The following is a 72,089-nucleotide window of genomic DNA, read 5'->3' on the forward strand; positions in this document are numbered from 1 at the left end:
CCCGTTTTAAAGGTGCCTGTATCATGTTGGACATCCCTGCCTGGGCTCAATGGCGCTGGTGTTGATGTCGGTATTTCGTTGGCACCCCTTTTTGAGGTGCCTGTTTCTTTTTGAGCACCCCAGCCATTGCTCTTTGGCGCTGGCGTTGATGCCGTTATTTTGTAGGCCCCCATTTTTGAGGTGCCTGCTTTTTGTTGAACACCCCGGCCATTGCTCTTTGGCGCCGGCGTTGATGCCGTTATTTTGTTGTGACCCGTTTTTGAGGTGCCTGGTTCTTGTTGGACATCCCAGCCTGGGCTCACTGGTGCTGGCGTTGATGCCGTTATTTTGTAGCCCCCATTTTTGAGGTGCCTGGTTCTTGTTGGGCACCCCGGCCATTGCTCTTTGGCGCCAGCGTTGATGCTGTTATTTTGTTGGCACACATATTTGAGGTGCCTGGTTCTTGTTGGGCAATCCAGCCATTGCTCTTTGGAGCTGGCGTTGATGCCGTTATTTTGTTGGCTAAAAAAAAACAAAGTCTAAAGGTGGGCACTACCATGTAACTCATACGCTGAACATTAGATGCTGTTCAATCTTAAGAAGCTTTCACCTGGGGCAACCAGTTATAAAGAGGTCCTGTGGCATAAGGACCAGAAAAATCATGAAAAAAGAGATAGAGTAAGTCTGCTCTATCAAAAACTGGTGCTCGCAGTTGGCCCTAAAGAGGGCTGCACATTCGGAAGATTATGTATCAAATAGTTTATCCACAGCATTTATAATAATAAATTATCGCCATCAAATGTGATGATTTATGGAAATGTTTATTCACATCCCTTTTTCATAACTCGTTTTGAATATTATTCTGTCATATTCAATGAGGCTGCACCAAATCAGGTTAGGATTATATATACAGATGCCAATGCATTTCGGTTACAAAAAACCTTCATCAGGACTGTACATTGATTCAGTGATCTATCTGCATTAACCAACATTTCAACAATAGTCAACCATTGTCTAACAACAATGTTTCAGATGAACAAATGTAAACACATACCAGATCCAAGTGTTCCACAATGGAGAAAACATGAAAAGAAAAAAGCAAAAAAGCTCTATTTCAATGACTGAGTATCTGTTTATACCGCTAAGGGTAAAAAGAATAGTCAGTGACCCTACTGATTATGAAAAAGCAGTGAAAGACATGGGAGACAAGTTTTTGGAGAGAGGCTACTCTACGGCTGAAATAGAGGCAGCCACTATCCGCACAGCTACACAAGACAGAAACGATTTGCTGAAACCTCAAGTAAAGAAGAAACCCACACCTCCTTTGGTATTTGTATCCAAATTTTACAGACAAAGCAGGCGGATCAAAACCATAATTAAAAAGAACTGGAACACAATAACGTGTGATCAAAGAATAGAACACCTGTTTAGGGAATTCCCCACTTTTGCATACCAACGCAGTCAAAACATTAAAGACAAACTAGTGAACACCAAACCTCCCCGTAAGAAGAAACTTACAGACTGGACCGCATTGGAACATTTCCTTGCCTTAACTGCAGTAATTGCAACTATATCATAAAAGGACCAATCATCAATCATCCGCACTCTGGAGAAAAAAATCAAATTAAGAGATTATGCGACTTGTGGCACCCAAAACATCATTTATGGAATCAAATGCCCATGTGGATACTTCTATGTAGGACAAACACAACGCACAGCGAAAATTCGTTGAAACGAACATAGATCATGAAATGCACCAGAATATGCCCCAGCTTGGGCTTACAAACACATACTTTAAAATTGCAACTGTTGGTAATTCCCTGTGTTCCGCTACGTATCTTTGTAAACTTTACTTATAACTATTTATATCTTTGTTCTTATGACGTTCTTGTAGTTATATGCTTGAAATGACATTTTTTTGTGCAACTTGCTGTTTGCCTGATTGCCATTTAGCCTCTCTATGAGATATGTAAGATTTTGTGTCAGCGCCACAGCCGCTTATTCTCTGTTGAGAAAGCGCACGTATTTTGAGTTTTCTATGTACTAGATTACAAAGCTTTCCCACTCCCATGGTGTTTGTCCCGCCTTCTGTGATGTCATGAAGGTGGGACCCAAGGCGTATGTGCACCTACACGACGCTGTTGAGTCACCATGGAAACATTTAAATACGGAAATAGGCATTCGCGCGCACGCTCGTGGGAATGCAGTTGTCACTGACACAGTGTTGCTGACAGGTAAGGTTGAGTTCATTTTCCCCGCACTTACGGCCTCAATTAACGTTTCATGTTATTGATTAGTTTCCCTGTGGGTTTTACAGGAGCCCACACCTCAACCCGTTGCTTCTCACACATATGGAGACACATTTGAGAATTATTTGAAACTTAAGGTATGGGAAGTTTTTCATAAAAATTGTTTTGCTAATTAGCGGTAGAAACAGATACTCAGTCATTGGCCCTCATTAGGACCCAGGCGTTAAGGGGTTTACGGCTGCACTTGGGGTATATGCACATTTCACAATTATATTCCCGTCTGTTTTCTTAACATTCTTGTCTACCCTTTTCCTTCACTTCAATTACATCTAATCCATGCCATTGCTACTGTGGGAATACCACTGCCATCGGGCTCTCATTAATAAGATATTGGCTGTATTATTGAAACTTTGTTCCAGTGCACGTGCAGCTAGCAATAAAGCATGCATTGCCCAGTGTTCAGTGCATTGTTTGTCTCATCCTAGCACTTTGTTCTGGTTTTAAGTACATTAAAAGAAACATTTTATTGCACTAGTGCAACTTTTTGCCCCAGTGTCAATTGCACTTGCACCTGTAAAATGTTTCTTGTTATAACACTTATGGAAACTGGGAATTCCAAAACGGCATTTTCTGGAAACGAATATGATATGCCTCTGCTTTCTATGTTACTGTAAGATGGTACTTTTGCTTTACGATTATGGCACGTCTTTAATGAAAAAGTAACAGCAGATGCGGGATTGTTGCATGACATCACAATGCGACATGCAGTGGTGCACCTTTGCTTGTCGCCTACTCCTTTTCAGGGAAAGACAGTTCATTCCCGTGTTGGCAGAATCAGGGGGGAACACATCAGCATCACTGAATAACCACTGACCCCTCTAGCACCTATCAAACATGGAAGGCTCCACTGCAGGTCCGCAGATAAAGGATATGAGTAAGGATAACAGCCTTCAAAAAAAGCGAATAAGGACACAATTGGTGCAGATAGAGGTGATTTACCATGATTCAAGAGACCTCATCCTGCCTATGTTTCTTGATGTTTAGTTCATGGAAAGGGCCAGAGGTCAGTCTTACCTCTCCTGTCCGAATGGCGCCGCTCAGCCAGCCAGGCCAAAGCCCAAAAAGCAAAGTGATGGTGGCGACTGACGAGTGCGATTCATCGACGGTTGACTGACAACACTGGCAGTCTCCTCCTTTCCGGCGCTGCTGCCTGCAGTGCTGGCCCGGCTGCCTGGTGCACACTAGTGGCCACTGCATTCTGCTGGCAGACTCAGACTGCCTGCTGCTGGCCTGCTGCTGCCCACAGTGTGGCTAAATGTGCCTGTGTGTCCAAATGTCCAGACCCAATATCCTCCCCAGAGTGACTCCTCACGTGCACGTCACTGAATCGACCTGACCTGTGACCTCCTCTGGAGGCACAGATGTTAAACGGGATATCATATTGTGCCTCCTTTAGTTTATATATTGGCCTAAGCCCAGTCGCTCTGCGAAGAAAACCACGTTGCAAAGTTCTGATTCTAGAGCGACTTTGTCACCATTTTAGGTCCATCCGCCATTTTGATTTCTATTCCATGTAACTCTGTGTTCTAAAATGGTGGACAGTGTTTCCCACTTGTAACTGAGCTGTCCTGAACTTTGTACCTTAGTTAATGTATAAACTGTCCGTTGGCCGAATGTTTGGGTTGAGTAAAGAGACCTTGTCCCATGCCTGACTTGTAAACAGAGGATTGTCTGCACCAATAAGTCTGATCCACGGACATACATCGACCACAATGCCAAACAAATACTGAACGTGGACCCTAGCTGAAATGCATTGTAAAGGACATGTGTTAAGGTTTATTGTTAAACCCAAGAATACACTGTTGCCATTGTGACTTGTTTATATGTAAACCGAGGATGATCCATGTGCATATTGTCATACAAACCATAAGTGAACTCGGCACAAACTCTAGACCATGGAGTATTAACTTGCAGAGGGGCTGGACATTATGATACAAATGTATAAAATGCACAACTGTTTAGACGTCCAGTACCTCACTTCTCACACCAAAAGAGCTGGTATTCACTGTGATGTACTGAGGGCCAGATAGCTATCTGTATCGGACTTTGTTTCTTTGTAACTGTACAGTTTTAGAATAAAGATCTGTGAATATTTGTAAGCCCATCTTTGGTGTATTTCCTCTTGGGGTACTCAGCCTCGATATTTCCTATTGCTTTTACACAGAGTCTGTGTCTCAGTTTGTCCTCCTGCATTTTCATTGGCCCAATGGCCCGGCCCGCACTGTCATTGCCTGGCTAAGTTGGTTTCAACTTTTCAAGTGCAACAATTAGTGGGCATCTGCAAAGTTGAAAGAAACAATAGTGTACTGCTTTTGTTGTGTGCCGCGCCCATATGCGCACTGGCCCAGCCCTGCAGGCTGCAGCCCAAAGCCCAGCCCAGCAGGCAGTGAACACAGCTGCGTGTTACAATTCATACTTGACTAGTGTTGTCTTGCTGAGCTTGCTGTTCGCACACCCCTGGAGCGCGGCCTGACTGGCGCCAGCCACGCGCCCTCGCCGCCAGTTGCCCAGGCTTAAGGCTGGGCTCAGAGGCAACACACAGAGGCAGTCCAGCCATTGAGCACCGCACATCAGCGGCCCTGCCCTGGCCCTGGCCTGACGGCGCCTCCTCTTACTACTTGCATGATGCATCCTAAAAATCATGCCTCATAAAAAAAATCATCAAAGCAAGGTAACAACGTGTTACCTTGATTTGATGGTGCCTGCCACATCGCTGCTGCTGCTGGGGAGCTGCTCGGGCTGCGGCCCGTAGGCAGCCAGAAACAAACATCTAAAAAAACGTGCTAGGGGTGGCTTGGTGAAAAACCCGGGCCACAGATCCTCAAGGCCCCAGTCGACCATGTATGTTAGAATGAAGTGTAACAATTTCAGTAGGACGAACCTAGGAGCACCCATCAGTTAAACAATAACCAATAGTAGTAGTTCTTGCATATAGAATGTATAGGTCACATATCTTATTAACCAATTGGGGAGGAAGGATAGCACAGGGGCAACGTGTTTGTCTTGAAAGCAAGACAATGCAGCATAACACAGGTCGAATCCTGATCATGAACTTAGAAACCATTTGTTGGTATTTAGCGCATTATAAAACAACAATTGTAATTACAATAGTACAAGTGAATAGAAATGCTTTCTTATTACTAACCATGACATCCTTTGTAACATGTATTTAATTCAAAAGCATGATTTATGTATTATATCATTGAGAGGATGCTCTGTTGCCCACTTTTCCAACCATTTTTATTTGAATAAAGCTGGGTTTTCTCTTGTACCTGGTGTTACTCAATTCATTTAGTTATTGATCATCTATTATCGATTATCAGTGACTGGGACCACCTCAACAAATGAGTGATCCACAAGACCCATGCCTCACAACTTCCATTTTTAAGTGATGATGCACTTCATTTGCTTTAGAAAACTGATGGACTTGAGCACAGCTTAATGCAATAACTACTATAGACTTATAGACAGAGGGAGCGGTCGTAAGTTGGGGAAGGGTCCTCATCCAAAGTGATAATGACTCCTCCTTAGCTCTATTAGCACATGGATGTGGTACCAATACATATTTTGGAGTTTTGTGGTGAAGTAAAAAAGTAGGGTTTTAAGAGTGAGGAAAGTAAACAGACAAACTGAGCCTCATTACGCGGTTGGACGTAGCCATTCCCTTAATAAGGGCATGGCTATGGCTACCACCAAACTCGGGTCCGGGTCCGGGTCTGGGTCCTGCGAAAGGGGAATTACACGGCCATTCCGACCTTGGAGGGCCTGTTAATTTTCCTTTCGCGGGACCTGGAGCCGGTACGAGGATGGTCGCAGTGGTACCGTTCATAACGGTACTGTTGCTACCATCCTGTTCTGCCCGCGGGTGCCGCTTTGCAGCCCACGGGAGCAGAACTCGTAATGTGGCGGCATGGCAACTAGGGCGCCGGTAGCACTACCGGCGCCGTTGTTGCCTTACCGCCACTGTTGTAATGAGACCCAGTGAGTTAGTAAATTAAATGTGGTTTTATTTTGTAGTATTTAAATAGCATGGTTGTCATCATATGTTCAGCATTTTAATTGCAACTTGGTTGAGCTGGAACAGGTTTAACATACGCATGCATTAGGTATCACGTAAAAGTATAAATGGTTTCTCTATAAGAAACTGAAAGCATTTCTATTGTTTTGTCTTTCTCTTTTGTGTGTTAAATAACATGTTACAGCCAAACATCTTGCCTGGAAATGTTTTTGTTGTTTCTCGGTCTGCTTATGAAGACAGAATGTTCAGAATGCAGTCAATACCAGCAGATATTGTCTGCACTCGAAACATTCTGATTCGTTGAGAGGAGGTCAATAATGATTTCCACGTGTTAATATAATGTATAAAATGGTAATAGAATACCAGTGAGAAAAATATGGGTCCTGATTCACAGAACCAATTTATAATGGTGCAATCCCATTAGAACATTGTGAGTGGATGTGTGAATGAAATAGTTGCACTGAGAAAGCTCCATCATGACGCTGTTTACTCTGCCTTTTGCCAGCTTCACCGCCTTTGCATAACCTGCAGCTAGCCAGCCTGACTGTCAAGTTTTCGTCATGTATGACGGGGTCTGTGTCTTTTTCTTTGCATCATTTATGGACCGCAGTTAATCGAGGAAAGACATTGTTAATGAGTGCTTTACTGTTCAGGCATCATTTCATTCCCCAAAATAAACAGCTTGAACCAACAGACGGATTTGCTCCACCAGGGAGAGATTTCCTTCCACACGAATGATTCAAAACAGAGAGCCAGGCATTGAATTAAAATGTGCAAAGCGTACAGCCCGCCTGCTCTGCCGGAGGTAACCGGTTTAAACAAACGTACCTGTTCGGCCCAGAAACAAACCAGCGCTTGAGCCTATCCCACGGGAGATTTTGTGTCTTCACTCCTAATCAAGGAGATAGGGAGAAGAGGACCTGAAACAAAAATAAGCCTTCATCTATAGGGAGTTGGAATCAAAGTAAATAAATAACGATATTCAGGAATCAGGTCGGGTGTGGATCACTATTTTGTGACCTCCTGCATGATGTAGTACAGCGATAACATCACTACTCACAGTGGCGTAGCACACACAAAATGTAGGGATCCCTAGGCGAGACATGCTGAAGGCCATCCCCCAGCTCGGCAACAAATGACGAGTTGCGCCAGGCTCTGGGCGGCCTAGATCACCACATTTGCGCAAAACGCACGAACGTACTGCTGCAGGGGTATGCCGCACACTGCACTGGGAGAAATATATATATATGTATCTACATTTTCAATGAAAAAACCTTGTTAAAGGGACGTTATGGTTGAGTTGCACTAATAATAACCTATGAAATTCAATGAAAAAACTTTGTTAAAGGGACGTTATGGTTAAGTTGGACTCATAAAAACCTAAGAAATTCAATGAGAAAACTTAGTTAAGGGGACGTTATGGTTAAGTTGCACTAATAAAAACCTATGAAATTCAATGGAAAAACATTGTTACAGGGATGTTATGATTACAGGTAAAACTGAAAAACCTCAGAATTCACCAGTTATGGTAAACTAAGCAAACATTGTGCACTGCTAAGACTAACACCCAAGACATCAAAGACGACATCACACATGGCATTGATGACATCACTGATGACATCACATGTGAAATTAATGTTGATGAAAAGTCCCTACCTACAAGGGGTTGTTTTTATTATGTTGGTAACAAGATGTCAGGGGTGATTGTGTAATATTAAACATGTAATAACTAGCTAACAATTCAAGACATACTACACACTTGTGCTAGTACAAACAATATATATGAAGACCCACAATGCATATACATCAGAGGCACATACAGGGAAACTAAAGTAAGGAAGAAAGAAACAGCATCATCAGAAAATGTTAATAGCATTAAAGTTTATCTTCCTGTATACAAATGAATTGTGTGTTTGAGGCCTGCTATTGCCCCATGCATGTGCACCATGAGCTGAGACCAAACCTTGAGGAAAGTACTTTAAGAACATACAACAAGGTTAACGTTTTGATATACAGCACCATTTGAATTTAAATATTCTGATTGTTAGTAAATAAAAACACCTGGCCTAGATTTTTCAGTGAACCAAAATAAGTGAGCCAGTTAAGTGATGTCATCAGTGATGTCATCCATGACATTTGTGATGTCATCTTTGATGTCCTGGGTGATAATCTTAGCAGTGCACTGTGGTGGCGCGAGTTATGGTTGCTTAGTTTACTATAACTGGCAAATTTCAGAGGTTTTTCGGTTTCACCTGTAACCATAACATGTTTGTAACAATGTTTTTCTGTTGAATTAGTGCAACTAACCATAATGTCCCTTTAACTTAGAGGCCGATTCATGGAATTAATGTGCGCTGAAATTTTCGGCGCAAGCGTGCAAAAGTGTGCGAATTGCAATGCAAGTGCGAAAATCACAGCGAAACCCGTGCACATCGATTCATGGAGGTCAGTTTGCGTGTAAATCCCTGGATGTGCGCTAAAATTCTGCGTGGCGCATGCTGGCGCACACGTCTCCAAACAGTGTGCGCTAAGCGCACAGCGAAAGCGCACATAGCGCAGCGCACACAACAAAAATAGGCAGAACCGAGGGCGTAACATGCGGAATGGGGAACAACGCATGAAAATGTGGGCGTCACGGGGGAAATGCAGGAGGCAAATGCGCAGAACGCCCACATGCGCATCTACAACACGTATTCGTGGAATCGAACGGGGCCAATGTGTGTGCCAAAAAAGACATGCTAATCCGGAAACACGTATGCCAGCAGGAAGCAGGCGTACGTGGACCCGTGCAGCATAAAAGTGCGCACAAACAACAAACAAGCTCAGACGCCAAGATGAATATACCGTTCCTAGCAGCAGTGGTCATGGGATACTGCAGGAGGAGGAGGAGGATAGTCAGGGCCAGAATTTTTACACCCAGAACAGCCTTTTTGGGATGCCTATTGACCAGGTGTATGGGAGGTACAGGTTACCACCTCACATAATACTCGACCTGGTGAGTGAGTGGGAGGATGACCTCACATCACCCACCCTGTGCTCCCAAGCACTCAGCCCCCTGGAGAAGGTGCTCAATGTACTGCACTTCTTGGCCACTGGATCATTTCAGCGGACAAGTGCTATAGTGGGGGGAGTGTCACAGGCCACGCAGTCACGCTGCCTACACCAGGTGTTGGCCATCATGACTGCACATCCATCAGTCTGCAGGCACAAATACCTGCCCAGAACACTTTCAGAAAGGCAGGCTGCTGTCCAGGATTTCTATGGGTGGCACAATTCCCCAAAGTGCTAGGTGCCATTGATTGCACCCATGTGGATCTACTTCCCCCCAGGGCATCTGAGCACATCTATAGAAACCGCAAGCACTGGCATTCCATCAACGTGCAGGTAGTATGTGGTGCCAAGGGAATCATCACCTCAGTATATGCCAACTATCCAGGGTCCACCCACGACAGTTTCATTTACAGAATGTCAACCCTAAACCGGGACCTAGAAGCTGGGTGGCATGGCGATACATGGCTGCTTGGTGAGTAATGTCACAACCCCACTAATGATACCCATCACCACCTCCACAGGGGACAGTGCCTACCCTCTGAGCACCAACATGATGACGCCAATTCGGAACCCCACCACACCACCCGAGGTAAGCCCATATTGCAACCCGGGGCATAGTGGAGCCCACATTCAGAGTGCTCAAGGCAAGCTTTCGTTCCCTTGACCGCTCTGGTGGGCAGCTGTTATATCCTCCCCCAGAAGTGTGCAGGATCATAGTGGCAGCATGTGTCCTGCACAACGTTACAACACGCCGGGGCCTGCCGGTGGACATGGTGGTTCCCCCACATCCCAAACCACATGCACGCCCGCTGCGCATGGGAGGGGAAAGGGCACGTGGTGAGGCAGCCCGTACGCAGCTGGTGGCTAATTGTTTCACATAAAATCACATCCCTGTGGAGTGCACAGAGCCCTGGCACATTCCAGCTGACAATCAATGATGATGACATAAGGGATACTCAACTGTCACAACCATACCATCCTGAGATTGGTCACTTGGAAGTGTTACATTGTGTGCATCCCTACCTACCCAAACACCACCAATGCTGTGTCATCAAAAGACATACATCTATGCTGCGAAAATTCATTACCCCCTTGCTAAATACAACATGAGAACAGTGCCATGTCACCCAACTCCTCCCCAGCTCCACCACCAAACACACCATGGCATGTCATGCAATGTGAAAGCAAACAAAGCAATGCACAAGACCTGACACAAGTGTCACAAAGTACACTGTCCCTAATGGGAACGGCCCACACACAATATGCTCCCAGTAATGTATAACTAACAGCACACATTGCCAAATACTTACCAACAACACAATGCTGCAACACACCATGGAAAAATGCAAAAACATGACAGCACTAACTTCAAGTAGTGGTAGTCTTACAACCTGAATACACCAGCACATCGACCCCTTACAACTTTAGAGTGTTGCTGCCACGCAAATGTCTCAGTGTACTGCATACAACATGAACTGCATCTGAAAAGTAGACGGCCTTGTGAAGACATGAGGAAGGAACCTGCAGATTAGGAGGAAGACATGGATGCACAAGCACATATCAATACACCATGCAGTGTACAATACAACAACAATATCCACTAGGGATGTCTATACAGTATTGACTACAGACTGCCCACACAGCTCATGGGAGCCCAACGTCACTGTGTAATTCACTGTCACTTGGTCACACACTTTGCAAGCCCATGGAAACAGGAAGCAGGAGGGGTGTGTGTCTCATGAACCCAAGCATCTACCCAAACTCAGGACAAGCCTGCATGTGCCCAGCCGGAATACAGTGGATGCCCACAGGAACCACACAAGGTAACACACCGTAAATAAAAACAAAATAAAAAAAAATGGCCATGTGTGGGCCAAGGGGGGTGGGGAGACCACCCAGGAGGTTCGAGGACAGGGTGCACACCAACACCCACCTGCGTGGATGTTGCAAGAAAAAAAAATACCTCCTTGGGCTCATGGCCTGCACGGCTATGCCATTGTGGGAGAACTGCTGTCGCTCTGCTCATCTTCTGCTGCTGCATCAGGAGGCGGTGGCACTATGGGAGGCGGCCCATGCAAAGCCCTGGTATGGTCCTTGATGGCAGCAAGCATGCAGGTCTGGAAGGTCTGATTCTGGAGGATTAAAGTGCAGAGATCCCCATGCAGCACATCACGGGTTGCCTGCATTTCTGCACGCATGGCCTCGCGTGATGCCCGTATCTCCTCACGTGTTGCATGCAGCTCAGCTGAGAGCGAAAGTGTGAGCTGCTCCAGCTGCTGTTCTGCCCTAACATTTCAGGAAGCCTCAAGTTCAAGCAGACTCTGCCTGAGGTTATGGAGTTCTGCCCTCAGGGCTTCCCTGTAGTCCTGGGACTCTATTGATATGGATTTGCGCAGAGTCTCCAGTGCCGCCCGTATGTCCCTGTTGGACGCCAACATGTCTTCCCTGTGTGATTGGCAAATGGAGTCTGTTGCCTGCTGTTGTTGCTCCATCTGCCTTTCAGGGGGGATAATGGATGTGGCCACCCTCTCCATTGCCTGAGCCATCTTTTCTACTGATGCTGCCTGTTGGGTTGCCATACCGTAGATGGAGTTTTCCCATACAGTATTGCCTGGTGGCGCACGGCCACCGCGTCGATGGGCACCACACCTGTTTGGGGCAAGGCGATCTGCACCTTGCTGTGCTGGCACTGCCTGAGGCTGCAGGACTGCATTCCCCCTCTGATCTGCTGGCCCAGGAACAGGATCAGATGCTGTGGAGTGTGACCCTGCATCCGTAACCGCCAAAGGCGGACCTACCAACACTGACATCCCCATAGAGGGTTCTACCCCTGGTCCAGATGGGTTGGACAGAACAGAATCCCTGCCAGAAACACTTACCTGCGACTGCACATAAGTCTCATCATCCGACTCAGCACCTGAATAGAGGTCTGGGGAGGTGCACCCAGAGGCACCCTTGGACAGTATGGTCTGTAGTAACATTGGGTTTTCACCCACCACCACACCACGTCCCCCACTTGTGCCCGGTCGTGCCTGAGATTCCTCCTGGGTCTGCACCATCTCCTCAACCTCAACAGCACCAAGTGCGTCATCACCTGCAAAAACATGAAAAACAACAAATGGAAACAGGCATGAGCACCGTAGCACACACATAGGCCGTGACAAGCCAGAGATCCAGTACATGAATTACACATGTCCCACATGACTATAACCCTGCCATGCATGCACTGTCAAAGAGTTGGAAGTGGAGTCAAAAAGGCAGACACTGGGGAGAGCAAGATGGATATGCAACACATTTGCAGCATGTTGGGTAGCACTGGCATCACACATCAGGCTGTGAGTGGCATGTCCAATACACATACATGACACATGCCACCACACAGATGTCAAGTAGCATAGCCACGGTAAATTACAAAACTACAGCAATATGTCAGTGAATGAGTACGATAGTGTCACATCCATGTCACATTGACATGATGCGAAGATTGATGCTGAATAGTGTTGCAAAATATGCATGTGGCACACACGGAAACACATCCAGTGTCCAACAACACAGTCATTGTGGGTTGATCAATGGTTGGTTACTTTAACATTACAGGAAACATTTGTCATCTTCCACATGCAAACAGGCCCTAATAAAAAATGTCTGCAGCCCAATACTCCATCGGCCTGAATGGTGTAATCATTAACATAACCAGGTAAAAATAGTGGCCCAGTGTGGGCTGTAAACAATGACTGAAGCATATCACATATGTTGCAATAGGGCAGAATAATGCGTAGCAAAAATGGGAGCATGGAAACAATCAGCCTAAATGAACACTTACAAAATCTGAACAATGTAGTTGCAAGTTGACAGTTCAAGGTAAAGTGCACTAATGTGGGCCTAATTGGCAACTGTGAGCAGAAGGGATACAGTCATACCCAAATCCAAGGCACGTGAATGTATGGGAGGAAGAAAAAGGGTGACCCATAACACTCAGGAGTACACACCCTCACCTGGCACTCAATCAGAACCCGTCACCCGAACAACATACACATGGATTACACACACACGGATGGGCACTCACCGGACAATGCATCGTAATCAGGTAGATCTCCCACACCTTGGATCTGTTCCTCTGTCACGAAGGTCCCAGCAACAGACTCATGTTCAGTGAGTTCATTGTCCTCTTTTGGAGACCCACCGCCAGTCACCAGAGTAGCGGCATGATTTGAGGCCAGCTTGTTCTTTGCTCTGTGTTTCAGGTCATTCCACCGCATGTAGCAATCATCAGCTGTGCGTCTCACAAATCCAAGGGCACTTATGCGGTCCGCGATGGTCTGCCAGTGTGCCCTACGTTGACCAGGTGTGGTCTTGCACCCTGCAGTAACCAACATTTCGCGGCTATGTGCGACAGATAGCTCACAAGTGCATCAAGTTCCAGGTCATTAAAGCTAGGCTTTCTTGACGTGCCGGAGTGTGTAGATGTGTCTGGAGTCTCAGCCTGTTGTGCCAGAGCACCCTTCTTCCTCTTTTTCAAAGGTGGAGCGGAGCCTGAGTGGCTTACGCCGCTCTGGTCAGTAGGGGCAGGAGCACCGGTGGACTGGGTAGTAGGAGTGTGCAGGGCCTTGGTGCAGGCATTGGCAGAAGAGTGATGTTGGCAGTGGGAACATCAGTTTGATGGACCTGGACCGACACTGTACTGGCTGGGAGACTCAGAGCTGGGGTGGATGGAGCTGCAGCTGCCCCTTCAGCCTCCCCACCCTGCCTACTTGGGGCAGCAGATGCCATATCTGCCCCAGATCCACGTGGCTTGGTGATACCAACTTGCACCACCACACGTGGCCTAGACTTACTGACCTGGAAGTCAGTCTGGGAGTCATCCTGTGCCAGGTCAGGTGCCACAATGGGCTGGTCCAACAAGGGCTGAGCTGGAATGGTTTCAGCCACGTTTCCCTCAACCATGGGGGGCATGGGTGTCCCTGATTGGTCCTCCACACATGGGGGTCTAGGGGCACCCCGCAAATCCCGGCCACATCCCCTACCGCGCCCTCCATGCCCACCTTTTGAAAGTCGGCCACCTTTGCCTCCCTTACCGCTTGGTTGCCTCCCAACCATGGCACTGATGTTGTTGTGCGTATGGGAGTAGCAATAAACTATTGTCCTGGGCAATTGGGGGTGACAGGGGTAGGGTACTAGATGGAAGGCTGTCTGTGACCCCTGGGGGAAGATGACGGGTCACGCAACGCACAGGCAGCCCTAAATCAAAAAATAACGTGCACATATAATAATAATAATAAATAATAATAATAATTAGGCTTTTATATAGCGCTACAAACCCTCAGGTATCCGAGCGCTACTTATTATTACCCACGGTGTGTGGTGCTCATTTATCGACCTCGGAAGGATGAAAGGCTGAGTTTGGCCCCGCCGGGATTCGAACCTGCGTTAACAGGCTCTGCACGGGTGTCAAAGCGAGCGCTCTACTCGCTGTGCCACTTGACCGGCATGACCCCTCGTAGAACATGTGTGTGAAAAAATGAACCCGCACTACGCTGTGGCACCCAGAAACACAAAAATAAGTGTACGCGTAATACACGCAGCCTACAATGACCTCTGAAGGGGTACACGACACACGGGGCAAGCACAGTTGGCAAATACATGCACCACTCACCATCTGCCTGGAAAAAGAACGTGAAAAAAAAGCGCGTGTGCGCGTAGTCAACACCCCTGCCAAAGAAGAACTGTACGCTGTCTGAGGAGACAGGACAAAAGAAGAAGTGAATGCTGTTTGAGGAAACAGGCCCAAAAAAAATAAAGAACGCTGTCAGAGGTAACAGGGAGTACGAACTTGAAACTCTGTGAAGTAATCCCGTGTGTACTGACAAGAAGTACAGGATTCACCCACTCGCTCTCCACGAAAAGCACGTACAAGGAATGGGGTCCTACACGTACCTTTAAAGCGGCCCACACGTACAGCGTCACTTACGCGTGTACGCGCTAATGCCCTTTCCTCCAATTACACGAGCTGACATTCGGACGTGCAATTTTTGGATGTGTACGATGAACATGCACCCGTGTTGATGGAAACGCCTGCGCGCGTCATGTCACTTACGCACGTAGTCCCTTTCCTTGGATTACACGCATCCACACGCGGACGTGCAGATTTTTCACGCGCACTGAATCACTATGTCCACGTCACGAGGGAAACGCCCGCGCGAGTCACATCACAGAAGCGCTTATGCGCTAAGGGCCTTTGGTCCAATGAAACTGCGTACATGTGCTGACGTGCTTACGCATAGGGCCTTTCCTCGAATTACATGCTGACGTGCAAGATTTTCACGTGCCAAATCACTCCGTATCAAGCTAGCCATGCAACAACACACGGAAGACGACGCTCCTGCCCAGAAGGCTGAATTACTGCCCCCCAGAGCCCCGAGCACGCTCCCACCTGCCATTTGCTGCTGCCTGCCTGACTGCAGCCCACGTGCCCTGCTATTTGGTACCTGCACGTCAGCCAGGGTTCCAGTTGCTGTGTCCACCCCTGCTGGAACAGAAGACTCCCGACTGGGATACCATCGCTCCACAGCCCAGCCCCAGGACCCAGTTGCCCACCCACGCCTGCCTCGGGGGTCGCCATGTCGGGGCAAACACCATCTAAGACCACTGGCGACCCCCAGTCAGAGAGGCAGAGGGCCACCAGCTTCAGTGTGAAGGAAGTTGGTGTCCTGGTGGAGCATGTCCTGGGGCATTTTGATGCCCTCTTCGGAACATCACACCCCAACAAGAAAGGACAGGGGAGGATCTGGGACGACGTAGTGGTTGCCATCAACGCAGAGGGGGTGGCACCCCGCGGCATCAAGCACGTCAAGAAGCGCTGGGAGGACTTGAGGTCCAGGACCCTATACAACCCCTCACGGAGGGGGGCCGGGTCAGCATGAGTGACATCCAGATGAGGGTCCTGGAATGTGTAGGCCCAGAGCTCCACGGCCAGATCCTGCAGAGGAAGACCCGTCTGGAGTTGAGCGGTAAGTGGCCAAGCCTTGGTGTGTGAGACAGGGCATGTTGCAGTGTGCTGGTAGTCTGATACTTGCCTGTATGTGTGACATAGGCCATGTATGGATGTGTGTGTGCAGGGACATCATGGTCATGCATGTGAGACCAGTAATGTGTGAACCACATGGTTGGTGCATGAGTTCTGTCTCAGTGTCATGAGACAGATGGTCATGCCAGTGTCTGTTCTTGCACATGGTGGGTGTGTGAGGGATGGGTGCTGCTGTCATGTACATGTATGGTGCACATGTGTGTGTCTGAGAAGTGTGTGTGTGACTTAGGAACGCCATGTATTCATGACACATGTATGTGATGATGTGTACATTCACTCATGCAGTGCGGTCACCGTTGTATGCACTGTGTCTATCCACTGTGTCTGTGGTGTGCAAGGCATGATGCATGACCCTCCAGTGATGTGTGTGCATGGGATCAGTGTTAGCTATGATGCATGTGAGTTTGAAGGCAAGATTTTGGTTAATAGAGGCCCTTGTACATGGATGCTGGTGTTGATTGCAGGCACCGTGCCTATTCATGCATGTGTGTTGCGTCCATTCAGCCATGTGTTGTGGAGGGACAGGATGGAAGTGACGTTAGACACTGCAACTCACGTGTTATTGCTTCCTGTCTAGGAGAATGTTGTACTGTACCCTGATGCTTGTGTTCTATGTCTCCCTCTATGCAGCGTCAAGTGAAGAAGAGGGTGGAGATGGCGCTGTGGAGCCAAGCTGCGGGGATGCCTCCACCGGGCGGCGACGCAAGGCCCAGCCACTCTCCTAGGACTTGCCATCATCCGGGAGCAAGGGGGCTGGTGCCGCGTCTGCTACTACGGCTGTGGCGGAAGGGCTGGGTGAGCCCCCACAGGGGCTTGCAATGGCAGAAGATGGTATGGAGGAGACATCCAGGTTGGTGGTCTCCGCAGAGGAGGAGGAGCCTGCTACTGAGCTGCACATGGGACCTGGTGGGGGTAGTACCACTGGTGCAAGTGGTGCAGTCCAGGGCCAGGGTCAGGAGGCAGCACAGGTCACCGCGGAGGGGCCTGTGCATGTCCCTGTCCTTGACCCTGTGACTGCACCACCATGCACCAGCAGGGATGCCCCGTCCCAGGCCCGTCCGCAGGTAGGGGAGAGTGCCATGTCATCTGCCTCTCCACTACCTGCGGACGAGGGGTCCCATGACCATATGGGCTCCGTCCTGATTGGTGTCGCGTTGCGCACGCGTGACATTTGTGATGACGTGCGTTAATCCGGGGTGGAGAACGCATGCCATCACGAACAGCAGCGTCGCGATGTGGCACTGTTGGGAGGGGCCCTGGTCAGTGGGTACCTACATGTGTTGCGCACTTTGGTGGACCTCTCCTGTTCTGTGAAGACTATGCGCCAGTCGTTCTCCCTGCCGTCTTCCGGCCCAGATTCCAACAGGGCCCCCTGTGGACCTGGCCCGACCAACACAGTCAGCTTGGTGGAGCTCACATCCCTGCCACAGTCGGGAGTCCGCGGTCCAGCAGGGGAGGACACCACAACTGGAGACCAGCTGATGGAGGATGTGCAGGCACCATCGGACAGGGCACATGGACAGCAGCAGGAGCAGGCTGTAGGTGGGAGAAATGATGGCTCGGGGCCATCAACATCGGAGGGGCAGGCATCGGCCAGAGGGCAGGAGGACCCAGGAATGGGAGTGTCTTCCGTGTGGCAGTGGTTGGGCCAGCGGATAGATGCGGAGCAGCGGCAGGCGAAAGAGGCGCGGCTCAGCATGGTCAGGGCGGAGTTCTCCATGCGTCGGGCGTTGAGGTGGGCAGAGTGCCTCGGGGCAACTCGCAGGGAGTTGGAACACTCCCTGCGAGACCTCCGGGCCAGGGCAGAGGCCCGCCTCCGGGACATCGACATGGAGTTCGATGATGCCCTGGCCCGGGACAGCACAGAGTGAGCCGCAGGACTTGCCCACCGCCATTGTATATAGTTGGATAGTGATAGGTTTCCTTTCGGTTTTTGTTTATTTTGGGGCGATTGGACAATGCACCACGTTTTCGTATATAGTTCTTTATTAGGTAGTCTTTTTTGTAGGTTTCAGTTCATTTGTTGGGCTCATGGACCCAGGATTGGTGATTAGTTAGTTGAACAGTGGATTTATTATTTATTATTTTCATTTTTCATTTCACCATGGAGCAATGGATTTCACTTATTTTTTTCCCTTGGATCTGCTTTGTTGGACCGAGACTTTGGACACATTTTCATTTGGATTTCTTTGAATTCTGATTTCATATTTTTGATTATTTTCTGGACATGCTGCGTTTTATTTCTTCTTCACATTATTGTGTGTTTTCTTTTCATTACATTCATTTTGGGTTCAATACATTTTTGTTTCATACTTCGATGTGTGGTATTCTCTCATTGATTTCATGCATGTCATGATGTGGGTTTTCACATTCACTTGCACCCATTGTGTGTGTGTGACGGAAATGTGTTCATTTACATACTTGCCATTCAGATTGTATCATGTAATGGGCATTTCTATGTGGGTGGATGCAATACTTGGTTGGGTCTTTGGGCTGGGGTGGCGTGGGGTGTGATGTGGCTGGCCATTAGGCTCATGATTGAGGATCGTCATGACGTGGGGGCAGGGGGACATGTGTGGGGGCCTACTGGCAGGTGCCCCTGACTGCTCGGGAGTGGGGGTGCTGGGGGACATGAGTGGGGGCCTGCTGGCAGGTGCCCCTGACTGCTGGGGGGGTGGGGGTGCTGGGGGACATGTGTGAGACATGAGTGGGGGCCTGCTGGCAGGTGCCCCTGACTATTGGGGGGTGGGGGTGCTGGGGGACATGTGTCGAACATGAGTGGGGGCCTGTTGGCAGGTGCCCCTGACTGCTGGGGGTGGGGGTGCTGGGGTACATGTGTGGGACATGAGTGGGGGCCTGCTGGCAGGTGCCCCTCACTGCTGGGGCATGGGGTTGCTGGGGGACATGAGTGGGGGCCTGCTGGCAGGTGCCCCTGACTGCTGGGGGTGGGGGAGCTTGGGACATGAGTGGGGGCCTGCTGGCAGGTGCCCCTGACTGCTGGGGGTGGGGCTGCTGGGGTACATGTGTGGGACATGAGTGGGGGCCTGCTGGCAGGTGCCCCTGACTGCTGGGGGTGGGGGTGCTGAGGGACATGAGTAGGGGCCTGCTGGCAGGTGCCCCTGACTGCTGGGGGGTGGAGGTGCTGGGGGACATGTGTGGGACATGACTGGGGGCCTGCTGGCAGGTGCCCCTGACTGCTGGGGGGTGGAGGTGCTGGGGGACATATGTGGGACATGAGTGGGGCCTGCTGGCAGGTGCCCCTGACTGCTGGGGGGTTGGGGTGCTGGGGGACATGTGTGGGAAATGAGTAGGGACCTGCTGGCAGGTGCCCCTGACTGCTGGGGGTGAGGGTGCTGGGGGACATGAGTGTGGGCCTGCTGGCAGGCCCCCACTCATGTCCCACACATGCCCCCAAGAAACTTCCCGCACACCCCAGGAATACACGTACCCCACTCGCACAGGGCCTATAGCGTGTGAAACTTCCCGCGCACCCCCGAAATACACGTCCCCCTCTCCAATCGCGTGTGAAACTTCCCACGCACCCCAGTAATACATGCACCCCACTCGCACAGGGCCTATCACGTATGGAACTTCCCACGCACCCCAGGAATACACGTACCCCACTCGCACAGGGCCAATCGCGTGTGAAACTTCCCACGAACCCCAGTAATCCACGTACCCCACTCGCACAGGGCCAATCACGTGTGAAACTTCCCGCGCACCCCCGATTTACACGTACCCCACTCCGATCGCGTGTGAAACTTCCCACGAACCCCAGGAATACACACACCCACTCACACAGGGACTATCGTGTGTGAAACTTACCATGCACCCCCGATTTACACGTACCCCGCTCCGATCGCGTGTGAAACTTCCCGCGCACCCCAGGAATACACGTACCCCACTCGCACAGGGCCAATCGCATGTGAAACTTCCCACGAACCCCAGTAATCCACGTACCCCACTCGCACAGGGCCAATCGCGTGTGAAACTTCCCACGAACCCCAGTAATCCACGTACCCCACTCGCACAGGGCCAATCACGTGTGAAACTTCCCACGCACCCCCGATTTACACGTACCCCACTCCGATCGCATGTGAAACTTCCCACGAACCCCAGGAATACACACACCCACTCACACAGGGACTATCGTGTGTGAAACTTACCATCCACCCCCGATTTACACGTACCCCGCTCCGATCGCGTGTGAAACTTCCCGCGCACCCCCAATTTACACGTACCCAGCTCCGATCGCGTGTGAAACTTCCCGCAAACCCCAGGAATACACGCCCCCACTCGCACAGGGCCCATCGCGTGTGAAACTTCCCGCGCACCCTAGGAATACACGCACCCCACTCGCACAGGGCCAATCGCGTGTGAAACTTCCCACGCACCCCCGATTTAAACGTCCCTCGCTCCGATCGCGTGTGAACCCTCCCGCGCACCCCAGGAATACACATACCCCACTCGCACAGGGCCTATCGCGTGTGAAACTTCCTGCGCACCCCTGAATTACATGTATCCCTCTCCGATCGCTTGTGAAACTTCCCGCCCTCACCCGAAATACACGTACCATGCTCCGATCGCATGTGAAACCTCCCTGATTGTTGATCATGCAATATAAACACTGAACAAGTTCAAAAAGCAGCACATAAACACATTATATGTAATAATAAATAGGAAGTGGAATCTATATATGTAAGACATCAACCGTCCATTTAAATAGCATATGCACCAGAATGGAATATACCAAAACAAAAAATATATGCCTCCAACATAATTACCTCACAAAAACTGCACAGCAAAAAGCAACAGCAGACCTACACAACAGTAACAACAAAACTTACCAAAGCTAGTAAGTAAACTTCATTTTTCTCATATATCTCTAAACTTTCTTTATTAGGTACACTAAAAGTAATATTTTTTTTTTACACAGAATTGTCCAGTACTTTGGAATGGCTTAAAGAAAATTCCCCACGTGATGAAATGAGTGAAGACAGTGATACTAATGGTAGGCACAACACTTCTCTATATAAACCAATTAATAACCATTACTTTATGTGTACTTAACTCATTTTTATTTTTTTATTTTTTTAACAGACCATACAGTGAAAATAAATACTAAGAGAGACATTAGAAAATGCTCTGCAGCGAATGGAACAAAAAATGGATATGCTAATGAAAAATGTCAATCTTTTAAAACATTTTGTGAAGGACCACATAAAATAAAACATTAAATATCACTGTCCCACATGTACCTGTTCCCCCTCTCCATATACCAGTCAACTATCTCCAAACCCTCCCCAACAAGAAAAATGTTATGATGAGACTTCCATCCCTTCATCCCCTCCCATCTATCATCTCCAAACCCCTAATTCCCCTCTATTGTGTCAGTTTCTGCTTCCCCCTCTCGTTCATACATTTTATATTTGTATATAATAATAAAATATTATGTGTGTTGTTACTTTATCCCTCTGTGTCTTATTTTTTTTTAAAAGGCAGTTAAGGTGTCCGCGGACAGCATGGGTGTCCAGAATGTTCGCAATTAACCAAAATGGAGGTATCCTAAGGACACTATACCTGTCCGTATTGTCCGCAATCAAAATTTAACTTTTCTTAGAACACACTTGATGTCTGGGATGTCCGCAATTAACCAAAATGGAGGTATCCTAAGGACACTATACCTGTCTGTACTGTCCGCAATCAAGATGGAACTGTTCTTATAACACACCCGGTGTCTGGGATGTCCGCAATTAACCAAAATGGAGGTGTCCGAAGGACACTATACCTGTCCGTATTGTCCGCAATCAAAATTGAACTGTTCTTAGAACACACTTGATGTCCGGGATGTCCGTAATTAACCAAAATGGAGGTGTCTTAAGGACACAATACCTGTTTGTACTGTTCGTAATTAAAATGGGAATGTCTGCAGGACAGGACATCCGTTCACCTGTCCGTAATTATTTAAATGAAAGTGTCCTAAGAACATCCCCCTGTTCACAATGTCCGCAACCAGAATGAATATGTATGTAGAACACTTAACCCGTCCGCCTGTCCGCAATGTTATGATGCACATTAATTAAATTCGGGGTCTTCCACACTGTCCATAGAACATCTACGCACATGTGCACCACACCCATGGGTCCTACGAATATCGCACCTGTCCGTAACCATCCGTCGCACATGTGTTGCACCTTAAATTATTTCGGGGACTAGAGCACTGTCCGTAGAACACCCGCACGCATGCGCACAAGTGAGCATGCACATTTGGTGTCCCATGGACAGCCTTCCCACTTGCGAATCTGTCCGCAATGTCATCATTTGACCGCACCCACGCTGAGCGTGTGTCCTTATTTGCGGACGATGTCTGGGTCCCCGAACATTTTAAAAGGGCTTTATTTGGACAATCCAAGGTAATTTACAGTAAAAGGTCACCATTGCACATGTCCCAGACAAGGTCCCTGACGATCTACATACTTTTTGGAACTTTTTTTGCCTTTTTTTGGTGTTTGACCTGTCCGCGGACAGCGTGGCTGTCCGTGAAGTGCACACCAGCACCCCTATAAAAGGCCATACCCTAGAATTGCTCTTCATTGTGCTTCTGACTACCTGACAGAGCATTGTTTCAGACCTGCATTGACTGCATTGCTGGTGACTTCTGCCTGCTGTTATCCAGATGGCAACCATGGTTGCTTCAGCTTCATCACCACCAGACCGCCTCCACCCCCACCACCTCCCCAAGGGCCGGCAGAGGGGAACAGGCATGAGGATGCAGAGGAGACGGATCAAGAGGATGAAGAGTATGAGGTAGTGGAAGTCCCTACAACCAGCACTCACCGTGAGTCTTGGTTGTGGCGGTTATTTACCACTCTTGATGGAGTGCCAACAGCTCATTCGAATAAGGTGATCTGCACTCAGTGCTGCATGGTGCTGAGCCGTGGAAAGCCTGGTTCGTACAGCTATGGTACGACATCTATGAAGTGACACCTGAGGTCATTCCATGGTGGGGCTATTCGTAAGGTTTTACCTTATGATAAACAAAGTAGGTTGAGTTCCCCTGCAGCATCCTCCATTTCCGTACCTGCCACCACAAGAGACACTCCTGAGTTACAGCGCATTGTTTGCATTTTGGAAGATTCATGGATAAATTGGTTGGAGGTGCATGCAGATCGCTGTGGAGTGGGTGCACATCTTGGATTCCCTCATGCGTAAGTGCACTGGCATGGAGTACGTGGAATGAAGTGGCAGGATTTGGTACCTCTTTGTGCTACTTTGATGGCACAGTATCATCCAGACATTATTATTATAATTCATTGTGCAGGGAACAGTTTAGGACATGTCTCTGGAATCTCGTTTCAATTTGCAATGAAATAAGGACTTGGGAAGGTCATGGACATGTTTCCAAATCGCCAAGTAATTTTTTCTCATATAGCGCAGAGACAAATGTGGCTGCGTTCTTCTTCATTTGGTCCACAAATGGAGAAAGCGAAGCGCTATGTCAGTAAGGCTGTTTGTGCCTTTTTGAGAGATGTTGGCATGTCCTCTTTTCACAATGAAAATATTATGTTTCGTAGCACAAACATTTTTCGCAGAGATGGAGTACATCTTACTTATGCCGGCAATCAGATTTTTCTGCGAAATATACAAAATGTATTGCAACTTTTTTTGGAAGTACAGCAATCCATTTTGCAGTAGTTGTTGACCATTTGAAGTTTTTGAAATACGTAAAACACCACAAAAAGGCTCTTTTCAGAGCCGCCACTTCCTCCCAGAGAAAAGTGCAATGGTTGTGACAGGACAGCACTGCACAGATTTTAGATGTCTGCGGACTGTCTGTTGACTTCTAAAAAAAGGACAGGGCCCTGGACCATTTATTTGTCGCGTCTATTTTGAAACTGTGAAAGGCGACTCTGAAAAGAGCCATTTTTTTGTTTTTTTGTTGTTTTATATTTATTTGGCTTTTTTAAACATGACACACAAGGAAACGAGGGTAAGGAAGGGACACCAACCACGGGGATAAGAAAGGGCAGGTTAAGAGAGGAAGATGTAGGGTGGGCCTTATCGAGGTATGTTGCAGACCTTCTCATGCTCCTTGACTGCAGTCTCGAAAGCACTCCGAAGGTTCTCACCCCTGCAGAGTACTGCGTTGCAGTACATGCACAATATTGTGACCCTCGAAAGGTAAGGGTAAACAGCATCATGAATGGCCTGCAAGGCAGCTGGAGGGATGCGCTGTCCCACAGGAGTGTCTCTTGTGATGACAGGAGCAGAAACGGAGGATGTTGTAGAGGAACTCAACCTACTACATTTATCGCAAGGTACAACCTTATGAATAGCCCCACCGTGGAATGACTTTAGGTGTCGCTTCACTGATGTCGTACCATAGCAATACGAACCAGACCTTCCATGACTCAGTACCATGTGGCACTGAGTGCAGATCACCTTATTCGTACAAGCTTTTGCCACTCAATCAACGGTGGTATACAACCGCCACACCCAAGACTCATGGTGAGTGCTGGTAGTAGGGACTTCCCCTACCTCATCCTCTTCATCTTCTTCATCCGTCTCCTCTGCATCCTCACGCCTGTTCCCCTCTGCAAACCTTGGGGAGGTGGTGGTGGTGGAGGGGGTGAGGGTGGTGATGAAGCCGAAGCAGCCATGGTTGCCATCTGGAGGATAGTAGGCAGAAGTCAGCAGCAATGCAGTGAATGCACATCAGAAGCAATGCTCTCTCATGTAGCCAGAAGCACAATGAGGAGCAATTCTAGGGTGTGGCCTTTTATAGGGGTGCTGGTGCACGCTTTGCAGAAAGCCGCGCTGTCCGTGGACAGATCGAACACCAAGAAAGGGCTCAAAATGTTCCAAAAAAAATGTAGATCGGCAGGGACATAGTCTGTGACATGTGCAATGGTGAACTTTTACTGTACAATACATTGGATTGCTCAAAAAAGCACTTTTTAAATGTTTGGGGGCCCGGACAGTGTCCACAAATAAGGACACATGCTCAGCGTGGGTGGGGTCACATGATGATGTCGCGAACACGTTTGCGGATGGGACGGCTGTCTGTAGGACACCAAATGCATGGGGACAGGTATGCGTATGCGTGCGGGTGTTCTACGGACAGTGTTCGGGTCCTTGAACTAATTAAAAGTGCTACACATGTGTGTGGGACAGTTACGGACAGGCGCGATCTTTGTAGGACCCAATAGTGTGTTGCGCATGTGCGCAGTTGTTCTGTGGACAGTGTTGAAGTCCCTGAATAACATAAATGTGCGTTAAAAACTTTGCGGACATGCGGACGGGATATGTGTTCTACAATATGTTAATTCTGGTTGAGGACATTACGAACAGGGGGGCGTTCTTAAAACACCCTAATTTTAATAGTTACGGACATGCGGATGGATTTAGAATCCTGCAGACATTCTCATTTAACTACGAACAGGTATAGTGTCCTTAGGACACCCCCATTTTGGTTAATTGCGGACATGCGGACATCTTGTATGTCCTAAAGACACTTCCATTTTAATTATGGACACGTATAGTGTCCTTAGGACACCCCCATTTTGGATAATTACGGACAGGCGGACATCTTGTGTGTCCTAAGGACATCCACAATTTAATTACGAACAGTGGGGACAGGTATAGTGTCCTTAGGACACCCCCATTTTGGTTAATTGCGGACAGGCAGACATCTTGTGTGTTCTAAGGACACCTCCATTTTAATTACGTAGAGTACAAACAGTTATAGTGTCCTTAGGACACCCCCATTTTGGTTAATTGCAGACAACCCCAACAGCCGTGCTGTCCGCAGACACCCTAACGGCCTTTAAAAATAAATAAAAAAAATACACAGGCATATACTAAGAACACACTTAAAATTGTATTATTGTTTAACAGTATAAAAATTTGGAAACAGAGGGGGAAGCAGTCACTGAAACAAATACAGGAGATTTAGGGGTTTTGACATTATGTATGGGAGGGGAGGAAGGGATGCAAGTCTCATCGTGATGTTTTTCTTGCTGGGGAGGGTTTGGGGATAGTTGGCTTGGACACGGCGAGGGGGAACAGGTACATGTGGGAAAGTAATATTTAATGTTGTCTTTAATGTGGTCCACAATGCAGTCTTTTAGTTGATTGAAGTGTTGTAGTAATAAATCCATTTTCAGTTCCATTCGTTTGAGAGGATCTTCTATTATCTCTTGTGGTATATTAATTCTATTGGTTGTCTGTTCTGTTAAAAAATGTGTTAAGTACACATAAAGTAATGGTTATTAATTTGTTTATATAGAGAAATGTTTTGTGTACCATTATTATCACTCTCTTCACTAATGTCATCTTTTGGGAAATTCTCTTCCAGCCATTCCAAAGTACTGGACATTTCTGTGTAAAACAAAATATTAGTTTTAGTGTACCTAATACAGAACATTTATAAATATACGAAATAAATGTAGTGTACTTACTAGTTTCTTACAAACTTTTGGTGTTACTGTTGTGTAGGTATGCTCTTGCTGTGCAGTTTCTGTGAGGTAATTCTGTTGGAGGCATATTTATATATTTTTTGTATATTCCATTATATTGCAAACGCTATTTCAGTGGATGGTTGGTGTCTTACATATACAGTTTCTACTTCTTATTTATTATTAAATGTAATGTATTTATGCGGTGCTTTTTGAACATGTTCGGTGTTTTTATTGTATTATACAATAATGTAAGATACCCTCTGATGTTTTGGATAGTGTTGATGGTGACCGCGTCCATCCGCAGACATGCACCCGGTCCGTGGACATCAAATCACTAGCAGGGAGTTCAGTATGTTCTATGTTAGATGTATATAAACTAAGGGAATACTAGTAAACACCTATCAAATTCATGCTATGTATATCTATATTCAGTGAAAAAACGTTGTTAAAGGGATGTTATGGTTAAGTTGCGCTACTAAAAACCTATGAAATTCGGTAAACAAACTTTGTTAAAAGGACGTTATGGTTAAGTTGCCCTACTCAAAACCTATGAAATTCAGTGAACAAAAACTTTGTTAAAGGGACGTTATGGTTAAGATACACTACTAAAAACCTATGAAATTCAGTAAAAAAATGTTGTTAAAGGGACATTATGGTTACGTCTCCCTACTAAAAACCAATGAAATTCAGTGAAAATAACTTTGTTAAAGGGACGTTATGGTGCCAAGTAAAACCGAAAAACCCCTGAAATTCACCAGTTATGGTAAACTAGGCAACCCTAACTCGCGCCACCACGGTGCACTGCTAAAACTAACACCCAGGACATCAAAGATGCCATCACAAATGTCATTGATGACATCACTTATGACATCACATGTCCATTTCCTTTTCATGAAAAGTCTGTACAAAGGATTCTTATAGTAATGTTGATAAAAAGTGTGAAGGATTATTGGAATACATATCATGAGGTACGTGAGTAATGCTTTGATATAAATACCTTTCTATTATCAGGTTCTTTCCAGTATACTTAGCTAGTCATGTAGAAACATAGGCATTGTGTGCAACATACATGATGGAGGTGCAATATTATTAATCTTACCATGTTGAATAGTAAAATGATACATGCTTTCTTATTACAGTTTTGCCTCTTGTGAAATATTTAATAACTAGCTTATAAGACCCACTTACTAAATAATTGTATTATTGGAAACAAAACACAAATAGACAACAACACATACAAATATGAGCATATAGAGGGTAAATGAAGTAAACAACAGTATTACCAGCCAATCTTCATACCCTAACTGATTAACTTTATGCACAGACATGATTGCTCTGCTTCAAAGCTACTATAACTATCATATATTATGACTGGACATGTTGGGTATTTTGTGTAGATTTGGGACCTGGCGGTATTTTCTTACCGCCAAAAATAATGGTAATTTGGCAATGACTACCCCTTACATTTATATTGGGTTTGGCCTTATTTCCTTTTAGGGACCATTCCTTATTTCAGTACACAGAATCATTTAGTTGTATACATTTTGTTGTTGGTATTTTGGTGAGCATAATTTGTCTGTTTTATTTGTGGCCCCAATATACAAAACCCCTTCTTTTTGCTTAGACTGTTCGTGTGATCTTTAGAGGTCTCGGACCTCCATTCAGAAATACCACAATTTTCACATATTGCATTCCCAATAACCTGTGGTATTATCACTAATTTATTTACATTAGTGAATTATGTTTCCATAGGCCTCTTTTTGCTGATTCATGTACGCCCAGCAAGAACTATTGTATTATATTCCACTCAGAAACCACACACACACACTGAGTGGAATCGCACACACAGCTATTTATAATTACTAATGATATTACTCCATCTGTATGGGAAACATGACACATGTATTACTCAAACGTCTTCCCCTTCTCGCAGGATATTATTTTAGATGCACCAAAGAAAAAGACAAAAGCAAAAACACTCTACACAGACTGTGTGTTATAACAATTTCATTTCAAAATAATATATTACCCTTCTTATTAGACAGTCTTCTCTGAAATAAACAGAAGAGAAACAGATGCAACAATACAACGAAATTCACTTCACATTATTTGTAACAAGAAGAAATAAATTACATCAATGAAACAGCATTTACTTTGCAACATTATAAAGTGGCAGTTAAACACAGGGAGTCCCTATTGCTATTTTTCCTGCCTGAGTAACATTTCATCCATGCGGCACACCCCCAATTCATTTTAGATAATTACCAGCTATTTGTATCTCTCCTACACGCAAATTCCCTTGGCTTGTCGCCTCTGAGGAATGACCCAGGGCTGTCCTCGTAAACTTGCAGCTTGAAGGGCACAGCAAAGACATACAGTTTTCAAGCCGGTGCCAAGTGAGACCAGAAATGCCCAGTCTCTGAAGGTCAGCAGCCAGCCAAAGCGAACTCCTCACAGCAGCTCCACCAAGGCGATCTCCTCACAGCAGCTCAGCCAAAGCGATCTGAACTCAGTTCTGTCAGACCTTGTCCAGCAAACCTCTGTTGCATCCCCCATTCTAATGTGTCACCAATCAATTTGAAGAGACCGTATCCTCCTTCTTTCAACAATAGCTCGACTTTAACAGTAAGTAACTGTATCTAAACTCATTTCCTGGCATGCAGATTTTGCTTCCTGCAACACAGTGAACAGAGAGAGCAAGGAAAAAATAAATCTAAATGCACGTTTTAAAATGACTCTCAGAGCATATCTCTTCTGCCTCTTTTTCCACATGGAGAGCACATTATAATGTTATTGAGTTAGTACCAGTGTTAGTATTTGTTAATTAAGTCAGTCAATTAGATAGCTAATGTGGTCCCCTGTAAATGAGGTATTTCAAATAATAAAAAAATCATATCCTGGCGTGCTTTTTATTTCTGTAGCCTGTCTCCATTTGCATACCCATATGTCACACTGGCGACATATGGCTGGCTATATGTGTGTCACATTATAGCAATAGAGTGATCATATGCAGTGGCGCTGTACTCCAAAAGACAATAAATTATACTACATAATCCCTCCTTTTTCTGAGAATTTGGCAATGGTCCAAGCCACAATTGGAAGAAACCCAACTTGCTCCTTTTCTTCTTTTAAATCATAGCAATTCAATAAAATGAACATTCACACATTTTACAATAAATCACTGTTCATCCACTGTAATATCAAAATTCATCTCCGAGTCCATCAGTCCTCATAAAATATTTTACATATGTGTTCCCAATTGAAGTGTTTATAGTTCGATGTCCTGTTCTTATACTTAGTCAATTATAAAACAATAAAATAAAATAAAGAATTAAAATAAAGAATTAAAATAACAGATTAAAATAAATTAAAATAATAAATACCCCAGGATACATTGGAATTAATGCACCAACAATGCTGCAATTTCATTGTTCTTCTATTATTGTCTGCCCCTGAGTCGTCCCGATCAGCAACATCCCATCATCTCGTTCACTTGGGGCACTCTTTCATCCTGGCACTCTTGGATGCTTTTTCCATATGTGTCATCTCTGTTGGCATCCTGGTTTCTTTGTCTTCACCTCAACCCGGAGGCAGGCATCATTTGATCTTCATCCAGGGGATTCCAGGACTCCATTTTCTCCCGCGTTCTCCGGTCCCGTGACCTCAGACATAGCACAATACTAACTTCACCCTTTTGCCAAAAATAAAAATATACATATATCAATTTGCCCTCTTTCTTTCACCTTCTGAAATGAAACACATGTTAGAGAGAAAACAAATATACACAACATATATAATCATCACATATAGTCTTTTTGTCCATATCTATTACAACAATTACTTCTATTTTTACCTTTCTGTCATTATTCTATGAATAGACTCATGTATGCTCTTTCATGTATTTAAGGGGCTTTACCTGTTTCTACACGTTCAAGTCTCCTTACCTCATGTTTGGGGTGCCATGGTTTAATTTGATTTACATGAACAAACAGTTATGTTACTGTTTCACCTTCAGCTTTCAAAGTTTTGTACACTACGGGAGAAATCTTATCTATAATTCAAAATGGGCCCTGCCAGGCTGCCATATATTTCGAATTTTTCTGTTTACTTTTTCAAAAACGAAATGAATATACCTGATCCCCCACACAATACTTTTTCACCGACGTCTTTTTATCATAATATGACTTTGCACTATCAGCAGCCCTTTCTAGATTTTGCTGCACAAAAGCAAATGCATGTGGTAAATGCTTCCTCAGCTCATCCATGCATTCATGAACTGTAGATGCACTCACAAGTGTCTGCTCATGTGTTCTGTATAGCAGGTGTTGCGGTAACACCAGTTTCCTACCTGTCAAAACCTCATGGGGGCTAATACCTGTTGCTTTGGCAGGAGTTGATCTGATTGCCATCAAAACCAAAGGTAAACGTAAATCCCAGCTGGAACCTGCTTCTGCTACAACCTTCTTTGATATATCCCCAACAGACCTATTACAGCGTTCAACTTCCCCAGAAGAAGCAGCTCGATATGCAATGTGTAATTTTCTTTTCACTCCCAGTATTTGCCATACCTTACTCATTAGAGCGCTTGTGAAATGACTTCCTCTGTCTGATTCTATTCTTTGTGGTAACCCAAACCTTGAAAATATATGATTCACCAGTAGTGTAGCTTATGTTTGCGCACTACAATCTGGTGCAGGAATACACTCTATCCATTTTGACATCAAACATACCACACTCAGAATATACCGGTTACCCCTGCTTGACCTCTTTACAGGCCCTACATAGTCTATTTGCAAATCTGACCATGGAAGAGTTAAGGCTCTTTTCATTAAGGGGGCTCTATGCATTGGTGAAGCAGGTTTAAATTGGGCACATACTAGACATCCCCTAGTATATAATTCCACATCTTGGGACATATGTGGCCAGTAAGCATAATCTTTCAGTATCTCCAATGTTTTTTGTGAACATCTGTGGCCTGCAGTTATTGCATCATGTGCATGGTGTAGCATTAGCCCTCTGAATGACAGGGGCACCACCCACTGTATTTGTCCTGTTATGGACTCTCTAATCATGAGCCCATCCTGTAGTCTAATTCGTTTATTATTCTTTAATAACACTCTCAACTCTTCTCTTCCCACACAATCATTTTCTGTTAAAGGGTTTTGTTCAGGGTTTATCAAATGATTATAATATATTCCCAAAATTGGATCATCCTTTTGTGCCTTAATCAGATCTTGATCTGGTGTGACATAACTCCATTGCACTACTGGTTGTTCTACCTCTTTTGGTGCTTTAGAACGTGTTACTGCATCAATTTGTATTTCACCAAGTAAATGTTCAATAGGTAGCAATTCTCCCATCACAGCCCCAATTTTAGCCAGGTGATCTGCCTTATCATTCCCCTCCTTATACTCTCCTGGAGTTTTTAAATGCCCACACATTTTTCTCCAGTATATTGTCAAATTATTCTCTGACACCAATTTGTCAATGGCTTGTATCATTTTTCCATGCTTAAGTGGCTTTTTTTTGTATGTAACCATGCCTCTTGCTTTCGAGCCAGGCAAATATTCCACAAAACTATTTCATGCATAATCAGAATCAGTCACCAGGACAATTTCACTAAATGTATTATCAACTGCAGTAGCAATTGCTTTATAAATGGCTGCCAATTACGCTACTTGACTGCTCCTAGATCCAATCCTCATCCCTATATTGGGGATGCCTTCACATTTCAACCAGACATTTCCTACACCTGACACTAATTGTTTATTACTGTAATTTTCAATGTGAAAAGCACAACCGTCAACATATACAGTTGGTAAATCCTTGCATGTCTTTTCATCAAAAGCTCTGTGTGGTGATTGCCCAAATTCATGTAAACTACATTCTACTTCTACTTTGTTTGATACATGTTCAGATGCACAGTCATGTAGATCTGCCAAACCTTCAGCAACTGGGCTCTTTTTATTTTGGCCATATCTCACTTCTACAGGAAAACCCTGCAATGCCAGCGTCCATGAAGTGAATCTGGACTGTGCTAGGTTACCTGACCTAATTCCTTTACTCTCTAAAAACTGCAAAGGTTGAGGATTTGTCTCAATAATCACCTTTTCTCCCTGAACAATGGGGCGGAAATGCTGTAGCACCCACACAGTGGTCAAAAGGGCCTTTTCACATTCACTGAATTTCATTTTTACTTGGGAAAATGCCTTGCTTGCATAGGCAGTGGTTTTGTGATTCAGATCATGTTTTTGTGATAACACTGCAGACATACAATGTTCAGAGAAACCTATTTCTATAAATAAATTCCTATCCTTTATCGTGTATGCTAAACATGGCGCCTTTACAAGACATTCCTTTAATTTAGCCACTGCCTCAGACTGCTCTTTTTCCCATTTCCAGGGTGTATTCAGTTTTAACAGCTTAGGCAATGGTTGAGTAATTTCAGCATCATTTTCAATGAACTTCCTGTTATAGCCCGTCATTCCTAATAAACGTTTTACCCCTTTCACACTTTTAGGGTCCTTTAGTTTTTGTATGGCCTCTACTTTCTTCTTTTCTGGGTTTAGTCCATGTTCAGTCACTTCATGGCCTAGAAAATTCACTTTTTTCTTGCACCATTGTGCCTTCTGTAAAGATACTTTGGCGCCTGCTTTTTGCAATTGGCCAAGAACATGTCTTATCTCATCAAAATGGCTTTTCAAGCTTTCATTTTTTATCAGGACATCATCCAAGTAAACTATGGTTCCTCTTTCTGCTGCATAAGGCATGGCCTTTCTCAAAAATATTCCAAATTCACTCCCACTATTGACATACCCAAATGGAACTCTAACCCATGTCTATTGAGTCTTATCAAATGAAAATGAAAATAAATTCTGAATCTCCTCTGCCAATGGCACGCACCAATATCCAGAGGTGAGATCTAAAGTGGTAAACACTTTTGAACCATGTACCTGAGCTAGTCCTTGATCAATGAATGGCAGTGGCCGGCCATCTGGATACTGGCACTTTTTTATTTAATTCTCTCAAATCTGCCCATAGCCGCCATTGACCATTTGGCTTTAGCACGCCTAAGATAGGTGTGTTGGATGTGCTATGAATAGGCCTGATAATTCCCTGAGCCTCCAGATTTTTAATTATCTCTGCCAATGACTGTAAACATGCCAGTGGTAATCTATATTGGCGCACAAATTTTGGGCTTCTACTACACCCTTCCGGTAATTTGGAAACATGTAAGTTAGTTAGTCCACAATCATAAGCATCTTTAGCAAAGACATCTTTAAACCCCACAAATATTTTTCTCAATTCATTTCTATCCTCATCGCTGTCGCATGCATCTGCTGATAAAATCTGCTCCTCTACCATTTTGAAAATTCTGGAAAATCTTCCAGTAGAGGAATCTCTGTGCTTTCCTCTAACTGTGTGGCTGTGTCTCTCTGTAAAGCTGCCACTTTTAAATATTTTGGCATATCAGCTTCCACTTCAATGGGTTGATTTTCTGGTTCATTTTCATTTAAGTGAAATGTTATATTATCCTTTTGATGACAACACACTGTCTCATTTGAATCATAAGGGTACACAGAATGAATTTTAAAGATCCCTTTGGGCTGAGAATCCAGTTATTCTGGCAACTCACCACGTTATTTAGATCTGTAGTATAATATGATTTTTGTATAGCCATCCCTAATGAGGAGTTTGTTTTCCTCTAAATGAATATCTTGACAACCTTTATTATTCACCATCATTTTTACAGACCCTTCACCAACATCTATCAATGGAATGTATTCATAATCCAGGCCTTGCTGTTTTATGGATTCATTCAAACACACAAATGCATCAGGATCCTTCATCTGTTGTCCATGTTTGCACTTTAGCGTTATTGCAAACTGCTTGGTGAATGCAGGGATAATAGCATCCTTCCTCATTTGTAATTCAATTGCATATGGGACCAGTTGTGCGCAATGATAAGCCTTTCTTTTGTCTTCAAATTCAGGTGCCGGCCCAACAAGGCGTGACCATATTTTTTGATTAAGGAAATCTAACAACATACACATTCTGGGCATGATACCATTGCCCATGTAAAAGTCATTTTGTGTCCCACTCACCATCCAAACATTATGGTGAATTGTTTTTTGTCCAATACTAATGGATGGATGGGTGAACAGTGGCCACTGTTCACCCATCCATCCATCGGCCTGCAATTCGGTTTTCAAAGTCTGGACTGTCCAAACCAGAGACATATTGGTTCTTAATTCTAAATTTTGGGATCTCCTCCCTCTCCATTATTCTTTTCAGCAATTTCTCATTAATAAAGCGTCTTTCCAGTTCAAGCGCTAAAGTGGCTTTTATTATTTTGGAATAGTCATGTATACCAATGTGAACCCATGGTTGCTCATCTTCCATGTGTATTTCAGCAAGAGTGGTGATGTGTTCTTCTGTATCTGTTTTAGGAGCAGTATTCTGTTTGCATGCCTTCTCTTTTAAATGAAAACGTAATGTGTGCTCATCTATGGCAGTTTGCCATTTTTTCCTTGGCTCTAAGTATATTTGTACAGATTGTTTCTCATCTTCACTCTGCTTTTTATCTTGGCACAACAAGATAACAGTGACTCTAGGTATACAGCTATTCTGGAGATATACCTCCACTGCATCATTTGTTTTGGCAACGGTGTGACATTCATTTATATTGCTGTTTTGTGATTTTAGTTTCTTAGGTCTCAATGGTTTTTTGGTTAAGGACCACAGTACTCCATTCACACCATCTATTAGAGGAGACAATCTTTTCAGGCAATCTGTTTCCATCAGAAATGGAATTTCACTAAATAGATGTGATCAATACCTCTTGTTTAATTCTGTGTTTTCCTATTTTTATGTCAACCTCTGTGACACCTATAATAGGCACCTCCTCCCCATTAAAATTATGTACTGGACCTTGATTTCCCTTCACTCTGATCTGATTCTGTGGGGATCTCCCTTAATTGATAATCTTTACCAATATTTTAGATATAATTGTAGCCTGTGCGCCAGTGTCAATCATTGCAAATGTATTGCATTTTTCCTCTACAGTGATGGGAGCATAATACCTGTCTTCAACTTCCTCTAACACACATAAGAAGTGTGAATTCTTACTGATTTCAGGGCTCACCTTTCTCAGGCCTTTTTCACTTTTGGCTAAGCACATTGGTAAATGGAAAGACATCATTTTTCCCTCCTGTTTGCCCATTTCTGTGTGCAAGACTTTATTAATTTCCCCATGTTCAGAGATTTTTTGGAGTGTGGCCACTGTTCACCCATCCATCCAGGTATCATCAGAGGTCACATTACAATCCTCCATCTGAACATGTGTAACAACATCACTTGGCAATTTATCATTGTCTAACTCTGTGCATTTGTGATTATTTAGTATGGTACCAGTCCTTTTAACTTCTTCAAAAATATGTGGCTCAAAGAATTCTTTCCGGTGATTGATTTGTACCCTCCTTTTGAGTATTTCTTTTTTCTGCCTGTTTTTGGTTATTGCTCTGATTGCCCAGGGAAGGAGCTATAGCATCCCCACTTACTCCCTGTTCACTGGTATTCCCCATACATTAGTCATTTTTCTTAAATCTGTCTCTTTGTTCTTTTGGAATTTTAGGTTTTCCTGTTTCATTTGTACAAATGTCCAATGTTTGATTTAGCTCTAGGTTAAAACGAACTTCTTTCATAAGGGTATTCGTACTTTCTGTCACATGTTCATTTATCGGTATCTTTATCTTTGAATTCTTATACATCTCAGAGTCATTGTGGAAAATCACATCAGAGCAATCTGTTTTCTTGGTACTGCAGTCATCATAAGTACTTAGTCACTTTTCAGAAACCACCCGGTCATTGCTATGGCTTTCTGCGCCCTCCTTTGACGACTGTTTTTGTGCTGTACAGAGATTTACTATTTGCTCAGCTAACATTTTTACTTGGGCCTCAAGACGCTGGAATCTTTCCATTTCTCTAGACTCTTCTCTCTGTGGCCTAGATCGATATTGGTTGTTTTTTCCCTGATTGGGTCTATTCTGATACCTCTCAGGGGAATGATTTCTATTGGGATTGTTCCTGTACTCTTGATTCATATGTGGAGGCGAACGCGCCCTTTGGTTGTAGTCCCCTGGTGGGGAATCATTGTACCGACGTGGAGTGTAGTTCATATTCTGCCTCATGTCCTGTCTCTCATGTTGTGGGTACTGGCTCCTATGTTGATTCCCATTATCAGTAAATCGATCCACATATCAGGGTCTATCCTGATTACCATATATCATGGTGTTGGGATCAAATCTGCTTTGTGTCCCCAATGTCTGGTAGGGATTATTACTTCTTTGATCCTGATTTTGTCTCTGGTTATTGTTCATACCTGACATATCAGGCTGATAGCCTGCCCGGGGCCTATCTCCTAAGTACCTAGGGATGATATAGCTCTCGCTATTACTAGGATCATGTGATTGAAACATTTGTACAGGGATTGGCGACCTTTGTTGATTACCCCTTTGTTCAGGTGTGAAATTATTTTTACCTGGACTTTGAGCAGACTCAGGGGACATCTTGGCTGACCTGATTTACATCACTGTTGCTGAATGTTCTTTAACTTTTGGTCTAGTGTCTTTCATTTGATCACTTTCTCTACCCTGACAATAGAGTACTTCATATAGTTTTGTGCTTTGGTGTACAATCCATTCAAGGGACTTGTCACGATCAAATTCACGGACCAACTGTGATATGATTTCTTTCTGTAACCCATAGAAGTAGGCAGTTTTAAATTCACTAGAATTGGGGTCAAAAGCTACATCAAAGCGAGAAAAAGCCCTTTTTAAGTCTTGAAAAAACTGCCAAGGGGGTGTATTAGGCCCAGCAGTAATTGTATAAGAAACTTTCTTTGCCTCCTGCAATGACTGGAAGGGAGATAAATGACGCCTAATCTCTTTTTCAAACTCTGCCCATGTCATATTCTGCTGCTCAATCAATCCCCTTAAGATACTAGCCGTGGGAGCATCTAAAGTTAAATGAAAATACTGCCTGTATTGTTCCTTAGGTATCTGGAGGGCTTTAAAAATGTCATGGACCGCTTCTAAGTGATCCTCTATGCAGCATTCCCCTCCCTTTTTAAATGGTTTGATCATGGCTTTGATGGATTTCATTATCTTTATGGGGCTACTTGTTGCAATGCATGGAATTGCACTACTTGGTGATTCAACCCTGGTTCCAGGTGTATGGGATTGGTGGCGGCCCCCAATTGGAGTATCAAATCCCCCAAGGGCGCTGCAACCAAGTTCAGTCACCAGCCCAGTCACTGGGGCACTAGCTCTTTGGGTAAAAATAGGATTCACCTCAACCCCATTGAATGTGGTACCCTGCCGTCTATCCTGGGACCTGGAAATGCATATTTGCTGTTCCAAATCCTTACACTTCTTACGGAGCCTGTCTGCTTCGTTTTGCAAATAGTTGTTTTCATCACTCATTTTATTAATTAGCTCCTGCATGTTGCACATTTGCATTTGGCATTCATTAAATTCTTTGTTTCTCTTGTCTCTTTCTTGACACATTTTAACCATTTCCTGTTCTGTATTTTGGAGTATACTTTCTTTTTCATAATGTTCTTTTTGTAAAATCTGCTTTTCTGAAACCATCTCATCTTTATCTTGACTAAGTGGTCCACCAATGCTTTTAAGTGTACCAATTCTTGTTCACTGTCCTCAAACTGTTTCTTGCTTTTGGACAATTGAACATCAAAATCTCTGCATTTTAATTGCATGTCTTTTTGACATGCTTCTAATTCTGCTCTTAACATTTCCTCCTTTTTACTTGCCCCATCTAGGTCGGCTTTTAACCTGTTAATCAGCTTGGTATCATTTTCTTGCATTCGCAGGGACCTATTCAAATTGAATTATGTTGCCTTCTGCAAAAATATTGTCTAGTTTTTCTTTCTGCACTTCACCATGAATGCGGTCGTGCCATTCTGTGGCGTTGTTCGATGACCACGTCCCATGTGCATATAACTTTGCCTCTTAGTATTGCACTAGTTCTGAGAATCTGGCTTCCATTTGAGACATCCTGAAATTCATTTTTAGTGACACACTGCTATTATGAAATGGGTTCCCTCTAATGTACAGATGGCAGTGTGAGACACACTTGCCACGCCCAGGAGGTGCTCTATGATCACTTTCCCAGCCTGCAACGCACCATAAATATGTTGGGTATTTTGTGTAGATTTGGGACCTGGCGGTATTTTCTTAACGCCAAAAATAATGGTAATTTGGCAATGACTATCCCTTATATTTATATTGGGTTTGGCCTTATTTCCTTTTAGGGACCATTCCTTATTTCAGTACACAGAATCATTTAGTGGTATACATTTTGTTGGTGGTATTTTGGTGAGCATAATTTTTCTGTTTTATTTGTGGCCCCAATATACAAAACCCCTTCTTTGTGCTTAGACTGTTCATGTGATCTTTAGAGGCCTCGGACCTACATTCAGAAATACCACAATTTTCACATATAGCATTCCCAATAACATGTGGTATTATCACTAATTTATTTACATTAGTGAATTATGTTTCCATAGGTCTCTTTGTGCTGATTCATGTACCCCCAGCAAGAACTATTGTATTATATTCCACTCTGAAAATACACACACATACACTGAGTGGAATCACGCACACAGCTATTTATAATTACTAATGATATTACTCCATCTGTATGGGAAACATGACACATCTATTACTCAAACGTCTTCCCCTTCTCGCAGGATATTATTTTAGATGTACCAAAGAAAAAGACAAAAGGAAAAACACTCTACACAGACTGTGTGTTATAACAATTTCATTTCAAAATAATACATTACCCTTCTTGTTAGACAGTCTTCTCTGAAATAAACAGAAGAGAAACAGATGCAATAATACAACGAAATTCACTTCACATTATTTGTAACAAGAAGAAAAGAATTACATCAATGAAACAGCATTTACTTTGCAACATTATAAAGTGGCAGTTAAACACAGGGATTCCTTATTGCTATTCTTCCTGCCTGAGAAACATTTCATCCGTATGGCACACCCTCAATTCACTTTAGATAATTACCAGCTATTTGGAGCTCTCATACACGCAAACTCCCTTGGCTTGTCGCCTCCGAAGAATGACCCAGAGTTGTCCTCGTAAACTTGCAGCTTGAAGGGCACAGCGAAAACATACAGTTTTCAAGCCGGTGCCAAGTGGGACCAGAAATGCCCAGTCTCTGAAGGTCGGCAGCCCAGCCAAAGCGAACTCCTCACAGCAGCTCCGCCAAGGCGATCTCCTCACAGCAGCTCAGCCAAAGCGATCTGAACTCAGTCCTGTCAGACCTTGTCCAGCAAACGTCTGTTGCATCCCCCCATTCTTACGTGTCACCAATCAATTTCAAGAGACCGTATCCTCCTTCTTTCAACAATAGCTCGACTTTAACAGTAAGAAACTGTATCTAAACTCATTTCCTGGCATGTAGATTTTGCTTCCTGCAACACAGTGAACAGAGAGAGCAAGGAAAAAAAAATCTAAATGCACGTTTAAAAATGACTCTCAGAGCACGTCTCTTCTGCCTCTTTTTCCACATGGAGAGCACTTTATAATGTTGAGTTAGTACCAGTGTTCGTATTTGTTAATTAAGTCAGTCAATTATATAGCTAATGTAGTCTCCTTTAAATGAGGCATTTCAAATAAGAAAAAAAAATATCCTGGCGTGCTTTTAAATCTGTAGCCTGTCTCCATTTGCTTATCCATATGTTACACTGGCGACATATGGCTGGCTATATGTGTGCCGCATTATAGTAATAGAGTGATCGTATATAGTGGCGCTGTACTCCAAAACACAATAAATTATACTACAGACCCTAAGGAAAGTAGTCTGTATACAATGTATACAAATATGAGCATATGCAGAGAAAGTACAGTAATACAAAAACAGCAGAACTATAAGAAAGTGTTCATAACCTTACTGAACATCTTCTTACATAAAAAGCATTGCTCTTTTCCAAGTCTGTGTTTTCCCTATGTATACGTTTCATATGTTATGAGTGAACCCCAAGTGAATTACTGTAAGAACATATGTGAAGTATAAGTCTACAATATATAGTATTTTTTCAATGTTTAGTTCCTGACTGTTACTGTCCTAGTTATGTTAGTATAGGGAAAAAGAGGGAGCCAGACATGTGATGTCATCAGTGATGTCATCAATGACATTTGTGATGTCATCCTTGATGTCCTGGTTGTTAGTTTTATCAGTGCACCGTGGTGGTACAAGTTATTTATTTATGTATGTGTGTTTTCATGCATTATACAGCACACTTTCTGAGAAAACTAGCTAAAAGCCAGAGCGTGTGCAATTGATTGGTAGAGTAACACCAATCCAAAAATCCAATGCATGCAAGTCACCAACAGTGCACAGGAACATTAATGCTTTAATTAATGTAATGCTTTTCTATTAAAAATGCCATTCCACAAGGAAAACAAGTCCAACTAGCTGCACAATATAGACCACTCTATACACATAGTAACATATTACAGTAAAACATGCCATGCCACATGTAGACATACCTAGACTGGTTGCACCAAAATGCCAGTCGAAGCTGTAACACTTATCATGGTTGTTTTATCACAGATGCCCAGAAAAATATACAATGCCTCAGCAAGAAATGGCTAGACTGGCAGCAGCCAAATGCCAGCCTAGCCAGGTACTTACACTTAGCAGGTCTGCATTATCAGGGTTGTCCATTTAAAAAAGAAAATCAAACCAAACTACGGAATGACTAGACTGGCTGCACCAAAATGCTTCTCTAGCCATTAATGACCACATATCTTGCCTGATCAGTCGGGACATGAATGACTGTCAAGTTGCTGATGGGAAATAAGGACAGACACGTGTCTTTGTATGATATGATATGATATGATATGACATGATATGATATAATATGGCATTTATAACACGCCTATACACAAGTGTTTCAAGGCGTTAAAACTCAGAAACTTTATTTGGACTTTGCAGAGCTTCTTTGGTGGGTCAGGGTGTTCAGTTCACAACCCCTGACAGGAATTAAACACAGATTGTCTCTGGGGCCATGTTGTTCATTTCACAACCCCTGGCAAGGCTGAAACACAGATTGTCTCTGAGGCAGGGGTGTTCACTTTACAACCCCTACCAAGGTTTAAACACAGATTGTCTCGGGGGCTGGGGTGTTGACTTCATAACCCATACCAGGGTATTAACACGGATTGTCTATGTGGCCGGGGTGTCCCGTCACGCTCTTCCCCTTCCCCTCTCCAACAGGAGTGATCTCTTTCGCCTTGCTGGGGAACCACATATCCTACAAGTGCATAGCACCCATCAATCATTCTCCTCTTTTCATTTGCACGTCGTATGCGGTGCTGCCTTCACCCCTGCTCGATCTTGTCGGCGCTTCGATGCTGGCCCTGATCTCTCCGCTGTCCCCTTGGTCCTGATTGTTCCTTTCCTGTTCCCTGTGGGTCGTTCCAGTTTCCTCACAGACGATTACCATTTATCGTACATTCCACCCTACCCCACCCCCCCCACACTTCCCCTATGCCTCCCACCCCCTGCCCCAAAATAAGTTTGTCTGCCCGGAATTACCCCCACGTCCCTCTTCCCTGTCCCAGTGCTTACGTATGATGCACCATGGTGATGCATGGTTAGTGCTTGCATGCCAGGGGAGTGATTGGAAAGGTAGGGAACGGTTGTCTGACCGCTCATTCTCACAGCATTCCATAAGTGGGTGCTTTCAGACTTAAAATAAAGGGTTTACTGCTTGTAACATTGAAGATGTGCTAGAATTGTCTAAAGAAGTTAGATGCCCCAACACAAATAAGTTTGCCCCTCCCCGACTGTCCATGAAGTTAGCACCTCTCTCAACATTTGAAGTGTTACCCCCCTTAAATTTAGGTTTTGTTGCATGCCTGAACACATGCACACACACCATTCACCAGACACACACATACATGCACACCCAGCCACCCATACATTTAAGAGTGCACCCTTTCACCATTCAGGCACACCAAGCAGCCACCCATACATTAAAGTGTGCACCCTTTCACCATACATCACACCCAAGCAGCCACCCATACATCATGCACTCACGCATTAATGCACCTTACATTATATACAGATACATACACCCACACTTCCATGCGCGCCCACACATTTAAAGAAAAAAACATTTCTTTCCTGTAATCCGTTGTTCCCAGGAACGAGCCCTTCAGCCCCCTGCAGCAGCCAGGAATGCTTGCTACCGTCATCTGCAGAGGATCTGGAGGCCTCCATGTCATGGGCGGAGGGAACCCCCATTACTTCAAAAAGAAATGGTTTCTTTTTGAAGTCACCCTTACTTCATAACAAAATTATTAATTCATTCATAGGCTTTATTTTGACAGTAAAACTCATAAAAGAAACACTACATAAATACAACAAAATGTTTTTTGTTAAAGGACTGAACCATAACAGAAATAATGTCTTTGTGAAAGTAGAGTGACTTCAAACGGAAACTATTTCTTTTTGAAGTCATAGGGCTCACCCACCCCATGAGATGGACGCCACCAGCCTCAGGCAGAGTAATTTCAAAAAGAAACTATTTCCTTTTTTTTGTCCGAGGAGGCCCCCTCCCAGGATATGTGGTGTTGGGGAACCCCACACACAGGGGCTGTGAGGGCCCCCCGCTACGCTAATGACTACTTGTAATAAGAAAATTAGATCACTATGTTAAACTAATCATTTTTTACAGGTGTACATTTTTTGGGCAATTTTATTCTTAAATGGCTTTTGGTGACACTTTAGATCCATTACTTGACAAGTATCTGTTTACTCCATTAATTGACAAGGAACTGTTTATTGTGATTACTGCAGGAGGGGAGAACAGAGTCCCATTGAAAAGATCGGGCCTTCCCCTCATGGTTTGCTGTCCTGTCCCCAGAGAACTTGTCCACAACATTTGCACTTCACCAAACAGGCTTCAGAAGACTCCACAGTGTTGGCTGTACGCAATCTACTTGATGAAGCGTTGGCCGAGTTATAACATGCACGAGCAACTCAGATTTCATCAGACACTTTCAGTAAGTTATGGACGAGTGACTGAATAAAGGAACAGCCAAAGGCTCAGAAGCATGTTATACTAGTCCAGAATGGTATATATGTCCAGCAATGTAGAGACGTTTTTTTCTTAGGGTAAGTAGTGTGAACAATTGAAACTGCAGACACCAACCTCCATTATTCTCTGAAAAGGGTTACTTACTGATTTACAATAAGACATGTTTCAAATTAAAAGTTCTGAACCTACTTGTGTTCCCATAATGCTCTTTGATTGTATGCAAATTGACAAGATTGAGTTCTATGAAGAGATACTGTATTGCGTGACATCCCTGATGTGAGGATGAGAGGGGTCCCCCAATCAGTTTTTCCCATTTCCAGTACTGTTCATAACCTACCTGTAACTTGGATCTTGGTAACATGCTTTTGGTTGACCAGTGTATCAGTAATTACCAAAATTGCTATGCTTTACAATGTATGCATTCTGAGACCGGACAATTTCTTATTGGGTGGGCAAAGTGACACCAGCTCCCTTTTTGAGGCCTTAACTTAGCTGCAATTCCGAGAAAGAAATCTGATGAAATGTCATGTGGCAAGATTACACCATACTTTGCATCATGCGATTTTAATGAGCCAGAAGACATCAACTTGCTGTCAGTGGTGGAAGTAACCTGCACCCTAATCGCGAACAAAACTCATGGAAAATAAGCCATGGATAATATTTCTCTTCTAACTTACAGCGAAAAGTAAAGAGCATAGACAACAGCGTCAGTCATATAAATACAAACATGACACAATTGGTCAACACTCACATGGATAACAGTTTATCACTAACTCTCAATCTCGAAAAACGAGTTAGTGGTGAACTGAGCGAAATCACATCATTTTACTCCACTCCGTTAAGGGTAGTGTCTGTCATCAATGTACATTGTAAATTTTATAGTTGGTACTCTTGTAACGTGCAATCCCCAGAAAAGAATTACAATCAATTTTCCAATATGATTTGATTTGTTTATTTTGTGTGTATCTAGTTCTTCATGTATTCATTTCATACATTTACACTTTTGCACTGTCCATATTGCATACGTTCAGTGTATACTTACATGTATTAGTTTCATACACATATATGCAGTTCCATGTTTTGTATTGTCATTAAGTGAATAATCTCCCAACACGTGTTTCCCCATAACTTTAGCTGTGGTTCCTCAGGAGAGATTCCTTGTTTCTGTTTTCTTTATTTTGATTGATATTAAAGTTGTGCTTTTCATTCACTTTTAAGGTATATTATGATATTTCTGGATGGTTAAATCTTATGATAATCTTGAGGTTGTCACCCACAACAAGGTGTGATTGCCTTGATGTTCTCACGATCCGAGATGTCTGTCATCAATGTACACCAGCTTGCTATACTGAAGTTATTATTTACATCCACACACCACATAGAAAGAAAATCAGTGAACTCTAACCTCTTGAAACAGACCGAAACATCTGTCGCAGTACACTACTCAGGGCCTAATTCACAGAACATTCAGCGTGGTGCAAAGTGACTTTGCACTGCAAAAATATACTTTGCACCGGGCCTAATTCACAGAGCAGAGCAAAGTTACTTTGCACTGCAAATGTACTCTTTGCACCATGCTAAATGGGACTAATTCACACAAAAAGCACTAGGTCCCGGGAGGATAGCTCAGTGGCAATGTGCTCACCTTGGAAGCAAGATGACACGAAGCAACACAGGTTGAAGCCCCAGTTCTGCGCTTAGAAACCTCTGGGTATTTAAGCGCGTTATAAATATTCAACTAAGACAACAACAAAACAAAAAATTCTGTAACAGCACCTCAGTGCCCCCTGGGGCTGTGTGAGCGGTTTAAAAATGTGAATACATAAATAAATAAATAACTAGGTCTGTGCTGCTATTGCTTTTTGTGAATTAGTCCCATAGACTCTCCTTTACAGTAAGCAAGCCTGATTGAGGTCATTTGTAACCCGAATAGTGAGCAACAATGTCCATCTCAGATAAGCATAGAGGAAAGCGTGACTAATGATGCCATATTGATTGACCCCTCAGCTCCTCTCGTTATACAGGAGAATGTAGAAGACCCTCAAAATCAAAATGAAGAGACAATAGTTACATTTCTCAAAGAGGGTCTCTCATTGCCCCTATCCAATGCCTAGTATATTTACCATAAATGTGCCAAACAATCACGAAAAAAGAAAAACAATCCTTGGTGAAAAAAAAAACTAAGATTTCCCAACACAAACTACTAAGAAGGCTGCGTTGTGTGTGGACTCTGCCTCGAACCAATGCACATTATACTAGGCAATATCACAGGATTGATGAACGAATGCACCAGGCAAACCGGCAGAAAGCGGGCTCATCACAACTATAGTAGAAAAGGCACTGTGGTGTGATTGAATCAATGCCTCCTGCACCACAATAGAACACCTAACCCACATGGAAGAATCTGGCCTTCTCTGGCGATTAGTTGGAACATAGACTGTTTCAGCAACTAATCGCTTCTATAACAACTGCAAGAATGAACAGAAGAAGCCAAATACCTGAGCGGGCACCGAATATCAAATTGCCTCCAATTGGCTGCAATGGTATGTATAATAGACCACTCCACTGGCCACAGGCAGGGCTATCCACACACATCAGTATACAGCAAGGGCTACAACAATCCGGTCGTGCTGTTCACATAAATTCTCTGCCTACCTGCACCAGACTACACCTCAACACCTCTTGGCAGCAGAATGCGATGTAGTCCTACGATAAATGTGGGCATGCTGAACACATGGTGAGTCACTAGCACTGACGCCACCCCTATTCTTCTCAGCACCCACCCACAAGTCTGACTACATCGGTTGCTTTTATACCAGAGCCTGGCCAACCCTGCTAAGCCTTTTTGGCTAAATGCACATACAGATCGTAATTGTGCCCCATGACCTGTAGCACTCTGGACTTCTGTCCACAGAGGGCGTTCCAACTAACAGCGCATTGAAAGTATAATAATGGTAAAATTGGAGCTATACAAATGACAAGTACAATATAATACAACAATACAATAAGAAAACTAACCACAACAGGTACGACCTGAAAGAAAACTGCTAAAACCTGAGTCCTCAAAGAAAAGCAAAAGATCGAAACAAAAACAGAAAATGTCGACATTAATTGGCTGGGTTATGAGATCACGGTTCCCTGTAACAAAAGATAATTCACACAAGTCTTTGAATGATTGGTTGGGAACAGAGATGAATATGACTGTGTCTAATGTGGACATAAGCTTCACAAGCCCTTGGGAGAAAACGTGGACCTTAATATGGAGAACAAACTTTATGAATGCAAGACTGCAACTATAGACACCTTTGAACCCAGAACTGATAGGCACGCGGAATATTCTTCTTTTCTTGACCGATACACTTTAACACTTACAGAGGTTTTCTCAACTCTGCGATAGAAAGTGAGCGAGAGAGAGAGAGAGAGACAGCAAGACTGCATGGCCCATTTCATCATCCTCAGTGAGCCCTTTTTTGCTTCATTTTTTTTATGTTTAAAAAAAAACCTTTACAAAATACATTTCCTAGTAAACACAAAATATCTTAACATCTGTTAACTTTTGTCTTTCCCGCCCTTTTAAATTGCTGAAGTGCCATTTTGCTCCCACTTCATTTTGTGAGCTTAACTTGTCTGGAATTTAAGGGAAGTGGTGTGGTGTATTAAGAGAGTGATGTTTAGACTGCTTATAATAGTGTAATGTTATACAACTGAAGAGTAAAATAAATGTATATTCTTTTACTTGAAAACCTTCAGTCAGTGTTTGCCTGAATCATAGTAATTGCTGTCCTTTGTGTAACTATTTGATACTGCTCACTTACTCTTGAGATAAATCTGGCTGCTCCGCTACTGCTAACACTTTAACTGTGTAGTACAGGCTTGTACCAAAGGTGAAATTGTACTGTCACTTGTAGTCTTAATTGTGTGTGGTGTTCCCAAAGGGTACTGCATATAATTCTGCCTAACACTGGTGTACAGCGGTGAGGATCAAAGTATACACTTAGAGTGCTGCTATTACCTTGAATCAACTAACCACAAGGCTAACATCCCCAAAAAGCAATATTAATCATATCTGATATGGAAAGCCACAGTCAGAAGACCCTCCAGAGTTACACTGCTGATTATTTATGAAACATGTGTAAAGAAAGGGAACTCTCTGCCAAAGGAAAAAAGTCTGAATTGATTGAAAAAATGTTAAAGAGTCCAAGTCTAGGGAGTGGGTCTGAAATGCCTGACTCCTTAGCAAACGTGGAAAGTGTTGAGGATGATAATGTATCTGTTACTGATGAATTGGAAGTAGATGTGTCTCCTAATGTAGGTCTCTCTGCTCCCTCGCCTGCTCAGCAACCTTCACCCTTGTCCATTGGGACCCCCACAGGTCCTACACTCAGTCCTGAATTCATTGCTCTAGAGAAAATTAGGCTTGACCTGGAATTCAAACGTTTAAATGCTCAAACTGAGCAAAAACATCAAGAACTGAAACTCAGAGAAATGGATCTGAATCATGCACTAGAAATAAAAAGATTGTCTCTTGAAAATGCTTCTCTCCCAGAGTCCTCTAGGTCTTCCAGTCCTAAGAGACCCTGTATGCCTAAAGAAATTGTGGGTATGTATGATGTTAAGCTTGATATTTTGGATTTGTTGGCAATGTTTGAGTATAACCATGGTATTCAAGGTCTTACAGGAAATCAATTGCTTCCCTGGCTCATCTCTATTCTATGCAAATAACAAGGGGGGTCCTGGGAGACTCTCTGCCAGACATGAGTCCTGGTTACAAGAGCCTTACCCAGAGTCTTTAGCTCACTATCTTTCACAGAGAAGAAATATCCCAAACATATCAGTCTTTGTCCTGCCCTGGGGCAGTCCAGCACCGAAATGATAGGCAATTCTCCTCTGAACAAGAGTACCAACAGCAACCCCAGACACGTGTTTCGGTCTGGTTGAACCTCATCAGTAGGGTGTAGCTCTGTCTCTCTAAGAATAGTGAGCAAGGGGTCCACGTCTGGATTCCCCTAGTAACTTAGGGTTAGACCCAAAGTTACTTGAAATATGCAAATAACAAGGGGGGTCCTGGGAGACTCTCTGCCAGACATGAGTCCTGGTTACAAGAGCCTTACCCAGAGTCTTTAGCTCACTATCTTTCACAGAGAGGAAATATCCCAAACATATCAGTCTTTGTCCTGCCCTGGGGCAGTCCAGCACCGAAATGATAGGCAATTCTCCTCTGAACAAGAGTACCAACAGCAACCCCAGACACGTGTTTCGGTCTGGTTGAACCTCATCAGTAGGGTGTAGCTGTGTCTCTCTAAGAATAGTGACCCCCCTTGTTAATTTGCATATTTAAGTAACTTTGGGTCTCACCCTAAGTTACTAGGGGAATCCAGACGTGGACCCCTTGCTCACTATTCTTAGAGAGGCACAGATCCACCCTACTGATGAGGTCCAACCAGACCGAAACACGTGTCTGGGGTTTCTGTTGGTACTCTTGTTCAGAGGAGAATTGCCTAGCATTTCGGTGCTGGACTGCCCCAGGGCAGGACAAAGACTGATATGTTTAGGATATTTCTTCTCTGTGAAAGATAGTGAGCTAAAGACTCTGGGTAAGTCTCTCGTAACCAGGACTAATGTCTGGCAGAGGGACTCCCAGGACCCCCCTTGTTAATTTTCATCTCTATTCTACCCACTGTTGGATCTGATGTTGTGATGGAGTTGGAGGAGGTGGATAGGATGGAGTATGAGTGTGTGAAGCTAGTTTTAATTGCTATATTTGGGAAGACCCCTTCCCAGTACTTTATGAGGTTTAGGACCCTCAAAAAGCATGATGGTACCAGTTGGGCTACCTGGGTATGTGAATGTTTGAAAAACCTAGATGGTTGGATTAAGGGTTACAGAGTAAACACTTAAGAAGGAATGAGAAATCTTGTAATGTTGGAGTCTATTTTTGATGTCTGCTCTCCTGAGCTCAGACAGCACTTGGCTGATTCTAAGGAGAAGAATCCGAAGAAGCTAGCTAAGGCTGCTGACTTATGGGTTGCCAAGGGGCTACACACAAGGATTCTGGGGCTACTCAGAAAACGGATGAGGGGAAACAACCAAAGAAAGACAACAAAGAGAATTCTAATACCTCTAATCCACAAGAGGGCCACAAACAACAACATAAGGGGGAAACCAAATCAGGCTAGTGCACCATCTGGACCCAAACCAGATGGAGGTCAGAACAAACCCCCATTCATTAAGACATTTGGGAAATGTTATGTTTGTTGGTCAACTGACCATTTGGAAGGGGATCCCAGATGCAAGGGTAAACCTCCAGGGGTTCACACTGTCTCCTTAGTCTTCTCCCCAGAGGAGGATGTCCATATGGCAAGTGGAAACTTTCACCTACTGGCTGAAGAACCCTTGAGAGTCTCAGCTAGTGTTTCTTTAGTGTCCCTGGGCATGTGGAAACAACAGAATTTAGATGTCTATAATTCCATCCCAAATAATACTAAAGCGTATTATAAAGATAGTGTTCTTGTAAATGGTCAGGAGACACCTGCCATCAGAGACACTGGAGCCAGCATAACTGTGGTGGATGAATCTTTTTTCAAGGTGGAGGATGTTGCTAAAGCACCCAAACACCTCACCAGGTTGGCTGGAGGCCCTGTGCAAATGCTTCCCCAGTTACCAGCTCTCATCCGGTGTAATGATATGATTGTCAAAATACCTGTTAATGTGCAGAGTAAAGTACCTGGGAGAGTCCTGTTGGGTAATGACCTTAAAACTCTTGGAGTAGTGTCAAGCACCCTCAGGCCTCCCAGTAAGAGGAGACAGGAGCTTACTAGGTCTGCAAGGGTGAGAACCTTGAGAGGCTCTCCAGAGGATATGATAGGGGAAACTATCACCCCCACTCCACAGGAGTTGCTCACTGCTATTTCTAGAAAGAATGAGGCAAAGGGGAAACCCAAGAATGTGGCACTCCTGGTGTCTCTCCCAGTGGTGGGAGTTCCTTTTGAGAGGGTGGGAATTGACATTGCCGGTCCCCTTGACCCTCCCACATGTTCAGGGAACAGGTTTATCCTGGTTGTAGTAGACCATGTTACAAGATACTCGGAAGCCATACCTATGAGAACTGTTACGGCTCAGGCTGTGGCTAAGGCTCTACTTGGTATTTTTACCAGAGTAGGTTACCTAAGGATGTGATATCCGACAGGGGATCCAAGGCCAGTCCCCTTAGCCAATCAGACAGGACTGCGACTTGGGTTATCAAGTGAACCCATGGCAGGGGTCCTAAAACCCCACCCTCACATCCTGCATACACAGACTTTCAGGTGCCTAAAGGAGGGCTTCTGTGTGGAAGCCCGTGAAAAAGCAATTAACAAAGGGACCAAACCTGGTTTGGCACGCAGAGTAGAACACGAGAAAGACTTTAACAAAAAGAAATGGTGAATAAACCCAGCCGGAACCAAAATAAAATGTATTTGGTCAAGCGGTGTATGTTTGAGGCTAATATAATAGCCTAAAACATTACCACGTTTATATAAGATAATCGCGGCAGAAAAGTTAGGGTAGATACCACTGCCACCAACCAAGTCTTAATGTAAAGGGAGCGAAACAATGCCCCAAGAGGCACAGACAAAAAGGGATAAGAATTAACCCTTTCTAATACTCCATGGAAATGGGGTGTTCTGGGTCTGTAGTTTAAAGTGACTAAGGTAAAGTTAATGGTAACTTTACCCTTTTCTGGGGGACTGTAGTCAGCCCCAGAAAATGGAGTTTGTGGGAAGTCTAAAAGACAACCCTGTGTCACTGCACTGAAGGTGCTGTGTAACACACACGAAACATATGGTGCCCTGGAGTAGGTGAGGCTCCAGTGCCCAAGATCACACAAAAAGTAGAAACACACATAGCAAAACACATGTAATAGTGGAACAAAAAGGCTCACACTCTTACCAGGTGAAAAAATTAATCCTAGAAATCCAGCAAAGCTGCTGAGGGATTCAGTAGGTAAGGGAAATCAACCATTTATGAGAATTCTCCCTAACAACATCCATTGAATAAAAAACATTTTTCAAGATCCAAAAAGAGAGAAACTTTAAAATCAAATCTCTAAAACAATACAGGCAATCTAATTAAGCCAATCATTATTCTTACTCATTCTATACAATATATAAAACACCTGCAGATACTAAAACGCATCACTGTATTTCATCGTACTTGTAACTGAAGAAGTTCATCCTCAGTCACTTTTAAAAATGCCACAAGGGCAAAAATTGGTGATTTCTCTTGTCCCAACATTAATCGATTCCACAAGCTTTCAATACAGTCAGTGTATTTAATATTCACGAATCTCATTAAATGTTTTGTTCGAGCATTTTTAAAATGCGGACACTCCAATATTAAGGGGGTAATTCATAGAATTCAGCGCACAAGTGGCGCACACGGCTGGCGCACAGTGTGCACGTGCGAATCCCTGCGCCAGCCGCGTGCGCTAAAATCCATTTCCGCGCACAGCGTATTCATGGATTCCAGCCACCAAAACCAGCCGTGGCGCACAGTGGCGCAGCGACCCTGCAGCAGCACCAGTTACGCCCCCAAGAACGCCTCTCGCGCAGGGAAAAGCCATCAATATACCCAATCCAGTGCAAAGGGCTGCGCTAACCCTGTACCAGCACGGCAAGCGGGCTACGTCTATCACTGGGGTGCGCGGGAAGTACCTCACGCGATTGGCCCTGTGCGAGCAGGGTACGCGTATTTCAGGGGTGCGCGGGAAGTTCCACATGCGATTTCCGCAGGGTACGCGTATCTCAGGGGTGCGCGGGAAGTGCCACACGCGATTTCAGCAGGGTACGTGTATTTCAGGGGTGCGCGGGAATTTCCACACGCGATTGGGGGTACACGTATCTCAGGGGTGCGCGGGAAGTGCCACACACGATTTCAGCAGGGTACGTGTATTTCAGGGGTGCGCGGGAAATTCCACACGCAATTTCATCATGGTACGTGTATTTTGGGGGTGCGGGAGAAGTTTCACACGCGACATCAGCAGGGCACGTGTATTTCAGGGGTGCGCGGGAAGTTCCACACGCGATCTCATCAGGGTACGTGTATTCCGTGGTGCGGGGGAAGTTTCACACGCGACATCAGCAGGGTACGTGTATTCCAGGGGTGCGCTGGAAGTTCCACACGCGATTCCATCAGGGTACGTGTATTCCAGGGGTGCGCGGGAAGTTCCACACGCGATTGGGCCCGTGTGAGCAGGGTACGCACATTTCAGGGGTGCGCGGGAAGTTCCACATGCGATTCCATCAGGGTACGTGTATTACAGGGGTGCGCGGGGAGCACCACACGTGAATTGCACGTGTGGGTCCTCCCAGGTGTTCCCTCTACACCCTCCACGGCCCCTGCAGGTGGCTCACACCACAGGGGCCTACCCTGCACATGTCCTGCAGGCACACCATCCACCATGGCCATGACCCCCAGCCAACCCACATGTCAACTTGCACTACTGCCCACGAACGTATGTCCCCCTGCACCCCCAGTCACCAGGGGCACACCCCACCAGGCCCCCACCCATGTCTCCCAGCACCCCCACCCCCCAGCAGTGCAGGGGCACCCACCACCAGGCCCCCACCCATGTCTCCCACCACCCCCACCCCCCAGCCACCGGGGGCACCCACCACCAGGCCCCCACCCATGGCTCCCAGCACCCCCACCCCCCAGCAGTGCAGGGGCAGCCTCCACCAGGCCCCCACCCATGTCCAACTCATGTCTCCCACCACCCCCACCCCCCAGCACTGTGGGGCACCTGCCAGCAGGCCCCCACCCATGTCCAACTCATGTTACCCACCACCCCCACCCCCCAGCACTGTGGAGCACCTGCCAGCAGGCCCCCACCCATGTCCAACTCATGTTCCCCACCACCCCACCCCCCAGCACTGTGGGGCACCTGCCAGCAGGCCCCCACCCATGTCCAACTCATGTTCCCCACCACCCCCACCCCCCAGCACTGTGGATCACCTGCCAGCAGGCCCCACCCATGTCTCCCACCACCCCACCCCCCAGCAGTGCAGTGGCAGCCTCCACCAGGCCCCCACCCATGTCTCCAAGCACCCCCACCCCCCAGCACTGTGGGGCACCTGCCAGCAGGCCCCCACCCATGTCTCCCAGCACCCCCACCCCCCAGCAGTGCAGGGGCACCCACCACCAGGCCCCCACCCATGTCTCCCACCACCCCCACCCCCCAGCCACCAGGGGCACCCACCACCAGGCCCCCACCCATGTGTCCCAGCACCCCCACCCCCCAGCAGTGCAGGTGCAGCCTCCACCAGGCCCCCACCCATGCCCAACTCATGTTCCCCACCACCCCCACCCCCCAGCACTGTGGGGCACCTGCCAGCAGGCCCCACCCATGTCTCCCACCACCCCCACCCCCCAGCAGTGCAGGGGCAGCCTCCACCAGGCCCCCACCCATGTCTCCCACCACCCCCACCCCCCAGTCACCAGGGGCAGCCTCCACCAGGCCCCCACCCATGTCTCCCAGCACCCCCAAACCCCAGCAGTGCAGGGGCACCCACCACCAGGCCCCCACCCATGTCTCCCACCACCCCCACCCCCCAGCCACCAGGGGCACCCACCACCAGGCCCCCACCCATGTCTCCCAGCACCCCCACCCCCTGCAGTGCAGGGGCAGCCTCCACCAGGCCCCCACCCATGCCCAACTCATGTTCCCCACCCCCCCCACCCCCCAGCACTGTGGGGCACCTGCCAGCAGGCCCCACCCATGTCTCCCACCACCCCCACCCCCCAGCAGTGCAGGGGCAGCCTCCACCAGGCCCCCACCCATGTCTCCCAGCACCCCCACCCCCCAGCACTGTGGGGCACCTGCCAGCAGCCCCCCACCCATGTCCAAATCATGTTCCCCACCACCCCCAACCCCAGCACTGTGGGGCACCTGCCAGCAGGCCCCCACCCATGTCCAACTCATGTTCCCCACCACCTCCACCCCCCAGCAGTGCAGGGACAGCCTCCACCAGGCCCCCACCCATGTCTCCCAGCACCCCACCCCCCAGCCACCAGGGGCAGCCTCCACCAGGCCCCCACCCATGTCTCCCAGCATCCCCACCCCCCGGCCACCACGGGCAGCCTCCACCAGGCCCCCACCCATGTCCAACTCATGTTCCCCACCACCCCCACCCCCCAGCACTGTGGGGCACCTGCCAGCAGGCCCCCACCAATGTCCAACTCATGTTCCCCACCACCCCCACCCCCTAGCACTGTGGGGCACCTGCCAGCAGGCCCCCACCCATGTCCAACTTATGTTCCCCACCACCCCCACCCCCCAGCACTGTGGGGCACCTGCCAGCAGGCCCCCACCCATGTCTCCCACCCCCCCCACCCCCAGCAGTGCAGGGGCAGCCTCCACCAGGCCCCCACCCATGTCTCCCAGCACCCCCACCCCCCAGCACTGTGGGGCACCTGCCAGCAGGCCCCCACCCATGTCCAACTCATGTTCCCCACCACCCCCACCCCCCAGCACTGTGGGGCACCTGCCAGCAGGCCCCCACCCATGTCCAACTCATGTCTCCCACCACCCCCACCCTCCAGCACTGTGGGGCACCTGCCAGCAGGCCCCCACCCATGTCCAGCTCATGTTCCCCACCACCCCCACGACCCAGCACTGTGGGGCACCTGCCAGCAGGCCCCCACCCATGTCCAGCTCATGTTCCCCACCACCCCCACCCCCCAGCACTGTGGGGCACCTGCCAGCAGGCCCCCACCCATGTCCAACTCATGTTCCCCAGCCAACATGTCATCACAATCTAGATCCCTGGTCCCTATGGTCAGCCTCCAAATGCAAAACACCCACCCGAGTATTGCATCCACCCACTCATAATTTGCAATTACATCACAGAACACCAATTGCAAGTTCCGAAACAAACACATTTCCCTCACATACACCCAATGGGTGTCAGTGAATCTCAAAACACATATAATGAAATGCATGAAACCAATGAGATACCACACATTGAAGTTCACCAAAAAAAATATGTATTAAAGTAAACATAAATACAATCAAAAATGAAGAAACAGAAATGTGAATGTACAAAAATTAAAAGAAGCATGTCCGTGAAAAAAAGCAAAACCAAAAATAAAATTCCAAAGTAATGTTGTCCAAAGTCAATGTCCACAAAACAAAATCCAATGGGAAATAAAAAAGAAAGCCATTGCTCCATGGTTAAAAAGTGAAAAAAAAATACAATCCAACAGTGAACTATGTACATGGGAACAAGCCAGGGTCCATTATCCCAACAAAAGAAAGGAAACCTATCTAACTACACTAACTAATAAAATAAACTATGTACAAAAATGTGGCCAATGTCCGAAAGGTCCAAATAAAATCAAAACAAAAATGAAACCTAACACTACCTACATAACTATGTACAAGGGCAGCGGGCTAGTTTCACGGCTCACTTGTGGATGTCCCGGGCCAGGGCATCATCGAACTCCTCCTCAATGTCCCGGAGGCGGTCCTCCTCCATGGCCCCGAGGGTCCGCAGGGCCGTCGACGTCTCCAACTCCAAACCCCTGCGGATTGCCTCGAGGCACTCGGCCCGCCTCAGGGCCCTCCGCATGGAGTTCTCCGCCCTGACCATTGTGAGCCGCGCCTCTTCCGCCCGCTGCCGCTCCGCATCTATGGCGTGGCCCAACCGCTGCCACACGGAAGACACTCTCTGTCCTGGGTCCTCCTGGCCTCCGGCCGATGCCTGCCCCTCCGATGTTGAAGGCCCCGAGCCTTCATGGCTCCCACCACGTTGCTGCTGCTGCTGTGCCTCTGCCCGTGCACTGCCTCCTGCTGTCTGCACATCCTCCGCCGGCTGGGGTGCAGTCGTAGATGTGGCCACCCCTGCTGGACGTCCGACTCCCGACTGTGGCAGGGATGCCTCCTCCACCAGCCTGGCCGCACCGTCAGAGGCAGCTCCACAGGGCACCCAGGTGACTGATGGGTGGGAAGATGGCACAGAGGACGACTGGCGCATAGGGGGTCCAGTTGAGGAGGGGGTCGTAGCAAGCCCCATCAGACAGAGGAATCCGGTCTGGGTGACCTGTCCTAGCAGGCTGACGTGGTCAACGAGCCATTCGAGATGACGTGCAGTCTCTTCATGAAAAGACTGCAGGTCACCTCGCATGGCCTGTTGACGCAACGCCACACCAGCCAGGACAGGCTCAACCTGGACCCGGATAGCCACGTCCGCAGGCAGAGGAAGGCCAGTTGACGTGAGCTCATCCCCAGCCTGAAAACGGGTCTGGACGTAGGCATCCCTGCTGGTGCAAGATGATGCAGGGACAGGATCAGGGACAGGATTGCACACAGGCACCTCCGCGGCGGCCGGTGCTGCCTCCTGTCCCTGGTCCTGCACTGCACCACTAGCACCAGTGGGATCCCCACCTCCAGACCCCATCTCTGGTGCTTGCACGGTCTCCTCCTCCACCAAACCCCCCACCAACCTGGATGACTCCGTGCCATCTTTCCCTGTTGGGCCCTGTGGGGTCCCAGCTGCCCCTTCTGCTGCCGAGGAGTCCAACTCCAACCTCTGCCTCTTGGACCTCCCCACGGCAACTGCGGCCTGGGACGCGGCACCGGACTCCTCACTCCCCGACGAGATTACAACATGGGAGGGGAGCCGGGCCTTGCGTCTCCGGCTGGCGGTGGGATCCCCGCCGCTGTGCTCCACAGCACCTTCTCCGCCCTCTTCATCAGTTGACGCTGCAGACAGTGAGAAACAAAACACAGGCATCAGGGCACTGTACAATGGACACATACACACATGACAGTTGTACATGAGTGGCATTGGCAAACCTCAGACATGTCATCACAATCCCCAACACACATGTCATTACAACTCGCACACATGAGCCATACCACAGCCATATCGCAACTGCCACCACCATCCATACACATACAACAGCATGAGCAGCCAAAGGTGAGCCAGACATCACATGCGACACAGGAAGTGCACCACACATGTACACACACCACCACACTTGCATGCATGTGTACACCTCTGCCAAGTGTCGCAGTGTTCAGACGGGCATCCATGTCACATCTGCCAATCAGGCTTCCACATACCGCTGTCACATGCATCCATGTTGCATCACTGTTGCACCCTTGTCAAATACACACACATGCACATGTACACAGTGCTGATACATGCAGCCAAAAACAACATACATGCGTGACATCACGGACATGTCTACTTACATACACATTCATCCAAACATGTGTGCCCACACAACTGCATTTGGCATGCAAACCTACACCCACAAGCACCATCCATGTCTCACACATTCCAGCCCTCGCATGTGTCAGCCCCACGGCCCTGTACACCCCCACCCATACTCGACCCCATACAAACAGATGTGCAACCTGCACACTACTGAATAATCACCACACGCACTGCTCACAATCAGGATGCATGTACACTCACCGCTCGACTCCAGACGGGTCTGCTTCTCAAGGACCTGGACGTGGAGCGCTGGGGATATGCGTTCCAGGACCCTCATCTGTTCTTCCGACAAGTGGCCCCGGCGCCCCTTGGCATCCGCTGCCTTCAAGAGGCGCCGGGCCTTGTTCAGGGTCCTGGACCTGAAGTCCTCCCAGCGCTTCTTGACATGTTGTAAGTCGCGGACTGCCACCCCCTCCACGTTGATGGCAGTCACGATGTCAGTCCAGATCCGAGTCCGTCCTTCCTTGTCGGCGCGGGAACTTCCGAAGAGGGCATCATACTGCCCCAGGACTTTCTCCACCAGGACACCAACTTCGGTGGCACTGAAGCTGGTGCCCCTCTGCCTCTCTGGCCGGGGGTTGTCAGTGGTCCCAGATGGTGTTTGCCCCGACATGACAACCCCAGAGGCTGGAGTGGGTAGGCAACTGGGTCCTGGGGCTGGGCTGTGGAGCGATGGAATCCCAGTCGGGAGTCTTCGGTTCCAGCAGGGGTGGTCACAGCAACAGCACCCCTGGCTGATGTGCAGGCAGCAAATGGCAGGGCACGTGGGCAGCAGGCAGTCAGGCAGCAGCAGATGGCAGGTGGGAGCGTGCTTGGGGCTCTGGGGGGCAGTAGTTCGGCCTTCTGGGCAGGAGCGTGGTCTTCCGTGTGCTTACGCGTGGCCAGCTTGATACGGAGTGATTTGGCATGTGAAAAATCTGCACGTCAGCGTGTAATTCGAGGAAAGGCCCTTAGCGCGTAAGCGCGTCTGCACGCATACGCATTTTCATTGGACAGAAGGCCCCTCAAGCGCAAGCGCCGCTGTGACGTGACGCGTACAGACGTGCATGGGCATTTCAGCACGCGTGAAAAACTGCACGTCCGCGTGTAATACGATGAAAGGGCCCATGCGCGTAAGCGCACGTGAAAAACTGCACGTCCGCATGTAATACGAGGAAAGGGCCCATGCGCGTAAGTGACGTGACGCGCGCATGCGTTTCCCTCAGCACAGGTTAAAGGTGAGCGGGCCCAGCAGTTCGCTGTACGTGCCTTTCGTGGAGACCGACGTGTGTTGCTGCTTCCTGTTGTTTCGTGCGCCATCACAACTTCACAGCTATCAAGGACGTATCTCTTCTTTTGGCGGGGGTATTGGATACGCGTGTTTTTCTGCATCGCGCTAGTCAGACAGTGAGCCGCACACGCTCTTTTTCCCACTGCGGGTGCCCCTGTGTATCACACCCATTTTCGATGTCATAGTAGCCTGCGTGTCCCATGCGTACTCGTTATTTGTGTTGCTGGGTGCCACCGCGTACTGCGGGAGGTTGAATCCACGCACGTAGGCTGCAGGGTTGCGTGCACGGTTTTACTGCAGTTTTAGGGTGCCTGAGCATTGCGTGACCCATCACCACATCACCGGGGTCACATACAGCCTTGCAGGTGCAGGGGGGCTGTTAACATCTTTCTTCCCACCCCCTTCACCCCAATTGCCCAGGTCAATTGTGGTGTACACCTCCCATTGGCACCACTCCATCTGTGCCAGCACTACTACATCTGTGCCATGGTTGGGAGGCCACCAAAGGTGAGGGGCGCCTCAGCTGGGCGTACTCCTCATGGCGGGCGTGGTCGGGGACGTGGCCGTGGTGACCAGGGAGTAGGGGGACTCCAGGATGTCCAGGGCAGCCACAGAGGGGGAAGAGGCAGGGGTGCGCCACTTGAGCACAATGTTGTGCCATGTGTCGGTGCAGCCATGCCACCACCCCCTGTGGTTCCGGGGGATGCAGCTCCTGAATCTGGCACTGGCACCCGTATGACCCGGCAGTCCGTTCCATCGACTGCCACGGGCCCAAGGGTAGTGGTAGCTGCAGGTGCAGCTGTGGACACCGCCACCCAGGCTCAGGGTCTGCCAGCACAGGCTGCGTTGGCACTTGAAGAGCTCTTGGTAGATCTCCAACAGGCCAAGGGGGAAACCATAGGGGCACACCGGGCTGCTCAGACCAAGACACGTGTCCCTGGGGCAGTCATGTCATCTGCTGCCACGAACAGCCGGGTGTTGGCAAGTGCAGGGGCAGATGCACCCAACAGCACCCCGGTTGTGAGTCTGCCAACCAGGACCATTGCGGTCAATGACCCTGCCACAGCTGATGTTGCTGCGCAGGGTCCATTAGTGGGCACCCAGCTGCCACTGACACAAGTCAGGCCTTTGGTCATCCCTCCACTTGCCACTCCCTTGGCTCAATCCACCGAACCCACTGGCCATACTGGTCAGGGCGGCATTAGCCAGCCAGGGTCTGCGCCACAGTCCAAGAGGAGGAAGGTTGCACCTGCAGCACAGGCTGGGACCCCACACACAGCCACGACCTCCTGCACGTCGAGGAAGAAGCCTTTCTGTAAGCAGGAACTGGACTTCCTCGTGGACTATGTGCGGGGCCACAGCCGTGACATGCTAGTGGGTGCCAACAGTCAGACTACGGCTGCCCAACGTGACACCCACTGGAAGCATGTTGCGGAACATGTCAGTTCATTCTGCCATGAGGTGCGCACGGCGCAGGAGTGCAAAAAGCGTTGGAATGACATCAAGCGCAGCACTAAGGCCAAGCGTGCCTCAAATTGCAACTTAACTCTGGTGACTGGCGGTGGGCCTGCACCAGAGGAGGAAGAACTCACTCCGCATGAAGCTTTCGTTGCGGAGTTCATACCACCTGAATTGGTCGAAGGAGTGGGAAAGATGCTGGACTTTGATGCCCAGTCCAGTGAGTGTTGATGCGTGTTAGTTGAGGACGTGTGTGTTTCACTTGTGGGATGTGTTGTGCATGATTGCTGCTACATGTGACGCGTACATGGTTCTGATGTGTAAGTAATGCAATGCTACCGTCATGCATGTCTCCTCTGCCTGCATGCGGGACTCCATGTGGGCATGCTCCCTTGCCCCTCCTACGCCACTCTGCACTCCAGTTCCACCTTTGCACTGGTCTGCTTCAATCTTGCCAATGTGTAGTATCTTGTTCATGTTTCCTGTGTAGATGCTAACTTCCAGCGTAGAAACTGCCAGACATATGCCGTGTGGTACAGCCTTAGTACTCGATGCAGGGTATCTCACTTGTACTGTGCATGTTTCAGATGTCCCGCAGGGACATGAGTGCCCATTCATGCTCCATGTGCATTGCACGCATGCCCCTATGTGTCCTTGACTGGATGATCACTGTAATATGAGTCCTTGGTTACATACATTGCCTGCCATCTCATCGGCCTCCCCATGTCAACTGTGGCTCAGTCTTGCGTTGCACACATGTTTAGGCCCTGACAATCTGTGTGGCTCACAGGCCTCAGCCTGTTCAATGGCCAATGACTCTGTCCAACTCTTGTGTCTTCTTCACACGTAGGCGGCCTCCGGAGTTTTCATCATGTGTCCTGCCCACTGTCCCAGCATCATTTGCAGTGTTGTAATTTGTATCACATTAAGCTGTTGATGCCAGTCAACACTGCCTGTCAATACACAGGTGTATGGTCAGCCTTTTGATACCATGCTAGGCATCCCTGCTTTGGTACTGGGGTGGAGGGGTGCTTGGCTTCTAGACATGGTACACATTGAATGCACAATGCACGTGATGTCTGAATTTGACATTGCACTGCCTTCACATTTCCTGGCACACACCATGGAGTGCTTGTACATGTCGGTAGTGAGTGGCATACACATTTTCTGCACTGCATAGACCCACTTCCATGGAAACTGCCACCTTTCAACAGGTCTGATCACAGAAGCTATTCAAAGTAGACCCAGCATGCATGCCAGGTCATATGTTGTGTGTCACATGTCTGCCGGATGCCTTTGCTGTCGGTGTGTGTGTGTGTCGTCTGCTTCTGACATGTGTAGTGACCTTTTTCTCTCTATTTTTCAGGTGATGACGCAATGGAGGCGGAGGATGGTGTTGTCATGCCAGACACAGGGTTGGTAACACCACATCAACCCGGCACTAGTTGGGGTCGTGGGGTGGTAGGCCACAAAAACCCCCAAGTGCTGCAGTCCATCTTGTCTCTGGCTGCCTATGAGTCCAGCCTTGATGACGACTCTGACGTCCATGTTGAGTTGGATGAGCATCAAGTCCATGTGTCAGGGGTGAGTGATTCTGATGTGGACACTCCTCTGTCTGCGACACCTGCACTGAGGGATCAGACAGTCTTGGTTCCTCCGCCCCTGGTGGATCGGGACGCAGGGTCACCCTCCACACCAGTCACTGATGTGCCTGGGACATCACGTCGACGGGGGCATGTAGTCGTGCAGCCGCAGGCGGTGTCAACAGAGCGAGGACCCCCGGTCATTGGGTCCCGCAGGGGTCAAGCCCGGCAACGCGGTCGCCGCGCGCAACCGCTGTATACTGAGTGGGAGCAAGACATGACTGCCAATTCCGAACGGCAGGGGGCAGCAATGGAGAACATCGCTGAGAGCATGGAGCGTGTGGCCCGATCTGTGCTCCCCCCTGCTAGGCAGGTGCTTCTCCAGCAGCAGGCGGCACGGTCCACGGCCCGTTCGCTCAGGCTGGGCATGGCGGCCTCAGACAGGGCACGCCAGGCTGAAATGTCGACTCTGCGTCAAGCAATTGCTGCTCACGCAGAGGCGCACATGGATGCCCTGAGGGAGGAGTAGGCTTCCCTCAGATCCACTCTGGGTGTCCTTATGATGTCCGAAAGGCAGCAGGCAGAGGAGAGGTTTGCACAGCTTGAGCGTACCATCTCGGCTGAGCTACAGGCTTGCCGGGAGGTGCAGCGGTTGTCCAGCCAGGCCTTGCAGGAGGAACTCCGTGTTACACGTGCTACCTTACAAGAGGAAGCACATGTATCACGTGAGGTTCTGCATGCAGACCTATGTAACATCGCCACACAGAACCAGGCTCACCCGTCCGGCAGACTTGCTGCTGACGAGGGGCAAGCTGCGGCTAGGCGTGGCCAGGCTACTGTGCCACGTCCTCCTTTACAGGATGAGCCAGACTCGGACGACCATCTATCTCCCACATAGGTCGTGCTGTGCAGGCGTTGAGCCCATGGAGGATTTTTTTTTTGGCTCAGCATCATCGCATGTGGATGTTGAGCAGCACCCTGTACCTCCCCCCTCCTGGGTGCCTCCCCTCCCCCTGGGTCGTATGTGGCCATTTTTTATTTTTCTTTTAGTTTAGTTAGTTAAGTTTCTGTTTGATAGTTAGTTTAAATAGGTAATGTAGGTTTTCCATAGTTAGTGTAATTAGTTAATAGTTGAGTTAGTTTAAAATTGCTAGTCTGTTGTGCTTTCATGTGACGGTGCGGTGCTTTGTGGCTTTTGAAGGCATCCACTGTCTGTTCCAGCTGGGCCCTTCATGGTTGTCTTGTGTATGTGTTTGCTGCTTGTGGTCCTTGACTCACATATGCCACTCCTGCCTCCCTTATCCATGGGCTCGCAAGGATGGTTCGGTGTTACAGAATATTACACAAGGGCTTTGGACTGTCATATCTGTGGCATGTCTGGTGCTGTGTGACTTGTGTTGACACCCCTAGTGGGGATGATTTAGGTGTCATTGTCCACTGTTCAGCTTTTGCTAGATGGGGTGTGTCATGATTAATGTGGACATTGATTGCTATGCATTGTGTAGTATGTTTCATATCTTTCCTGGACACGTGCTTGTTGCAATTCATGCTGTAGATAGTGTTCCACACTTTGGAGGTGAAAGACGGACTGATGGTGTGATTTGTGATGTGACTCTCTGACATGGTCAAGTAATGAGATGCCTGATGAGACACACACAGATGACTTTGAAGCATTAATCATGTGTTTCATGCCCTTTCTGCAGGGGGATGAGCCTCTAGAGCACCTTTGCCAGCAGACATGGCCCATTGGACGACGGAATTCTTGACCCGTTTGTTGGGGCCCACATGCACATGTGTGCACAAGCAGAGGCACAGTGATTGCAGACCCACATCCTAGAACTTCTGACATGTTCCAAGGAACTCCAGGCAAGGTGAGCATCACAGGGGGGCCATGACACAGCAAAGCTTGCACCAGGCGAGTTGCACATGCAGGCTTAGTCACAGCACTGAGGGTGAGCTTAGACGAATATTGGTGTTGAAGCACACAATGCAGCTCAGATGTGTTTGTGGACTGATGGCTGTTGATAGTAGGGTTGTCTGGGACACATGCAGGGGCAGTGGCACATACCCTCCGGTACACCAAGGTTCATTGAGGCACTTGTATCAACCATGTAGCCTTCCGAGACATGGAAAGGGGCAGCTCACAGGGACATACAGCAAGGGACATACTCGGGTGCAGTGCATGTCTTTTCCACGTACTTCATGATAAATGCACTGCCAACTTTGTTTCGGTCATGGTGGTACAGAACTTGCTCTGTAGTCATGGTTTGCTATATGGGTCTGTCTGCTTACCCAGGGAACATTGCATGTTGTGTGAATTGTGACACATTGGTGTTCCATTTGCCACGCACCCACCGGCGGCTGACTTACTGCATTGACTGTGTATGACCCGTCACAGGGGTGATGTTATATATGGGTACGAAGCATCGAGCACAGATTGTCTGTTTGTAGAGTAGTTTGTTGCTATGGGGCATGTTTGGTGTTGTGTTTTTGTGTAATTGGCACGTACAGGTTGTTGACTGTGGCTCTCTTTGCAGCATTGCAGTGCTCCTGTAACCGGACCTGAGAGTGCGCAGGCAGGAGGCCAGCACTCAAAACCAGAGCTAAGTGTCTTGTTGTTTTTCTTTCGAACTGCTCTGCATAGGCTTGCTGGGGAGTGTACTGATGCATGGATGTATGTGTGGTTCAATTTGGTATGTTTTTTCTCCCTAATCACCCGTGATCCTATGCAATTTTGAAACCTGTACCCTCTATCCGGTATTCCTGCTTCCCGTGCCTATCCAAGCAACGTTCCCTGACCCTCTTTCCCCACTGGGGTTGCGGATGCCTGTGTAAGCCCCGAACTTGCAGGCGCCAAAACCCTAGAGGGGGTGGTTGGTTCGTACCACTCCTGAGCCTGGACTACAGAAGGCCATGACAATGATGTCCAAGTTTGTTTGGATTGTGTATGTGTTCATGCAGGTTGTACATTTTCGTGCATTCCCTAGTTTCATGTGTCATTCCTCCTCCCCTCTCCTGCCACTCATTCCAGTCATCCAGTGTGTCAACACCTGTCCCGACTGCATATGCCTGAACCTCATTCCCCACCAGGGTCTCAGGGGCCTGTGTGAGTTTGACCTTGCAGGCACCCGGGACATGGTGGGGGTGGTTGTTTCGTGACACTCCGCGCCTGTACAGGGGACCTGTGACAGTACACATCCATTCATGGTGCATCATCCTATGTCATGTACCACACATGTCTCACATCCTGTCGTGACATTGTTTTGCTGTGCTACCTTGGTTGTTGCATCATTGTGGTAGTACTTGGCCTTTGTGAGGTACTGCTACGTCAAGTCATCTACTGGAGGGTGTTCGGGTTCGTTTTTATGCCTTGGATTTTGTGATTTTGGAAATGAGTGTGGATTCTGAGGGTTCGGGCATCTTTTTACACACAAGGTGGGAGATGGTGACGAAGGGTAAAGGTGATCCTGTGGCCAGGTGGAATTGAGGCTTGGAGGCTCCATGACCCAGGTGCAGTTGTTCAGTGGGTCATGGTCATTTGTGAGGGAGGGGGGGGGTTGTTGTTGATAGTTGCCTTGCCCTGCAGAGTGATGGGAACTCTGACATAGTAATGGTGGTATCCTATGTACATGTTGTGTTCTGCTGATCAATGCCTGTTCATGTGTTGTGTTTTCCTTTCAGGTGCGAGGGGATAGTTGTGGTTTGACATGCTGGGGTGTACACATGGTGGATGTTCACATGTGATGTGTAGGGAACACTGATGGTCACTTGAGTGCACATGCATATGTGGAGTGCATGTCCTTGCAGAACCACACACTTGCACTCGGATGCACTACATGTACTCCCACCCTTGCATATCCATGTGTACACTGTTTGCCTTCTGGTGCCCACTGTGTCCCGGCAGCACATGTTCTGTGACCGATTATGGATCCAGTACATGCCTAATTTGATGTTTGATGTGGTCTGTCACTTAGATGTGATGCTCAGGGTGTGCATCACGCACAATGGCTGTTCACTGTGCTGTGCGCTGAGCAGTGTGATGCAGGAGTAGGACACTGCACACATGAGCTGCAGTGTTGATTTTGCAATGCGTAATGTGCATGTAGACAGGCATTCATTGTGATGTTACGTCTACGACTGTTGTAATGCATTTGGAAATGACTTATTTTGGGTGGGAGATTTTGTTGGTCTGTCATTTCATCTGATTCCGGGTCAGGCATCATTGTCCGATGCCACTGTACATTTAGGACATGGCAATGTGTACCTTATCGTTACTGTGTTGGTGTATGGGTATTGCTTGCCATGTCATGTTGATGTTTGGGAGGGTTTGAGTGACATGACAGTGATGGCCATGGCCTGTTTTGCAGGTGTGTGTGATGCACACCTTGCATGTCCGGGTCATCCGCTTCTCAGAGCAACTAGCTGGGGGTAGATTTCTCTCCGCAGCAGTGCCCTCCCCCTGGAACAGACTTCCTGCCTGACTTGAACTTGAGGGGAACCATCTCCAGTTCTGGAAGCACCTCAAGACCTTCCTCTTTGCTTCTGCTTACTCTCCGCCTCTCCCTTGCAGAATTCTTCACTGGAACTGCACAGGAGCTGCAACTGGGCCACTCTCACTGACCTCGGTCCCTGGCCCAGCCACTCTCCACTTGCACTGCCTCCCTGGCAACCCCTGCACTGCAGTACTGTCTCTCTATCCCTACAGCCCTCCCTTCCCAGCACTTCTCTGCACTTACCTTTGCAGTTGCCACCAGGCGACCTATGTATTATTTTTTTGGGCTACTTCCCCTGTACTGGACTCCCCCCCACCCTTCCCCTTGCACTTTTCCCTTCCCCCTACCCCTGCACTTGCACAATCTCAATGACACCTGGCCTAGTAGTACCGTTCTCTGTGTTCCCTTGTTCCCCCCTCCCTGCCTCATTGCGCCTTGGAATACTTGTGTATGACCCATATCATGTCATATGTCATATGTGTGCCTTTTGGTCACACAGGATAGCTTGTGTTTAAGTAGCTATGGATGCAGACGATGTGGCACTTCCATGGCAACTATATCAGGGTGGTAGGGTTGTGACAGTTGACTGTCTCTTTGTCATCATTGATTGTCACCTGGTATGTGCCAGGCCTGTGTGCACTCCGCAGGGGTGGGAGTTTAGGTGAAAAATGTGGCCACAAGCTGGGTCCGGGCTTCCTCGCCACGTGCCCTGTCCCCTCCCATGGGCAGCGCCTGTGCCTGTGATTGGGGATGTGGGGGCACCACCATGTCCACCGGGACGCCCTGCCGTGTTGCAACATTGTGCAGGACACATGCTGCCACAATGATCCTGCACACTACTGGTGGTGCATAGAGTAGTTGCCCACCAGAGTGGTCAAGGGAGCGGAATCTTGACTTGAGCACTCCGAATGTGCGCTCCACTATGCCCCTGGTTGCAATATGGGCGGCGTTGTATCTTACCTGGGGTGGTGTGGTGGGGTTCCGGATTGGCGTCATCATGTGGTTGCTCAGAGGGTAGGCACTGTCCCCTGGGGAGGTGATAATAGTTGAGATTATTAGGGTTTGGATATTTGTCTGTGTGTGACTTGCATGCATGTGCAAGGGCATTTGTACTGACCTAGGAGCCATGTGTCGCCATGCTGCCCAGCTTCCAGGGCCCGGCTCAGGGCAGACATTCTGTATATGAAACTGTCATGGGTGGAGCCAGGGTAGTTTGCATAGACAGAGGTGATGATTCCCTTTGCATCACATACCACCTGTACATTGATGGAATGCCAGTGCTTGCGGTTTCGGTAGATGTGCTCAATGGCCCTAGGTGGACGTAGGGCCACATGGGTGCAATCTATGGCACCGAGCACTTTGGGGAAGTGTGCCACCCTGAAAAAATCCAGGACAACGGCCTGCCTTTCTGCGGGTGTTCTGGGCATGTATATGTGCCTGCGGACTGAGGGGCGCGCTGTCATGATTGCCAGTACCTGGTGTAGGCAGTGTGACTGCGTGGCCTGTGAGACCCCCCCCACTATGGCAGTGGTCCGCTGAAATGACCCAGTGGCCAAAAAATGCAGGATATTGAGAACTTCTCCAAGGGGCTCAATGCTTGGGAGCAAAGGGTGGGGGATGTGAGGTCATCTTCCCACTCCCTGATCAGGTCTAGGATGATATGGGGTGGAAACCTATACCTGCCGTAGACCTGGTCGTCAGGCATCCCAAAAAGGCTTGTCCGTGGTGCGAAAATGCGTGCCCTGGCTATTCTCCTCCTCCTGCGGTGTCCCACGATCAGTGCAGCGACAAATGGGGCATTCATCGTAGCTGTATATACGCGTTTGTTGTTTGCGCGCACTTTTATGCTGTGCGCGGGGACGCCTCCGCCTGTCTTTGTGTGGGCGGACGCATTGACGCCTGTGCACGTCTTTTGACGTGCGCGGGTTTCCCGTATTCGGATACGTGGTAAGACTGTAGGTCTGTGTGTCACCGCGTGTGATCGGAGGGGAGTGAGCGTACATGCGATTGGTCTGGGTACGTGTGTTTCGGGGTGCGCGGGAAGTTCCACACGCAATTAGCCTGGGTACGTGTGTTCCGGGGTGCCGGGAACTTTCACACGTGATTGGTGGAAATCCACATGTGTTCTGTCATCACGTGCAATGAGGGAAACACCCGCGCGCGTCACGTCACAGACGCGCTCACGCGCTAAGGGCCTTTGGTCCAATGAAATCGCATATGCGTGCTGCCGTGCATATGCGCTAAGGGCCTTTCCTCGTATTACACGCGGACGTGCAGTTTTCCACGCGCGCTTACGCGCATGGGCCCTTTCCTCGTATTACACGCGGACGTGCATTTTTTTGCGCGCTGAAATGCCCATGCACGTCTGTACGCGTCATGTCACAGGGGCGCTTGCGCTTGAGGGGCCTTCTGTCCAATGAAAATGCGTATGCGTGCAGACGCGCTTACGCGCTAAGGGCCTTTCCTCGAATCACACGCTGACGTGCAGATTTTTCACGTGCCAAATCACTCCGTATCAAGCTGGCCACGCGTAAGCACAGGAAGAACACGCTCCTGCCCAGAAGGCCGAACTACTGCCCCCCAGAGCCCCGAGCACGCTCCCACCTGCCATCTGCTGCTGCCTGACTGCCTGCTGCCCACGTGCCCTGCCATTTGCTGCTTGCACATCAGCCAGGGGTGCTGTTGCTGTGACCACCCCTGCTGGAACCAAAGACTCCCGACGGGGATTCCATCGCTCCACAGCCCAGCCCCAGGACCCAGTTGCCCACCCACTCCTGCCTCTGGGGTTGTCATGTCGGGGCAAACACCATCTGGGACCACTGACAACCCACGGCCAGAGAGGCAGAGGGGCACCAGCTTCAGTGCCACCGAAGTTGGTGTCCTGGTGGAGCAAGTCCTGGGGCAGTATGATGCCCTCTTCGGAAGTTCCCGCGCCGACAAGGAAGGACGGACTCGGATCTGGACTGACATCGTGACTGCCATCAACACGGAGGGGGTGGCAGTCCGCGATTTACAACATGTCAAGAAGCGCTGGGAGGACTTCAGGTCCAGGACCCTGAACAAGGCCCGGCGCCTCTTGAAGGCAGCGAATGCCAAGGGGCGCCGGGGCCACTTGTGGGAAGAACAGATGAGGGTCCTGGAACGCATATCCCCAGCGCTCCACGTCCAGGTCCTTGAGAGGCAGACCCGTCTGGAGTCGAGCGGTGAGTGTACATGCATCCTTATTGTGAGCAGTGCGTGTGGTGATTATTCAGTAGTGTGCAGGTTGCACATCTGTTTGTATGGGGTCGAGTATGAGTGGGGGTGTACAGGGCCGTGGGGCTAACACATGCGAGGGCTGGAATGTGTGAGACATGGATGGTGCTTGTGTTTGTAGGCTTGCATGCCAAATGCAGTTGTGTGGGCACACATGTTTGGATGAATGTGTATGTAAGTAGACATGTCCGTGATGTCACGCATGTATGTTGTTTTCGGCTGCATGTATCAGCACTGTGTACATGTGCATGTGTGTGTATTTGACAAGGGTGCAACAGTGATGCAACATGGATGCATGTGACAGCGGTATGTGGAAGCCTGATTGGCAGATGTGACATGGATGCCCGTCTGAACACTGCGACACTTGGCAGGGTGTACACTTGCATGCAAGTGTGGTGGTGTGTGTACATGTGTGGTGCACTTCCTGTGTTGCATGTGATGTCTGGCTCACCTTTGGCTGCTCATGCTGTTGTATGTGTATGGATGGTGGTGGCAGTTGCGATATGGCTGTGGTATGGCTCATGTGTGCGAGTTGTAATGACATGTGTGTTGGGGATTGTGATGACATGTCTGAGGTTTGCCAATGCCACTCATGTACAACTGTCATGTGTGTATGTGTCCATTGTACAGTGCCCTGATGCCTGTGTTTTGTTTCTCCCTGTCTGCAGCGTCAACTGATGAAGAGGGCGGAGAAGGTGCTGTGGAGCACAGCGGCGGGGGTCCCACCGCCAGCCGGAGACGCAAGGCCCGGCTCCCCTCCCATGTTGTGATCTCGTCGGGGAGTGAGGAGTCCGGTGCCGCGTCCCAGGCCGCAGCTGCCGGGGGGAAGTCCAAGAGGCGGAGGTTGGAGTTGGACTCCTCGGCAGCAGAAGGGGCAGCTGGGACCGCACAGGGCCCAACAGGGGAAGATGGCACGGAGTCATCCAGGTTGGTGGGGGGTTTGGTGAAGGAGGAGGCCGTGCAAGCACCAGAGACGGGGTCTGGAGGTGGGGATCCCACTGGTGCTAGTGGTGCAGTGCAGGACCAGGGACAGGAGGCAGCACAGGCTGCCGTGGAGGTGCCTGTGTGCAATCCTGTCCCTGATCCTGTCCCTGCATCATCTTGCACCAGCAGGGATGCCTACATCCAGACCCGTTTTCAGGCTGGGGATGAGCTCAGGTAAACTGGCCTTCCTCTGCCTGCGGACGTGGCTATCCGGGTCCGGGTTGAGCCTGTCCTGGCTGGTGTGGCGTTGCGTCAACGGGCCATGCGAGGTGACCTGCAGTCTTTTCATGAGGAGACTGCACATCATCTCCAATGGCTCGTTGACCACGTCAGCCTGCTGGAACAGGTCACCCAGGCCGGATTCCTCCGTCTGATGGGGCTTGCTACGACCTCCTCCTCAACTGGACCCCCTACGCGCCAGTCGTCCTCCGTGCCATCTTCCCACCCATCAGTCACCTGGGTGCCCTGTGGAGCTGCCTCTGATGGTGCGGCCAGGCTGGTGGAGGAGGCATCCCTGCCACAGTCGTGAGTCGGACGTCCAGCAGGGGTGGCCACATTTACGACTGCACCCCAGCCGGCGGAGGATGTGCAGGCAGCAGGAGGCAGTGCACGGGCAGAGGCACAGCAGCAGCAGCAACGTGGTGGGAGCCATGAAGGCTCGGGGCCTTCAACATCGGAGGGGCAGGCATCGGCCGGAGGGCAGGAGGACCCAGGACAGAGAGTGTCTTCCGTGTGGCAGC

The sequence above is a fragment of the Ambystoma mexicanum genome, chromosome 5q, assembly GCF_040938575.1.
Source record: "Ambystoma mexicanum isolate Mex_15411 chromosome 5q, UKY_AmexF1_1, whole genome shotgun sequence".
Lineage (NCBI taxonomy): Eukaryota > Metazoa > Chordata > Amphibia > Caudata > Ambystomatidae > Ambystoma > Ambystoma mexicanum.